Genomic DNA, 72,089 nt, shown 5'->3' with positions numbered 1-72,089 from the left:
GGCATTGCTAATATTTTACTTAGGAATATTTGTAACTATATCTATGAGTGAAAATATCATGTTTTTTGTGTATTTTGTGTAATTTTGGGTTTGGGAGATAAGATTATGACAGCTTCATAAATTGAGTTTTAGAATGTTTCCTCCTGTTCTATTTCTTTAAAAATTTGTTTAATATTTGAAATAGTTAATCTTTGAATAATTAATAAAATTTACACATGAAGTCAACTGGGACCTGAGTTTTTATTAAGGGAATGTACTTCACTACTTTGCAAATGTATTTCATGATACACATGATATATAGATATAAAACAATCCCAGTAAAAATTTTAAACATTTTGTGGAACTTGGCAAGCTGATTGGAATTTTATTTGCTAGTGTAAGATGTCAAATACAGTGTCAGAAAAGCACATGTTGGAAGAGCTCAAACTGTAGGAACTAAAACATCTGTTATGGATACAAAGATAGATCAACTAAACTGATAGAAAATAATAAAGAACCCCCCAAAAGATCCATACATAATAATAAGCAAAGTTTACCCTACAAATCAGCAGATCACTGGGGGTGGTATGTGAGGGAGGGAGAGAATTGTTTTTTTAATAAATTATAATGGATAATTGCATGTCTTCTTACACAGCACATACTATTCCTATGTGTATTAAAAATTAAATATGAAAGGGATAAATATATGAGTATATATATGGTCATACTACCTGTGAAAGTTAGCCACCTTAAGCCCTTGATCACTCATTTTATTCTTCTTAAAATGTTATTCTTGCCCTGGCTGGTGTAGCTTAGTGGATTGAGCTCAGGCCTGTGAACCAAAGGATCTCGGTTTGATTCCCAGTCAGGGTACATGCCTGGGTGCAGGCCAGTTCCTGGTAAGGAATGCACGAGAGGCAATCATACATTGATATTGCGTCCCTCTCTCCTTCCCTTCCCCTCTAAAGATAAATAAATTTAAAATCTTATTTTAAAAAATGTTATTCTTAAATAAAATTGATTTGGAGACGTTTTCTTCATTAACAGAAATTGGTAATTTAGTATATGGAGAAAGAATAATAAAATGTACTTTTTATGCTGAGTCAGATATGGCAAAAATTTTCTGTGGTATTTATGGGGTGGAACAATAAAGTTCAATATATAAAATGTTAACTATCTCTATATTCCAAAAAGCCAAAAACCTGACTATTTTTATTTGTACTCTTAGGGATATAGAAGCAGTAGTTAGTGTGTGTCCACTGAGGAGCATGTCAACTGCATCAGAGCTGTAAGATATTCCCCAGAGAAGAATAAATCCTGTGCACACAAAACGAAGAATCCTTTATTAGTTCTTAGAAATATAGAATGTGGAAATACATAAGATAAATTTAGTGGCACTGAGTACTAAAGAGCTATTCTTTCAAATTATTATGCAATGTTATAATATGTTTCTCATTTTAGGAAGTAGATAATAATATTTCTTGTATCGATTAACAGTTTTTACTATGAATTGTTAGTAAAAGTTTCAAAGAATCTGTGGTCATTTATTATAATTTTTTTAAGTTAGGCAGTTATTTACCTTGAGAAGAGTGTTTTAATAAATATTAATTAACAAAGAATATTCATAAAAAAAACAACTAAAATGTTCAGGAAGTTTTAAATTCTAAAATTGCTTGTTAAATTAAAGGAATGGAGTCAAAGAGTCCTGAATTAGAATCTTAGCTTCCTCTCTAACAAGTTCTATGAGTTTAAGCTAAGTTAACTTTTGGGAGGATCAATATTTCCCAAATGTAAAAAAAAAGGGTACATAGTATTAAGTAAAGGACAGGAGAGGTTTGTTTCCTTGACAGTGTCAAGTAACATGACAGAGTAATCAGTTTGCATTCTGGTTTAGACCTCACTGCCTAGAACCTTGGTGAGGGTGAATCTACTGGTACAAGAACAATCATTTTGGGTGTGAACAAGTCAGGTTTCTGAAGCAGCTTCCCCTGAAAAGAGACCTGTTATCATTGCTCCTCAATAAAGATTTATCAAATGCTTAGTAAAATATATATGTATATCATTAAGTTTATCATAGAATTAAACAAAATATAATCTATGTAAATAAATTACCATAGTGGCTGGTTTAAGGTAAAAGTTCTTAGTAAAATGCTCTATAAAGTTTATCTTCTTTTTGGCTATGTACAAAATTGGAGCACAATAAAATGCCCAGGTCTAGGGTATGTGGCCAAAGGACTGCACTGATAAGAACTACAAGGACTGTCGCAGAGATAATAAGATTAAACCCCAGTGGATTTATGCCTCAGAACCAATAGAGACCAGCTTGATCCAACATGGCCACTAATGTGACTTTATGGTGACACCTAGCCCCATTATACACGTATTATAATAGAAAAGCAACTGAAGGACATAAATCATGCCACCAAGATAAGGGATGGGAAGCCCATAAAAAGTCACGAAATGGCCTACTGTGCTCTTCCAGGGAGTCTCCACCTCTTTCCGGGGAACATCCTGAATACTATTCCCCCTTGTTGATTGTCTTACCCTTGATAAATGAGCTTCAATGAAAGAAGTAAATCCCACTAGGGATGGGCCACTCTGTCTGTGTAGTAACCAATCTCTGTGCCACTGCTTTTTACTAATAAACCCTCTTTCACTTCAAAAACTATGTTGGCTCATATTTGAGTCTTTTTCTGCATGCAGCTGAGAACCCACAATGGATCACAGACCTTCTGGTCCCAGGACCCCCAGGTCGCCTGTATCAGTAAGGTGAAGATTTCTGAAAAAGAGTATTGAGAGTTGACACTTATGCCTTTTTTTGGTCTTTTAATTAAGTTGAAACATTATTCTTTCACCATTAAGTATAATATTAGCTGTTAAGTTTTTAATAAATACCTATATCAGATTGAAGACTAGCCCTTCTGTTTATGGTTCATCAAAAAATTTTTCATAAACTTGTATTTTGTCAAAAGGTTCCTCCACATCTATGGAGATGATCATATGATCTTATTCATTTATTAATATTATGTTTACTATTAAATGCTTTCAGAGGTTAAAATAGTCTTATGTTTCAATGATAAACTCCACTTGCTTATGGTGCATTATTCCTTTTATATATTGCTGTGTTCCATTTGTTAATACTTAAAAATTATGTTTACATTTATAAGGACTCTTGGTTTATAAGACTTTTGCTGTTTTATTTTGTTTCTTGTGATGACTTTGAATTTGGAGTCAGCATGATATAGCCTCATAGAATGAGTTGAGAAGTGTTCTTTTCTTATAGTTTCAAAGATTTTTAATGATAATATTAATTTCTTGATAATGATATTAATTTCATAATAATTATAATATTATTTCTCTTTCAAATGTTTGATTAGGATCCACTTGGACCTGAACTTTTCTTTTGGGTTATCTTAAATTACTAACTCAAGTTTTTTACTTGATTTACACTTGTTGAGATGTCCTGTTACTTCTTGAGCTAGTTTTGGTCATTTGTATTTTTCAGGAAATTAGTCTACTTAATCTACTGTCAAATTTACTAACATATTCATAGATTATTTTTCTTTGTTATTCTTTTAATCCTTAAAATCTGCAAAAATGACTTCTTTTTCAACACTAATATTATATTCTCTCCTTTTGCCTAAGGTGTCTCTGCTGAACCTGTCTGTATTTTAGCAATCAGTCAATGATTTTCAGAGATTATCCTCATACCTGAAGTCTGTAAGACCACTCTGTGCTCTCTGATCTAGTCTAGGTTAAGGAACACATACAATATCATGGCAAAAGTACAACTTTCTCTAGGCTTTCAATTTTTGTTATGCTCCCTAACACGGTTTAATAGTCAGTGAGGGATATGTGAACTTTTTGATGGTTCTCTCACTTCCAAAAATGTCCTCAGAGAAGAACACTATAAACATTGCTCTTACCCAATGCTCTAGTTTTCTATGAGTAAACACTTTTCAAGTTGTTGCCTAATTTTGGCTGTTTCTCAGAAAAGGTTGCTTTTAATAATTTAGTTTTATTTTGTTGTACTTATTTTCTATTGAGGAGAATATCCTAAACTCCTCATGCTATCTTTATTATAAAGACAATCCATGCATTAAAATTTTAATTTTTATAATTAAATAAATGAAATGTACAGTTTCCAGGTTTTTATTTAATATATAGATTTCAATTTTCTAATGAAATTCTGAACATTTCCTTGTCTGTATTAATATCAGTACTTTCATAGCCATATTGATAACTCCAATAATTGGGTCCTGAATGTATGTATCTATTTCCTATTTTTTCTTTTGTTTCTTTTTCCTTGTCATGCTGAAACAGAACCACTCTGGATTCTATTCTTCTGGGTTCTATTGCCCGGTACCAAAAACCATGACTCCCATTGCCAGAGTCTTATGAAAAGGAGGCATTTATTCAAAAGTTAGATAGATTTAGAACAATGGGGGAATTTAAATCCCATTCCCTTAAAAACAAAAGAAACACCCATAATCACACAGTATTGCCTCCCCTTGCCAAACCAAGCCAATTAGGGGTACGGTCTCTCAGGAAAAGAAATAGATGTCTATAACTTAGCTGGGGAGATTCCCTCTGTATTCTGGCTTCTTTATCTACATCCTGGCTTCTTTCAGTTGTCAGTACTCAGCTTCCTCTGTAACCCCATTTCTGACTCCTCCCACAATGGATTATACCTGCCAGCACTATGGTGCCTTCTGCTTTTCTCAGCTGCCATTGTTAGTCCAGGCAGGCATGGCCCTGTGATATGGAAACCACCTCCACGCTGCATGCACAAGCACAGTAATGGGGGCCTGCCTCTCAGCTGCATCCAGAGTTAGAGTCACACCTATTTCCCTGGAGGCACAGCTATTAGCATTGCTAAAGCACTGGCCAAGTACTTTAGATGCACAAACTAATTCTGAAAGGCCCTGCTCTGCTTCCCCTTCCCCAGGAGAGGTTAGTCGGGGGACTTCCCATTTCAGGGACCTCTAGCTCAGCAACCCATTACAGTGCCTCTGAATTTTTGACTAAATGCCAGATATTTTATGTAAGAAAAAAACTATAAGGTGTTATAAAAGTTCACTCTTCTGATTAGTCATGGCAGGGGAATCACCTTAAATTAGGGAATGACAGAAACTGTCAGGCTGCAGGTTTTATCAAGCTCTATTTATTCTGTTCCTGAGAGGAATACTAAAGATTTTCAGTCCTGTAGAATTTATTATGGTCCATCTTCCTTGTAAATTATGAACTCTAGTTTTGGGGTTCTCAGAATTGTGAAACTGCTAGATACTCTATTCTGATTTTTTACAAGTTTTTCTTCTAATTTACTTGTAGGATTTTTTAGTTACTCTGTAGGTAATTTGCCCTTTTATTTGGAGTTAAGACTTGCAAGGCTCCTGTGAAATTTACTCTTACCCCCATTTTCTCATATGTCCTAAATTTCAGCTTATGTTTTCTCAGCATTGGAAGACTGCTAAAAACTCTGCTCTTGTTTTCAGTTTAACTTCTTAGTCTTTTGCCATTCATAGTTAAAAATTTAACAAGTACTTCAAGCTATAATTGCCAGAATGTTACCTTTACTTCTTTGCTCCTCTCTTTTTTTCTGAGAGGTTGGATCTTTAAGTTCTTGCTGTCTCAGCAATCCTAAATTTAAACTTTTTAAATCTGACCACAAAGACTGGAAGAAGAGCTGCTGGTTTTGATAGGGGACTCAAGACTTGAAAAATTTTAGCTTAAGGTAAAAAGTTATAAGTCTAGCAAGTAATGTGAATGTGAAAGCTTTTGTTTCAGAAACTACAGTTAAGGCCCATTGTGGCTCCTGGGAAAATAGCTGGCATCCTGCAGCATTACTAGAGATTACCACCTGGGGACAAGTTGTAAGCATCCAGGCCTTCGTGTTCCAGGGAGAGCAGATGACCACCTTCCCCTGGGAACAGCTAACTGCACAGGACAGGAATGTTGCAGCTTCTGAATCTCAAAGCCCTCACCACACCTTGTTTATCCTCCCCTCACATCCCAATTATAAAAGGTCTGGCCTAAAAAGAGAAGGCAAGATGGTCTGTTAGGGTATGAACCCCACCATCTTCTCAGATTGCTGGCCATCTGAATAAAGCACCCATAAAAGATTTAATCACTGTCATTGCTTATTGGGTTTGGTAGTGACAGGCAGCCCAAACTCCAGTGTCTTTTCTGGTTGCAGTTTCTTTGCCTACTAGCCAAAGCCATCTGCTTCATTTGCAGCCTCTGGGGTCACACTAAAAACTGGCAAATTCTCCTAAGGATGATTCTTAAAGAATGACACCTCTTCTTTATGTAGTTTTCTTTCCAGAATTATAATCCCAAATCCCAGTTGCCTCAGTAACTTTCTAGTGATCTGAAACACATATCTTTGTATCTGGTCTTTTCTTTTTTTCTTCAGTCTTTTTCTAATTCAGGCTATTTTATCATCTCAAAAGTGGAAATCCTAAACATATATTAATCAGTGATAGTGAAAGATGATTTTCATTAATCCTTGGGAAAATTATTTTGAATATTCTTACGTTTATATTACTTTGGTGAATTCTGGAATCAGTCTGTCAAATTCCTTAAAATAACCCACTTATTTCTAGTGGGTTTGTTTTGAATATTGATCATTTTGTTATGAATCAACTTAATAAATATTGAGACTTAGACTTATGAACATGTATTTATCTGACATGAATTTTATGTTGGCTAAATATACATTATTTATAGTACTTTTCTTTCTGTATTTCAAGGTGCTATTCTGTGGTTTTCTAACTTACTGTCTTATATTTTTAAAACGAGTAAGGTAGATTCTCTTTTCTTTGTTAGTAACTAGTTCAATCTTTATTAAACTTTGTATAGTAGTTCCCCTCTATCCATGGTTTCACTTTTTTATGTTTTCAGTCACCTACAGTCAACTGTGGCTCAAAAAATATTAAATGGAGAATCCCAGAAATAAGCAATTCACAGGTTTTAAATTGCAAGTTTTTTTTAATAGCAAGATGAAATCTTGGGCTGTACCGCTCCTTACCACTCAGAAAATGAAACATCTTTTTGTCCAGCATATACACATTATATGTGCCACCTGCACGCACTGGAGTCACTTAGTAGTTGTTTTTTTTCAGAGACAGAGAGAGAGAGAATACCATATTCACATAACTTTTAGTCCAGTATATTGTTTTAATTATTCTGTTTTATTATTTTTTGTTAATCCATTACTGTGCCTAATTTATAAATTAAACCTTATCATAGGTTCAAGTGAAAATATATATACCAATATATAGGTATATATATAAGAAAAACCACAGTTTATATAATACTATCTGCATTTTCTGACACCCACTGGTGGTCTTGGAATGCATCCCCTTGGATAAATGGGGTACTACTGTAATATTTGACTAGAGTTTCACTGTCCAATGTGGTGACCACTAGCCACATGTGACATGCAGCTAAAATTAAAATTAAGTTAGTAAAATTAGAAATTTGATTCCTCAGTCACACTAACCACATCTCCCATGTCCAATCGCCACACAAGGGCTAGTGGCTATCATCTTGGACAATGCAAATATAAAATTTTCCCATCATTGACAAAAATTCCACTGGACAGCATTGGTCTAGGTTGTGCTTTATGAAACACAGGGCAAACAGCTCAGGATTTAGTTTGAAATGTCAAACCGATGGGTCGGAGGATATGTGGAGACTCTTTACTCTTTGCTCTCAAGTACAGGTGAATTGTGGAGGGATGATCTTGATGGGTCTGAAACACAAAGGCAGAGTTCTCCTTTAGGTAAACTGTGTACATCTGCGGAATTGGTTGCCTGGCATGACTACCTTTGCAACATTGCTGGGTGGTAAGTAATATAGGTTCCCTGCAGCTGCTTCATTTTTCATTTCTTCAATAACTAATGACAATAAACTTACTTATTAGTTTGTTACAGGCAATGATATTTTTCATATTTCATTTTTGTAAATTATGCATTTATATTATTTTTTAAATTTATTCAGGTATATTTTTCTTAAGAATGTAAGACATCTTTATATTAGGATAGTAATACTGCATTTGTTTTGCTAAAAATGCTTTCTCCTAGCTTATCTTCTTCCTTTTGTGTGTATGTTCATCAAAAAATGTTCTAATGGCCCTGGCTAGTGTAGCTCAGTGGATTGAGCGAGGGCCTGTGAACCAGAGTATCACGGTTCGATTCCCAGCCAGGGCACATGCCTGGGTTGCAGGCCAGTTCCCAGCAGGGGACTCATAAGAGGCAACCATACATTGATATTTTTCTCTCAATCTTTCTCCTTCCCTTCCCCTCTCTCAAAAAAAAAATGTTCTAATGTTTATGTGTTTAAGTATACTAAGGTTTTCTTTTGTACTTTCTGTTATTAGTATGCATGCTTTGTAATCCTCACATTAAACAAACTATCATTTACCTATAAATATATTTATATTTAAATATTTCATATGTGTAGATATACCCATAGAAACACACATATGTGAGGTCTGTTCAGGTTATATCCAGCCAAATACTATGAAAAATGGAGACATTTATTGAAGAAGATACAAAAAACACTGTGCACAGGACAATGACACATCAGTCCCCTTCAGAGTAGGCACCCCGGGACCTCACACAGTTCTCCCAATTGTCATCAAATGCCTGGTCATATTTTCCTGAATCTCATCTGCTATCTGAAATCCCTTCTCTTTTAAAGGTGATTTTAGTTTTGGGAAAAGCCAGACATTGCAGCATGCCAAATCTGGGCTGTAGGGGAACTAAGTTTCCTGGGTGATCTGATGTTTCACCAAAAAACTGCACAAGATGTGTTGTCATGATGAAAGCTGCCAATCACCAGTTCCCTATAGCTGCAGCCTTCTGAACCATCTGAATAGTTTCCATGGAGGAATGTTCAAGTTTAAAGCAAAATGTGCTGCAGATTCATTGCTTTACTCAGTCATTTTGAATGCAACAGCCACACAGTATATATGCTCAATCAATAGCATCTACTGCCCCCACTGACATGTAGAGTTATTATAAAATGGACTCATTGTGGGGCAAAATACTATTCTCGAATGGACTCCCCTTCTTGCAGGGTCCCCCTGTACTAGGTTTGCTTTTCTGCCAGCAGAGAATTATAGCTCTCAATGCCAGAGATTGGCAAAAAGGAAAGGAGCTATTTATTTGAAAATTATACAAACTCAGAGTAATGACTTAATGTCTTCATTAAAATCCTCGTCTCTTAAAACACACACAAATACACACAGTCCTTCCTTCCCACCTTTGCCCAGTCTGGGGTACCATATCTCAGGAACAGAAATAGAAGTCTGTGGCTCAGGTAGCCCCAGTTCTTCCCAGTAATCCGTGCTCAGCTGGAAGGCCTCCTGTGGTTCCCAGCACCAACAGCTGTGTCACTACCATGATCTCCAGTTCTTAATCCAGAACTATGTGGCACCTTCCATGGCCCACCAGCAAGAGTCCTTTCACTCCTTCCCTTCCCTGCAAGGTCTCTCCTGCTTCCTAAGCCATCTGACAAAGGCAGCACCCAAAGCCTTGTGGTTCCTACCTGCATGGTTGCTGTGCCTGAGTTTAAATCCCAGTGTCAATCTTCCTCTGCATCCCCATTTCTGACTCCTTCAACAATCGGCTACACCTGTCAGCATGCCCATATTTTTTTCAGCTTTTTTGGGCTGCCGCAGTAAGTCCTGGCAGGTGTGGCCCCATGGCATGGAGCCAATCATCTCTAAGCTCCCAAGCAGGCACTATAACCAGGGGGAGCTGCCTCCCAGTCATGAGTCAAAGTCACTCCCATCACCTAGGCTCAAAGCTTGGCCCCGGCTATTTAACATATCCATGAAACCTGTTAAAAGAAGTTATAGATATGTTGAATGACCATTCTGAAGTTATTTGCAAAACTGTTGCTATCCAAAACAACTCTCAATGGCCTTGTTCCATGTGTCCCACCCCCCAGTTCAGACTTATGGGGGTAATGACATCCTGTATTTTAAATATTTTCTGGACGCCCGAGTCCTGGACCCCTTTGGGGGGCCCCCTGGCTGCACCCTGTTACAGAGTGAAGTCATCACTGTTCACACATGCACATTTTAGTCCACTCTCCTCGGCTGCCAGGTTACATTGATATCATGCAAACCATTCTCATTATAATAACAATGGTTAGGCTTTTTCTGGACAGAAGAAATACACATGAAAGTATTTGGTGTAAAATACACAGCAAAGTATTTGGTGTAAATTGTGAGTGCAATTTTCATTTTTCTATGTAAAATAGCTCTCATCTTAACAGTATATCTTGAATCTTTATTGAACAATATAGTTTCGCTATTTTGAATAATATACACATAATTCTTACATAAACTAGTATCTGATTCCAGATATTCTCATTTATCCACTGAGATATCATTTCTGGAATATCCATCTGATTAGTTGAATAACTTTACCTTTTAGTATATACAATGTAATATGTGATAGTGTAACTGTACCCTTGTTATTATATTATAATTTTCTTGCCAACTCTCACATATTTATTTTTCCAAATGAATTTAGAGTGGTTTTATTACATTCTAAAGTGTTGTCATTTGCATTAGGATTATGATAAACCTATAGGCTCATTTGAAGAAAACTGATTTTTAGTGATAATGTACTTTATTCTAGGAATACCATATATTTTTTCATTTGAGATGTAATAACTCAAATTAAACTTTTTATTGATTTAGTTACATATCATCATCATATTAATTTTGTTTTAATTATAATTTTTAATTTTATAATTTGGATATTTATGATTTTTCAGAGATATTACATAGAACATAATTACTTTGAATTTAATCCTTTACTTAGTTTTCAATTTTTAAACATTAAATTTTAATTATACCATGACTACCTAAATACAATTCTTGTAAAATCTATTTAATATTGCAGGTGAAATTAAAGTCCTGCTTGACTCTCATTCCAGTCCCAGTACTATATATATAGGGAGGTAAAAAGAATGGTTATCATGAAATTGTTTATTGTGTTCCTCTATTAAACATATCAAGTGTATGGTTTTCTAGATGTGTACATATTATTTCAGATGACTCAATATATGATAGAAATGGCAATAAAACTAACAAATGAAATGAAGGTATTGAAAGGAAGCCTTTCCCTAAAAAGGTATAGGTCTATTCTGTCTGCCAGATGTACTGTTTAACACTTTCAATGTGTTATAATTTAGAAGACCATAGTAAGACAAGAAACTCTACAAATATTTACCATGTTACCATATGACTGACTTTAAAATTCTAAAACACAGAATGAAAAAAGTAAATCTCTCTAGAATAGAGCTATAAGGTGTAATATACCTTATAGAAGCAAAATTTGAATGACACTAAGTTAAGAAAAATATTAATAAACTTTAATGACAGTAAATACATATTTAAAGAAGGAAAACATTTTATAATAAAGAAAAATCTCTAGAGAATAATATTTAAGTACTATCTTACCTTAAATAAAGACAAATACGCTCTCAGAAAAAAAGAAGGAAAGATGCATTAATGGTTAGGAAGAAGGAAAGAGAGAAACAGGAAAAAAGAAAGAAGGACGGATAGACCATGGGAGGCAGGGAGGGAGAGGGGAGAGACAAAAATCAAATTGAAATAATATTATTTTAGCCAAGAACCACCTGGTGGTATAGTAAGAGAGCCTAAAAAATTAGTAAAGTAAGAACAAAGAGGAAGGGAGAAATTATCTATTTTTAAATTCAGTTACTGTGGGGTTTGTTTTTATATTTCACTATTGGGCTGTAAGAGTTTCTTATGTTTTGGATATTAACTCTTGATTAATATTTGCAAATATTTCTCCCATTTCAAAAGTTGTCTTTTCACTTCACTTATTGTTACCTTTTCTATATAGAGCTTTTTAGTTTGATATAGTTCTATTTGTCTATTTTTGCTTTCATTGCCTGTGCTTTTGGTGGTATAGCCAAAAAAACACTGCCAAAGCCAATGTCAAGAAGCTTTTTTGTATGTTCCTTCTAGAAGTTTTATAGTTTCAGATATTACATTTAAATTTACTTTTGTGTATGGTGTATAATGCAGGACCAATTTAATTCCTTTCCAAGTATATATTCAGAAACCCAAAAAATATTTATTGAAACAACTATTGTACCCTGGGTGGTGTGGCTCAGTGGATTGAATGCTGGCCTGCAAATCAAAGGGTTGCCAGTCCGATCCCCAGTCTAGGGTACATGCCTGGGTTGCAGGCCAGGTCCCTGGTGAGGGGTGCATGAGAGGCAACCACACATTGATGTTTCTTTCCTGCTTTTTCTCCCTCCTTTCTCCTCTACAAAAATAAATAAAATGTTTTTTTAATTTTTCTTAAAAAGAAAGGACTATTCTTTTCCCATATTTATCCTTGTCCCTCTTGTCAAAGATCAGTTTACTATAAATATGTGGCTTTGTTTCTGGGTTTCTATTCTATTTCATTGGTAAATATGTCTGTTTGTATTCTGGTACCATATTGTTTTGATTATTGTAGCTTCATAGCATATTTTGATCAGGAAGTGTGATGTCTTCTGATTTGTTCTTCTTTTTTTTAATTTTATTTAGTTATTTTTCAAGTACAGTTTTTTGTCTATTTCTCCCATCCCAGCCCCCCTGCCCTGTCTCCCCACCTCCCTCCCATTTCCTCCCCCCCCCAAGTCTTCATCCCTGTGTCTTTCATACTTGTTCCTCAAAATCCCTCCCCATTTTTCCCCTTAAATTCCCTTCCCTCTCCCTTCTGGTCACTGATTTGTTCTTCTTAAGATTCTTTGGCTATTTGAGTTACTTTTTGTTTTCATATGAATTTTAGAATTGTTTTTATATTTCTTTTAAAAATAGCATTAGGATTTTGATAGAGATTATATTAAATCTGTTAATTGCTTGGGTAGAATGGACATTTTGACAAGTGAAATATTTACCTAAAATTGATTTTAAAAATGTGGCATATATATGTGTATGCATATGTATATATGTGATGAACTATCATTTAACCTTAAAAAAAAAGGAAATCCTGCGATTTGCTATAAGATTAATGAACTTGGAAAACATTAGGCTGAGTGAAATAAGCCAGACACAGAATAACAAACATTACATTACCTACTTATATCATGAATCTAAAATAGTTTATAAAAGCAGAGAGTATCAGGGACTGAAGGGAAGGGAAATTGGAGGGGGAGGAGTATTGGTGAAAAGGTCCATAGTTCGTTATAAATGATGAATAAGTTCTATAAATCTATTTTATAGTTTAGTACATATAGTTAACAATGTTAAATGTTCTTATCACACACACACACAAAAGAAGGAGTAAGGAAAGTTTTAGAGGTGAGGGCTAAGTTTATAACATTATAACATGTTAACAATTTCACTTACCTCCAAACTTATCAAGATATATGCATTAAATATGTACAGCATTTTTGTATGTCGACCATACCTCAATAAAAATAAATTTTTGTAAAAAGAGGAAATCATCCTTGGTAGGAAGAACTTACAAATATAAATTTGTATAAATATGCAAGAATATCCAATGGAGCCAAATATCAGGGAGTGAAATCTCACCTCACAAAAGACTGAAACCTAAAACTGAATGTGTTTAGTAACCAAGTTCTCTCTCTTTATCTCTCTGAAGGTGGTGTCTCTTTACTCAAAATGGGCTTTATGATAGAGACAATATCTTGCTAGTTTCTCAGTTTAAGTATATTTTATTGATTATGCTCTTAAAATTATCTTAATTTTTCTGCCCTTTATACCCCCTCTGTCCTGCCCCCTCATTAGTTCATGTCCATGGGTCATACATATAAGTTCTTTGGCTTCTCTGTTTCCTACACTATTCTTATTCTCCCCCTGTCCATTTTATGCCTACCAATTATGCTTCTTGTTCCCTGTATCTTTCCCTCCCCATTCTCCCTGTCTCCTTTTCCTCCCCAATGATAACTCTCCATGTGATCTCCATTTCTCTGATCCTGTTCTACTTGTTTGCTTAGTTTTTTTAGGTTCAGTTGTTGATAGTTATGAGTTTGTTGTCATTTTACTGTCCATAGTTTTTGATCTTCTTCTATTTCTTAGATAAGTCCCTTTAACATTTCATATAATAAGGGGTTGGTAATAATGAATTCCTTTAACTTGACCTTGTCTGGGAAGCACTTTATTTGCCCTTCCATTCTCAATGATAGCTTTCTGGGATAGAGAAATCTTGGATGTAGGTTCTTGTCTTTCATGACTTTGAGTACTTCTTTCCAGCCCCTTCTTGCTTGCAAGGTCTCTTTTGAGAAATCAGCTGACAGTCTTATGGGGACTCCTTTGTAGTTAACTATCTCCTTTTCTTTTGCTGCTTTTAAGATTCTCTCCTTATCTTTAATCTTGGGTAACTTAATTATGATGTGCCTTGGTGTGTGCTTCCTTCAGTCCAATTTCTTTGGGACTCTCTGGTGTTCCTGGACTTCCTGGAAGTCTCTTTCCTTTACCAGATTGGGGAAGTTTTCCTTCATTTGTTCAAATAAGCTTTCACTTTCTTATTCTTTCTCTTCTCCTTCTGGCACCCCTATGATTGGGATGTTGGAGTGCTTAAAGGTGTCCCATAGGTTTCTAAGCCTCTCCTCATTTTTTTTGAATTCTTGTTTCTTCATTCTGTTCCAGTTGGATGTTTATTTCTTCCTTTTGTTCCGGATCTTTGATATGAGTCCTGGTTTCCTTCCTTCACTATTGGTTCCCTGTATATTTCCCTTTATTTCACTTCATATAGTATAGCCTTCATTTCTTCCTTCATTTTGCAACAGAGCTCAATTAATTCTTTGAGCATCCTGATTACCGCTGTTTTGAACTCTGCATCTCATAGGTTGGCTATATCCTTAACTCTTAGCTATTTTTCTGGAGTTTTGATCTGTTCTTTCATTTGGGCCATATTTCTTTGTCCCAGTACACCTGTTGTAAGAGGTGGAGCCTTAGATATTCACCACTGCAGGACAACCTTTCCTATTGTGGTGCTGCCTGTGGAGGAGGGGTCAGAGGAGAAACAATGTTGCCTGTTCACTCTGCTCTAGCCTCACTTTCCAATGAACTCTCTTGTGAGACTGGGAGTTTCTCCTGCCTTCGTAACCCCTGCAGTATTTTACAGCTAGAGGTCTTGAGTCTTCAATTTCCCAGTCAGCCAGCACCCTCTTGCCCCATAGTCTGCCACCTTGCTGCACATTCTCTCTGCCCAGCTGCCTGGCTGCACCCCTCCTAGTGGTCTGGATAAATGTTTCTTTAACTCCTTGATTGTCAGAGTTTCATGCAGTTTGATTTTTCTGGCACTTCTGGTTGTTTATTATTTTTAAATTGGTTGTTATCCTTCCTTTTGGTTGTGTGAGGAAGCAAAGCACTTTTACCTACTCCTCCATCTTGGCCAGAACTCTAGTTTCTGAGTTTAAATTCCAATGTGTCCATGATAAATAATTCTTGCTGATAAATTCAGACAGTGGCTGGTGGCACACCTAGTTGGACTAATAGGGAGAAGGCCCTGTGGCTAAGTGGGTACTTTAATAAGGGGTTATGAATGTATATAGAAACATTCAAATTAAAATCAAGAATAAATCAAATGTCTTTTCATATTTATGACATTCAAATATGTCACTAGTTGTTTTGCCTATAATGTTTTATACCTAAACATTTAATGCATTTTTCAGCTCAGAGATACTTTATTTTAATATTTATTTTATTGCTTTCTCCATGTTGCATTGTCTTTTTATCTTGGGACAATCAAAATAAATTTACAGAGAACAGTACCTAAATGTCCATCTAAGAACTGACATTTTAATAAAAGAAAAATATTATGAATAAATGTAATGTTTGTTTTGTTATTCATCTCTATCTCATTTACTTTCCAAGAGGTAAAAAGCATCATAAATATTGTGCATACCTTCCTAGGCTTTTATTAAAATATTTTACATTATAAATATGTTTATATTTTCACTGATTTTAAGATTTAGCAAAGTTGATGTATAGAGATGTACATTATCCCTTGTGTCTAGAGCATTTTTTATTATTTATTTTTCTAAGAATAAGCATTTGTTACTTTTGCTTTTTATTATAAATTATTAAATATTAAATATATTTTAACATATTTCCTTGTACTTTCATGAAGATATTTTAGTAGACCCTGTCAGTGCCCCACCCTTGTTCCTATTGTCCTCCCATGTATGCTGAAGGCTACTTTCTGGGGGCATGTTCCTGCTGTGGAGAGACCGAGGGCAGTTTCCTTAATGGGAGTATGTTCAGCCGACACATGGGGAAAGTTGGAAATGCACAAAGTCAATGCTCCTAGAAGTAGTTCTCAACTAGTGATGGACAGGAGGTTGAGAGGTAAACGCCCCCAGATTACTTACCCTTAATCTGAGTAATTCTAAGGGTATGTTCTAACTGGATCCCACAGTCAGGTGGAGCTGGAGGTGCCCGCTGCTCTAACTCATTGGTAATCTATGCTTTACCAGCTTCCCTCTCTATCTCACTTTCACACCGTCATTTCCTGAAACTACCTCACGAATGAACTCTTTGCACTGAAATCTTAGTCTTCAGTTCTGCTTTTGAAAATATACATAGAGATTAATATACATAGCAATAGAATTTGAGGGTTGTAGGATATTAATATTTTGGCCAAGTGTAGTCTAGTGTTGTCAAGTTGATTTCTGAAGTGATTATACTAACTAATTAGTATTCATATTGACATTGAATGAATTTTCCTTCACCACCTGATATTATAAGACCTCTTATACCTCTTAACCTCTTAATTTTACATATCATATGAGTGGGAAATAATATCTTGTTATTTTAAAATCCCTCATTATCAGTGAGTTTCTTTTTTTCTATGGAATGGCTTTATGCATACATGTTGAGTTAACTAAGTCTATCCTCAAAATTCTTTATTTTTAATTAATCTTATTTTCTCTTAATCTTTGCTTCTGAAAGTTATGAAGAATTCACCAGTTTTCTAATTCGCTGATCTGGTTTTTGCACAAAATCAATATTCTATCTACTGGGATTTATTGCTTTTACCCCCTAAATGCTTTTACCCCCTAAATGTATATTTCTTCCTGAAATAATGCTGTCCTGAAGATACAAGGTAAATTATTACATTATTACCTCATTTCTGGGCTTTTTCCCCCCTGCATCATACAGCACGTTTATTTTGGTGATGTGAGTGAAGCTTGCTAATTTATCCACAAGACATCTCATTGCTCGAATTATTGCATCTTTTAGTGTATTAAATATGTTTTCTTAACACCTTAAAGAAAGTCTTGTATATGCATGCCCGGATTTAAGAGAATTTTTTTTACTTTAGATGAATTATTGTCTAAAACTTTGATATGAGGACAAGGGGAAAATAAGAATATTTTCTCTACTTTTATAAATAATACAGTTGGCAGTGTATTATATGGTTTCTAATTCTGTCAAAAATGGGATAAGAAACCCAATGAAAAAAAGTTGTGTGGCAAACTTTCTACATAGAAAGTGGTTTCTCTCCACGTTGGTTATTGTAGAGTTTAACCTGAAATGGGGCACAGTCCTCTTCTCTAAGTAGCAAAATGGCTCTCACAACCCTGTTAATACAGACTTTGTCCAGTTTATCTCTGTCATATTGCTTATTTTTCAGTAGAGAGTTGAGAAACAGGAGTATCAAATGTGTGAGTTCAGAAAGCTACCTTTCAATGTCTGAATTTTTAAAACTAAAATTTCAACAATAATAAAACAATGCTAAATGCATTCAAGAGATTCTCTGAGATATGGGACTGGCTAGATTTATTTTTCTGCAATGTTCTTCTATTCTAGAAAAATGATTAGCTCTGAATTCAACTGTAATTTAATTCAATTATACCTCAAATTCTAACAATTTGCTATAAAGCTTTAAAAATTATGCCCTTCTGACATTACTAGTATATTAACCCCTTTAAAAAATCTATCTGATCTTTCATTTGACATTGCCATATTTCAGACCAGTTATAAACAATGCAGCCTCAACAAAAATTTTAAAGCTCAAACATACTATTAAATGATACAGAACAGAAATTAGAAATCACTTTAATAACTATTTATTTCTACTCAGTATGCTACTGAAATCTTAGTATGAATAATTAAAACTTTCTATTTAATGACTTTTTATGCTGGTGAAGTAATATCAAAAGTCCAGTGTTCATGGTAGGCAATATTTCTATATGACAATCAGCATCACATTTAATCTCTATGATAAATTTAAGGAAACTCCCTCCTTGCCCACTCAGGAGCAGTCAAGGTTTAGATACTAGTCAGAGAAAAACAACTGAGCTATTGTGTAAGAAAAAGCTGGTCTAGTGAAGAAAAAGAAAAAGTAAAAGCACATGTCTCCCAGTGCCCCATAGAATTCTGTCTTTGGAGGCCTTTGTTTGGACTTGGGCATGTGGGATGCCTTTTCTGAGTACTCCTTCCCTTTCATGCAGCTGGTGTTAGTAAAGGGTGTATGGAACCTCACTTGAAAGAAATACCATGCCTTTTACCTGCCCTGTCATCTCCCTTTTAAGGCTAATTAAAGATTTCTAATAAAAGTACATGGAAAAATCCTACTAATTTTCCATATGAGAATTTCCCTTGACCATTATGTTTATCCTACCAAGAGGACCAAAAATATAGTCATGAGAACTAATTTCATTAAATTATATTAAATTTTATTTAAAATTTAAGTAAATTTTCTGTTGCCATCTGTTTATTTCATGGAAAACATTCTTCTGCCTTCCCCTAGTAGGGCACTCTGTGTGATTTAGGAGGCACTAACCTTACTTCCTGCCAAATACACAGAAGTAGGTATGTGATCTTGATCTCATGTATGGGACTTTAATCAGAAGCCCCAAATTCCCAGGGCAGGAATAGTTAAGGAACAGAAATGCCATCAAAAGGAGGCAAATAGGAATTCTCCCCACTCAGGTTGCTCCTTGTACCGAGGTTGAAGTGCTATCACAATAAAAGTCTCAGCTGCCAGGATGAGCCATCAAGCAAATCACATAGAAGAAGCTTGTCTGAGAGATGGAGGTACAGAACTCTAACGATATTTTTTTAGAGATTTTATTTATTTATAATTAGAGAGAGTGGGAAGGAAGGAGAAAGAGAGGGAGAGAAACATCAACGTGTGCTTGCCTCTGATGTGCCCAACACTGGGGACCTGGACCACAAACCAGGCATGTGCCCTGACCAGGAATGGAATGAGCAATGCTTTAGTTTGCAGGCCATGCTCAATCCACTGAGCAATATCCTGGCTGATGTTGTTTATTTTAACCTGAAGAACTTATTTTTTATTTTGTATTATTTTTATCCAATTTATTAGAGGGATATTGGTTAATAAAACTATACAGGTTTCAAAACTATAATTCTATAATTCATCATCTGTATATTACATTATATATTTACTACCCAAAGTCAAATTTCTGTCCTTTTAAACCTCTATACCAATCCAAGCCCGAAGCTTATAAATGTTGGAAGTTTTGTTTGGCTGAGGCTAAAAATTTGTATCCTTTAAAATTAAGCCATTTTAAACTACCTAACTCTCTTACTTAAACTAGAAGAGTCCATAGACAGAAACTCCAACCTTGGCTTTGAGGAGAAACCCAAAGTTAAGTTCACCAGGGTTCTATTATTGACTATATTCAATTTTTCACCTGGCAGACAGAGTGACCTTTTGGAATTATAATTCCATTCATGTTATTTCCCCTCTGAAAACTTGCGGATTCTTCTCATTGCCATTAAAATAAGATCCTGTCTTACTCCAACTCTTGTCTACCTCTGCTACCTTATCTCACTCCATTATCCCCTTTCTCTCCTCCTAGCCTTTCCTCTGAGTCCATTCGTTCTGACCTCAGGGCATATAGAATTGCTTTTAATTATATAGAGGTTTCCTCTCATTTGGAGAGCTCAGCTCAACTGTCACTACACCGTTAAGTTTATATTTGACAACACTACCTAAAACTTTTTAAAATGTACTTTCTAACTCCTTACTTTATCTCTACATATTATTTTTATGTTAATAATATTTCAAAATTATGTCCTCCATTTATTTAATTTTATTTGCTCTTGTATGAATGTGAGTTTCATAAAAGCAGAGATCTTTTCAGTTTTTCTCATCATTTTGTCCTTGTAGGTTATAACAGTCCCTAGTACAAAGGCACACTAAATACAAAACTGTTGAATTAATAAATGTTTAAATAACATTTCCCTATTTTTGCTCAAGAATATTCTCTATTTGGTTATTCTGTCATTCTAACTTTATTCCCTTTGTAGGTGCTTCTCTCTCCTTTCTATCTGACTCCTTTCAGGATCTTCCACCTATCATCTATCTATATATCTATCACCTATCTATCTATCATTTCATTACCATTGGTTCAGTCTTAAGTACCTTTTGGGTTATGCAACTTGGGCTTATACTTCACTAATTTGGAAAAAATTGAAACTATTAGTTCTCTAAATAAAACTGATTTTCCATTTGAATTTTATCTTTTGGGATGCCAATCTATTCTACTCACCATGTCTGTGCTATTCTTCCATAGCTTTTATATACTTATATCTTTTTGCTGCATTCTAGATAAATTGTGTGTATATGAAATAGAATACATTTATATATGCATGTATATTACAGATACAGATGTATCTATATAGCTACACTGCCAGTTCACCTCAAACTTTTTAAAACCATTTTTATTGTTGTTTAAGTACAGCTGTCTCCATCCCCCCCCCATGCATCCCCATCTCCCACCCTGAACCTACTGCCTTTGGCTTTGTTTATGTGTCCTTTACACATGTTCCTTGATGGCTTTTCCCCTATTATCCTCTAATATCCCTCTTCCCCCTCCCCTCTACTTACTGTCAGTTGGTTTCTTATTTCAATGTCTCTGGTTATATTTTGGTGAACTTGATTATATTTTGCTTGCTTGTTTATTTTCTTGATTAGTTTCCACTTATGGGTGAGATCATATAATATTTATCATTCACTCCCTGGCTATTTCACTTAGCATGCTCTCCAGATTCATCCATGCTGTTATGAAGTGTAGGAGCTCCTTCTTTCTTTCTGCTGTGTAATATTCCATTGTGTAATTGTACCACAATTTTTTTGATCCACTCATTTACTGATGGACACTTAGGTTGCTTCTAGTACTTGGGTATTGTAAACTGTGCTGCTATGAACATTGGGGTGCATACATTCTTTTGAGCTGGTGTTTCAGGATTCTTAAGGCATAATCACAGCAGTGGAATTGCCAGGTCAAAAGGCAGTTCCATTTTTAGTTTTCTGAGAAAATTCCATACTATTTTCCACAGTGGCTGCACCAATCTGCATTCTCACCAATAGTGTGCTAGGATTCCCTTTTCTCCACAACCTCACCAGCACTTGTTGTTTGTTGCTTTGTTTATGATGGCCATTCTGACTGGTGTGAAGTGGTATCTCACTGTGGTTTTAATTTCCATCTCTCTGATGGCTAATGATGCTAAGCATCCTTTCATGTGTCTATGGGCCTTCTATATGTCTTTGTTGGAGAAGTAACATCAAATTTCTTTCTTCTTTTGTGTCTAATCTGCACATTAACTCATCTCTAGAGTCAAATATGTTTTTCATTAATTATACTTTTTACATTTAAAGCTTCAATTTTGTTTGCTAAAGTCTAGTTTCCTGATGATTTTCTTCTGTCTTTTGTAATTTTATTTCCTTAAGTAGTCTATACCCAGATATTTTATATTTTAATCGTGAAAATTCCAAATTTTCAGTCCTTGGAGATTTAACTCTGCTAGTGCATGTTTCTGTTGCTTGTAACCCAGACTGGTTTGCCTTCTCATGTGTTTGGCATTCTTTGTACAATCGTATTTATGTCATCTGAAACAATCATTTTGGCTCTTAACTGAGACGTTCCATGGAGAAGTTACCCTCTATAATGAATTTTCTTCTGCTTCTATCAGTAGAAAGAGGTGTATTGATTAATGTAGCTTCATCATAAGATGGATTATGCTGCAATGATGAGCAACCCCAAATTCTCAGTGGTTTAATTTTTTAAAAAAGAATTGTTCTCTTTCAGACTATAAATCTGTTGTAGGTTTTCTGGGCCATCTTCTCTGGCTTATCCTCATTGAGGGACCTGGACTGAGAGAACAGTGTCTTTTTGGAATATTGCTGGTTGTGTAGACATATAAAAGCTCTGGTACAGAAGTGACACTTCACCATTTCCACATAGGTTTTTACCTAGAGCTAGAAACATATTCCTCATGTCCTAAACCACAGAAAAAGCCAAAAACAGTGGTCTAACTAATGTCCACTGTTATAGTCTCCACTGTATCAGTGGAGAATGACTCTAAGCCCAGAAACACACTAGCCACTCAATTTTCAATGACTTGTCCTTTTGCTGATCCAGAAATCTCTGCTCTTTCTGCTTCTGATGTTCCCAGGAGCTCCAAAGCTCTGGATCCTTGCCTTTTCAGGTCATGTTCGTGTAATTCTTGTTTCAGGTCTTGAGTATTCCCACCTGACTGTGGGTGTTTCCTACTGGGCTCCTGAGCACAGCACCCTTGGATCCCGATAACCTGATCTCAGCTCTCTCCTTGCCAGGGCTCAACTTCATTTGTAGGATTCTTTGTTTATATAACTCACAGAACACTCCTCTGCTTCTTGTGTGAACAACTTCATAGAGAACTGAGGCATAGGAAATTGGGGTAAGGTAGAGTAAGTTCTTACAAACATCTGATTGGCATCCCAAAGATCTCCCGTGTCATTAATGAAGAAGTTGAAAACTGAACCAAGCTCTTTTATTTATTTTGCTTGTTTTTTTTATTTCTAATTCAAGACTTAATTTTTTATTTCACTTAAGCTAATATAATATTTTATGCTTCCTTCAGGTGTAATATGTTTTTTTGTTTCTTCAAGTATCAAAAATATTTTAGCAATTGTTTTAAGTAATCATATTATCTAACATTACTCAAATTACTTGTTGATATTTGTGTCACTTTTTCTTAATAATTCTTTTTCTTCAAGATTTTATTTATTTAGCCCTGGCTGGTGTAGCTCAGTGGATTGAGTATGGGCCTGTGAAGCAAAGGGGTGCCTGCTCAATTCCCAGTCAGGGCACATGGCTGGGTTGCAGGCCAGGTCCCCAGTAGGGGACACATGAGAGGCAACCACACATTAATGTTTCTCTCCCACTCCTTCTCCTTCCCTTTCCTTCTCTCTAAAAATAAATAACTAATGTAGCATCCACCAACACAAGCAACAAATGGTCGGAAACTTTCAGGAGTTTACGTTGGAACTTTATTGGCCAAAGCTTTACCTGCGCAGGGGCGAACTCTTGAGGTGTCCAAGAACACTGGTGCCCAGAGGGCTGCAAATGAGAGTTGTGCCGAGCGCTTACAGCTAAGTCATTATATAGGGGCGAGCAAGCAAGGGTTGAACAGAAGCAGACGTGGCAGTTAGCTATTTGCTAACAGAGACCGTGCTCGGGAACAGGGTGGAGTTTCAAAATTCAAAACTAAACAGATTACAATCTGCCTATCTTGCTCTAAGTAGGGCACTCACATACTGCAGGATGTCTGCTCAGCCTTTGTTTACATGCTGTTCCTTGTTCCTGTTTTGCTGTGGTCAGGCTATGTTCTCAATTTCCCAGATCTCAACAACTAAAAATATATTTTTAAAGATTTTATTTATTTATTTACTTTAGAGAGAAGGAAAGGGAGGGAAACACACATGTGTGGTTACCTCTTATGTGCCCTCTTCTGAGGACCTGGCCCACAACCCAGGTATGTGCCCTGATTGGGAATCCATCAGCAACACTTTGGTTTATAGGCAGAACTCAATTCACTGAGCCACACCAGCCAGGGCTAATTTTTTTCTTAATAATTCTTACTGTCCCTTAATATTATATTATGTTTCTTTGCCTTGAATAAGGTATAAATGCTTTTTTAATTTTTGCCTCCTATATCTTCAGTAAAAGCTAGAGGAATATCTTCAAGTATTAGGTTACACTCATTATTTGGGCCTCCTCCATTTAAATATCTACTTTTTATATTTCTTTCTTCTTATATAATTAAAGACATTAGCTAAAGTTCAACTTTTGCTTTCCTTTGTAGGGTATGTAATTAGAAGTCTCTTTTTGCTCAGCACACTATACCCTCTATAATTCTGAGGATAAGACCACTCAGAATCTACTGTGAAATAAACTATAATTCTGCCAAAGTACATAATACTGGAAGTCATCCTTATCTACATTTGACCAAATATAAAAGTTCTTTCATTACTCTTCTAATAAATACATTGAGAAATTTATCTAAAATTGGAAGAGTTGCAGGAATTTCATTAAGATTTTTAAAATCTTCATCAAACAAAATTATTGACAAATTAAAATTTAAATATTTCACAAAATACATAATAAAAAATGAGAGAACAATAAGAAATGCACATAATCTTGTCCCCAGTACATTTTTATACATATCCTATGTATTTTGTAAAATGACCTGAGCTGCAAATAAGAGGCTACAGCAGCTCAAATGGCTGAAACGGAAGGGAGAGTTAATCAGTTCCAAAGGAAGGCTACATCCCAGACAGGCATATTCACTGGTTCCAAGTAGCTACTTGTCCTTTTCTACTGACAATCTTAAACATGTTGGCTCAACTCTCTTCAGGGTAGCAAGGTAGCTAGAGAAATTTCTAACATAACTTGCAAAAACAAAAGTTGTAAATAAAAAAGGGGAATTATTCCATCCCTTTAGGAACAAGAAAACATTTTCTGGAAACCTCCAGTCATTTATCAGAATTGTGTCACACATAAACCCCTAAAGAAATCACTAGGAAGAGAAGTAAGATTGCATTGTTTAAGTTAGTGAAGCACATGGCTGGTGGGTAGTGAATTACCTGAAAAAAAATAGGGCTCTGGAAGAATAAAGAAAGGAATGATGGCATAGATACGGGCATTTTTTCTGCTACATCCTTCTAGGTTTCCTACGTATAAGCCAAATTCTGTTATGTATCCTTTTTAAAAGTCTTCTTTCTTTTCTTTTTTTTTCTTTTTTCTTTTCTTTATTGATTATGCCATTACATTTGTTCTATTCCCCCCTTCGTTCCCCTCCACCCTGCACCCCCTCACCCCACAATTCCCCCCCTTTAGTTCATGAACACGTTTCTCAAGTTATTTAGATTCTATATTTCCCATACTATTCTTGCCCTCCCCCTATCTATTTTCTACCTACCATCTATGCTACTTATTTTCTGTACCTTCTCCCCCCTTCTCCCACTCCCCTGTTGCTAACCCTCCATGTGATCTCCATTTTTATGGTTCTACTCCTGATCTAGCTGTCCTCTTAGTTTGCTTTTGTTTTAGGTGTGGTTGTTGATAACTGTGAGTTTGCTGTCCTTTCACTGTTCATCTTTTTTATCTTCTTTTTCTTAGGTAAGTCCCTTTAACATTTCATATAATAAGGGCTTGGTGATGATGAACTCCTTGAATTTGGTCTTATCTGAGAAGCACTTTATCTGCCCTTCCATTCTAAATGAAAGTTTTGCTGGATAGAGTAATCTTGGTTGTAGGTCTTTGGATTTCATGACTTGGAATACCTCTTTCCAGCCCCTTCTTGCCTGTAAGGTCTCTTTTGAGAAATCAGCTGACAGTCTGATGGCAACTCCTTTGTAGGTGACAGTCCCCTTATATCTTGCTGCTTCTAGGATTCTCTCCTTCCTTTTAATCTTGGCTAATGTAATGATGATGTACCTTGGTGTGTTCCTTCTTGGGTCCAACTTCTTTGGGACTCTCTAAGCTTTCTGGATTTCCTAGAAGTCTATTTCCTTTGCCAGAATGGGTAAGTTCTCCTTTATTATATGTTCAAATAAGTTTTCCACTTGTGACTGTTCCTCTTCCCCTTCTGGTACCCCTATAATTCAGATTTTGGAGCGTTTCAAGATGCCCTGGAGGTTCCTAAGCCTCTCATTTTTTTGAATTCTTGATTCTTCATATTTTTCTGTTTGGTCATTTTTTCCTTCCTTTCTGGTCTATGCCCTTGATTTGAGTCCCAGTTTCCTTTCCATTACTATTAGTTTCCTGTACATTACCATTCATTTCAATTAGTTTAGCCTTCATATGTTCCTCTAATTTGTGACTAAAATCACCGAGTTCTGTGAGCATCCTGATCACCAGTGTTTTGAACTGTGCATCTGAAAGTTTGGCTATTTCTTCATTGCTTAGATTTATTGGCTCTGGGGCTGTGAGTTGTTCTTGAGCCATGTTTTTATCTGTTTGTGCCTGTTATGTATGAGGAGCAGAGCCTTAGTTGTTTACCAGGGCTGGGCCACCCAGGTCGCTGGTTTGTGACAGTGTATGTGGGGTGGAGTCAGAGAGGGAGCAATGGTGTTCCTCTCTGCTCGCCCAGTCTGCCTCACCACTTGCCCCAGCTTGTTTATCTGAGCACAAATATGTAAGCCTGCTGCCCTGCGCCTCACGGTCTCAATGCTCGCCTCTTCACTGGTTTATCTGTGTGCAAATGTGTGACCTACTGCAGACAGCCAGCCGCGCCTCTTCCCTGTGTCTGCCCGTAGGTACCCCGCACCTGGGATCTGCTCCTTCGGCTGCCCGTGCACCACCCCGGTCAGGGATCTGTTTTGCCCAACTCGCTCTGCTGCTGGTTTCGCCCCTCTCACCAGTTTAGCTAAGCAATTCGCTGTTTTTGGACTCTGTATTGTCAATTTTCTGTGTGGTTTGATTATGTTTATTGTTGTTAAAACTTTATTGTTTTTAGAGTTGGTTGTGCGCGGACACAAGGTATTTCCACCTACGCCTCCATCTTGGCGGAAGTCCTCCTTTCTTACTTTTCTATACTTAAGTATTTCTCCATGTTTATATAATGGCTATATACAATTATATGGAGGTTCCAAAATTTATTGAATAATGGTCTGTTTATTGTATTGATGTCCTATTGATAAGCATTTAGATTACTTCCTGCCATGTCAACCGTAATACATGGAGACAAATGCAGAGTGAACACTGAATAGATGTACAGATGATAGATTGATAGATGATAGATAGATAGATAGAATTATAGTATTATTAGAACTCTCCTTCTAGAACACCCATGGATAAAAACTGTCTATACTTATTTTCTTTTGAGTTCAGAGCTAGCAACACATTTTGCTATGTGTTGTCATTTTCTCTAATTAGTAAAGAGCCTGTAATTGCAGTTTTGATTCCCTCTTTGGCACATGGTATTTAAAGATTTTTTAATTGCCATATTATTGCTTTTAAATGTTCATTAAACATTTATTTTTTCTTTTTAAGTTTTATTACTGAAAGTATAGAGGTAGAAAAAATGGCCCATAAAGTTTATGCTTTGAAGATTTTATTGACATTTCCTTTGTGACCTAACATATGTTAATTTTAAAATTATCAAATGACACAGGAAAAAATCTGCATTTTTTTCTACTTTGCAAAAGGTTTAATTAAATATATCTTTAATTTATATGGAAATTATATCTTTTATAATTTTGAAATTATTTGAAAATTAAAAAGAGAAAATGTTTTGTATCATAATATATTTTAATATACTTTTTTCTCATTAAACTTTGTTTTAATAAGTGTCAAAATTCTGTGACAGATTTTGGTCAAGTTGTTTCCATTAAAAAGTACTGATTTTAAAATCTAATAATTTAAAAACTGCAACACACACACAAAAAAAACAAATTGTTCACAAAACATTCTCCTTTCCTTCTGAAGGTTTTACAATGCGTTGTAATCATTAACCAGTCCTTTACTATTAAACTTAAGTGGCCAATTGAGATAAACAGTTCTGAGACCATTCTTCCACCACTGATTAAGACTGGGTGGCAGGTTTTGGGGATAATATTCATTTAGCCCTCTGAGCTTTCTGGGCAGACTTGGTGACTTTGCCAGCTCCAGCCGCCTTCTTGTCCACTGCCTTGTTAACACCAAAAGCAACCGTCTGCCTCACGTCAGGAACAGCAAAGCGGCCCAGAGGAGGATGGTCAGAGAGGCTCTCAACACGCACAGGCTTGTCAGTAACCATATCAACAATGGCAGTGTCACCAGATTTCAAACACTTTGGGCCATCTTTCAGCATTTTCCCAGAATGATGGTCACCCTTCTCCTTCAGCCCAGCAAATTTGCAAGCAGTGGGAGCTGTGTGACAAGCCAGCACAGGTGCACACCCATCACTGATTTGGCCTGGATGGCTCAGGATAGTCACTTGAGCTGTGAAGCCAGCAGCTTCCATTGGTGGGTTATTTTTGCTGTCACCAGCCACATCACCACAATGAACATCTTTGACAGACATGTTCTTGACATCAAAGCCCACATTGTCCCCAGAAAGAGCTTCACTCAAAGCTTCGTGATGCATTTCAACAGACTTTATTTCAGTTGTAATATTGACTGGAGGAAAGGTGACCACCATGCAGGGTTTAGAACACCTGTCCCCACTTGGCCCACAGGGACAATATCAATGGCACCAATTTTGTAGATATGCTGGAGGGGCAGACACAGGGGCTTGTCAGTTGGACAAGTTGGTGGCAGGATGCAATCCAGGGCTTCAAGCAGTGTGGTTCCACTGGCACTGCCATCTTTATGGGTGACTTTCTATCCCTTGAACCAAGGCATATTAGCACTTGGCTCCAGTTTGTTGTCACTATTACAACCAGAAATTGGCACAAATGCTACTGTGTCAGGATTGTAGCCAATTTTCTTAATGTAGATGCTGACTTATTTAACAATTTCCCCATATCTCTTCTGGCTGTAGGGCAGTTCGGTGGAATCCATTTTGTTAAGACCAACAATCAGCTGTTTCACACACAGTGTGTAAGCCAGAAGGGCATGCTCACAGGCCTGCCCATTCGTGGAGACACCTGCTTCAAACTCACCAACACCAGCAGCAACAATCAGGACAGCACAGTCACCCTGAGATGTCCCTTGACAGTCTCTGTGTCTTGGGGCATCAATGATGGTCACGTAATACTTGCTGGTTTTGAATTTCCACAGGGACATATCAATGGTGATACCACGCTCACGTTCAGCTTTCAGTTTATCCAAGACCCAGGTATGCTTGAAGGAGCCCTTTCCCATCTCAGCAGCCTCCTTCCAAAATTTTTCACTGGTTCTTTTGTCAATCTCACCACATTTGTAGATCAGATGGCCAGTAGTGGTAGACTTGCCAGAATCTATGTGTCCAATAACCACAATGTTGATGTGAGTCTTTTCCTTTCCCATTTTGGCTTTGATTTAATGGTGTTTTTCTCAACACCTGTGTTCTGGCAGCAAACCCGCTGCGAAAAAGTTGATATACTTTTTTTAACAAATAGATTCTTAACAGTTATAACTTCATTGTCAAAGTAAATAAAATGATTGCCCTGTTTAATGCTTTTGGCTTTGGATTGCACATCTTGTCTGTTTTTGTGGAGGTTTAGAAAAGGCCTCAACAAAAGATGAAGTATACACCTTTCCCTTTGAATATGGATGGACCTAATTCTGCTTTTACCAATACCGTTTCATGAAAATGAAATTATGTGACTTTTGAGCTAGATGATAAAAGTCATACACCTTCATTCTGGTTCTCTTGAAATGCTTGCTTTGGGGACTTTCATCTCATAGCCCAAACATCAACTGGGAGAAGCCTAAGCCACATGTAGTAGAGGGCCGTGTGGAGAGACCACATGTAGGTGCACCAGTGACAGTCCCGGTGGAGTCTTTCAGTTATCCCAACCCAAGCTCTGCAGGAATAAGTGAGGGAGCCTCAAGGTGGTGTCTGCCCCATGGCATAAATAATGTCCAGCCATTCAGGTCTTCCCAACTGAGGCCCAAAACATCATGGAGCACAAATAAGTTATTCCTGGAATTCCTGACCCCAGAATCTTCAAAAGTACCAAAAAGTTTGTTGCTTATGTGACTAAGGTTAACAGTAGCAGCCATAAGCTCTAATTTTGAAAACCTTTGTTATTGTTTACAGGTGCTTTATAAAATTTATTTATCCTTGTATAATTAGCATGTTATCACTTTAGGCATTTCTCTTGAGAATATCATATAGTTTCTGCCTTTAAAATTATTATAAATTCTTTTGTTTGGGTTCAGTTGGCCAGAAAGTTGGGGGGTCATGCTGTTTCTTGCATTAGTTTTGCATTTGTCATAGTCCTTTGAAATATGTCCTGGTCACTTTCACTTTCATTTTATGCAGAATTTTGGTAATATGAGGGAGATAACATATATTTGTCTCCCTCATATTCAGATTGTTTTCATTCTTCACCTGCCCCAATAAGGAGATCTGTGTTTCTCCGATTGTGTCAGTAGCTGCTGTCTCTGTCTTCATTCTGATGTGATGCTGTAGGTGCTGCTGGAGACACAGGTACACCTACACCATTTTTCAGTCCCAGAAAGGCTATAATTGTCACAGCTAAATCCAAGGCATGTTTAATATCATGGGAATTGTTTGTTACCCAAAGGTTATAAGAAATTGCTTTAAAACTATCCTGGACTGAATTTTTACAGATATTTCTGATGAGGTTTTTTTTAGTTTATTAGTTTTGCTTCTTTTTTTAGTCAATGATAATTTATATGTTCTTGCAAAGCTATTCATTTCATCACTATATTAAATATAATTATTATAAACTTTATGTACTATCCTCTTGAGAATTATAATTATTTTCTCATTCTGAATATTTTTTATTAAACATTTCTCTATTTTACTGGCTATTTAAAGAGTCAATTCTTTTATGTAGTCATAAATTCTATTCTTTGTGTTATATTCTAATTAATTAGTTTTCTCTTCTTATGTAATCATACCTTTTGATTTCTTGGTATTTTACTCTGCTTTATAATAGCATAATTTTTCATTCCCTTACTCCCCAAAATAAAACAAGTTTTGGACCTGGCCAGGTGGCTCAGTTGGTCATCCCATACACTAAAGGTTGTGAGTTCCATCCAAGGTCAGGATACATTCCTAGGCTAATGGTTCCATCCCTGGTTGGGGAGCATGTGGGTGGCAACCAATCAGTGTTTCTCTCACACATCGATGTTTCTCACTCTCTCTATCACTCTCTCTAAATCAATAAATATATCCTTGGGTGAGGCTTTAAAGCATTATGCTGGGTGAAATAGGCCAGACATTGAAGGACAAATACCATATGATCTCACCTTTGACAGGAAGCTAAAGAATAAAACAAACAAGCAAACAGAATAAAAACAAAGACGCTGAAATAGAGAACAAGTGGGCAGCGACCAGAGGGGAGAGGGAAGGGAACTTAGGGGGAAAAAGGGGGAGGGATTTTGAGGAACAAGTATGAAGGACACAGAGATGAGGACTGGGGGGGGGGGAATGGGAGGGAGGGGGGAGACCGGGCGGGGGGGGGGGGAAGAGAAAAAAAAAATGTACTTGAAAAGTAACTAAATAAAATTAAAAAAAATAAAATAAAATAAAAGAACAATTTTTGTACATTTCTCTTTCTCAACTGTAACATTTTTGTTCAAGATTATTATTAATACTTTTGTTTAGACTTCCCCTTTATTTGACATCAGCCTTGCCAGGCTTATGTGAATGTATGGGCGGAAACTCTGAGCTTTACCTTTGAGGCCTCATCTGCTCTTTAGCTGAGCAAGTTCTAGGATGAATTCAGGAGTTTTGATCTTGCTTGCTGTATTTAGGGTTCCTGGATGACCTATTGGGGGTGTGTGATGTGCGTGCGGTCATATATTGGCAATAAAACCCTTTCAGATATGGAGCTATTTGCCCAGGTGTGCACAGAACACTGGGGAATATAGAACCCCTCCTGTGAAACTGTTTACTATTCACATCTTGTTGGGAAGCTCTTGATGACCACGGGTAGTTCAGGTGACCTTTGGAGGAGGCTTCCCTGCAGCCTGGACTAACTTCATACAGCCTGAGGCAGCATCCTGCTTAAACCTAATATGCTTACCCCACCTTTCCTGAAGAAACTCTCAATTTTTGCATATCTATCACCATTATGCTCTGGAGATGCAAGCAGAGATCCAGAAGGACTACTTAATTCAATATTAAACATAGACATGCTCTCTAAGGAGAAGCTGACATGGCTGTGTAATAGAACATATTGTCCTCAAACAGTAATTTGAGGCCAGAATTTAAGACTTTCTTTAATTACTCTCTGGAGAGTGTTTAGAAAAGCAGAATAAGTTCACAAAACAAATACCATTGGAAGGCTAATACTCTAACTGTTACAGAATCAATTGTTGAAAATAAGAATGATCTGGGGACAGCACTGTCATAACAGAGGGGGTCTGAGAACAACCTCAGTGATGCAGTAGAGAGGTAGCCAGTGTAGCAATGTCTGGAGCCAGTAAACATATGAGACCAGATGGTTGGAGCCAGGGACGACGCAGATATAAAATTAGAGGATAACATCCCAGAGGGTGCACCGAACAGGATTAGTCAGAGTTCATTAAGCATTCTGGAATTCAGGAGGAAGCCAGTTAGCCACTAAATGGGAAAAGCACATCACTAATGCAGGTCAAATTAGACTAAATTTATGGTCTGTAGGTAAAATGAATGTCAAAGGGCAAGGACAAAGTTCTACATGCTTCAGATTCTATATCTTTAGCAGAACTTTTCCTTCTCTGGAGCCACAATGTCTAATAGTCACTAGGCCTTTCAGCTCTTTAAATTTTAAAGAAAATTTAAAATTCAGCTTCTCCATCTCACCACACACGTTTTAAAAGCTCAATCTGTCAAAGGCACAGAATGAATATTTCCAACATCCCAGAAGGTTCTGTTGGACAGTGCTGCTCTTCAACCATGGTCCACTGGGATATGAGATCACCCATTGGGTTTATATAGGGACTACCATTCGCCTGACCTTTTTTATTTTTATTTTTGTGTATATTTCATGTGCCCATAACATATTAGTACACAACACATGTAAATTCTGAAAATTCATGTTTATATTTAACTCTACTTGCTTTACTTTTTTCCTTAGCATTTGCCATAACTTAATATATTATTTCCTCATTTATCTTTTTTATTATTACTTATGATTTCTATAAAATCTAAGCTTAATGAATGAAAGAAATTTGCTCTTTTTTTAATTCACCGAAAATAACATAACACATAGATGTTCAATAAATAAATGTTAACTATTTATAGCCAACCCTTTGGACTGTTTAGGTGGTGCACTATACAAAAAAGCAAGGCATTTATATTACTGGCAGGGAAGGTTAATGTATTTATTTCAGTAAGTGGATAACAAAAACAGTGAATTGTTCTATTATAACCATTTTACTGAAACAAGTTTCTGATACAGAAGTAAAGGAGAGGCACCCCCTTTCTAATTTGCACAAAAGATGAATGAAGGCAAGCATGTGTTGAAAGTGCATATACAATAGATTTTTTGGAATGAGTACATCATAGACAAATTTGAATTCCCCATTTCAGAGGATAAGAATCTAACTGGAGCAATGGAATCAAAAGTTTTACTCAGAAGAGCAAAGTGGAAGTACCGGTGTAGAGAAAGCCTGTGGAGTAAGACTTCACGTTGTGTACTGGTAATCAAGGTATTAAATTGAGGCTGAGGATGGGAGTTATCAGCACATGTGAAGGGATAAAAACAGGTTTGTTCTGATCCAGTCAGGCATCATAAAAGCTGATGAGCTTGCCATTCAGCCCGCAGTTCTCAATAATACCCTGCCTCAAATTCATCACTGGGGCATACAGTTGATTGGCACTATGATCAGCTATTCTAAAATGCACTGGAAGATAACTGTAAAAGTAATCAGTTGTAAATAGACCGTGCTGTTTTCTGTTGATTTAGGTGTGATTTAGAGCTTATCAAAAAGGCATGATAAAATAAAACTTGGAGTCAAGAAGAACTGGGTCAAATTCTGAACTCTCCCTCATTTAAATAAAAACATGGCTATATATTAATCTCTTTCTGTCAGTTCCCATATTCATAGAATAGCATTAATTAAATGAAATTATGCATATTTCATAGGGCTATGGAGGATTCTCTAGAATAGTTTCTGGCATATGGTAGAGGCTCAATGAATGAAGAGTTCCTTCTTATTTCTCTTTTTTAAAATTCCAGTTTGAAACTGAAGTTTTTCTTTTAAGTCTTCAACTCCATTCAGAAACTATAATAATTATAAAAAGCATAGCAATTCATATGAATTGAAATGTTACTAGGTAGGAGGACCATGCTGAGTGCTTTATATGTTCTTGAAACTGAAAGTGCATTGTCAGGTTTCAATTATTTGGCTCCTCAATCCCCAATCCCCTGCTGGCCCCTCATGATGCCAAAAACCCCTCACTGATGAATGGATTCGACAAAGTTGAGAACACTAGCTTGCAGGAGAGTTTAAATTTCTCCATTTATATGAGTTTTCATTACCTTCTTCACATCCATTTCTTAATAATACCCTCAACCTAACTCTAATCTCTTTAAAAGATTTTTAAATCAATTTAATGAAAACATTAGTGGCAAGCTGAGAGGAAGAGAGGGATAAGAAATGTGCATCCAAGGACAAGAACTGTGCTCAGCCCAGCACCAAAGGTCAGTTCAGAGAAGACCGACCTGAGGGAGTTCATATTTTGAAAGACACACTTCACTGCCTTGATAATTTCATTGTGAGCCAGTTCTGAACTCCCCAAGTTTCCCTGACATGTTGGCATAACCTAAATTTCACTACACATCAGGAATGATCATTTCTTCCTATTTACAGAAGAAAAAAAAACCTAAAATTTTAAAACATTGCAAAGCAATACTAACAGAGCATATGGGATGCAAGTGACCTGAAACTCCAAGAACAAAGCCACTCTGTCCTTATTCTTCTGTGGCACAAATAGAAGCCCAAGTAGAGGAGTAGCACATGCTTGTAAATGCTATTCTTTTCAAGAATCCAATCTCTATTCTGACTCTGCTTTTTGTCTCTTGCTCTAGGGCAGCTTTTGTGCAAAGAATGCAAAAAGGAAACCTTGATAAATAAAAATAAAAAGAATTCTAAAGCTGAGAGAAATAATATTTTCTAATCCAGAAATCACAGCTTGAATTGTACTTCCGGTAAGTGAATCTCAGAGAGTTTAAAACTTACTTCCACACTTTTACACCTAACACTTCCTCTTTTGTGATGTTAAGCTATAGGAAAAACAAGTATATTGTCACACATTTTGTCTGATTACTAGGGAATATTCCTATTATATGCATTACAAATTTTCCTGAAAGAACTCCACAGTCTACTTGAGCTTTGCATAGTTAAGAAATAGCAAGTTCTCAGCAGCAGCCTTGTCCTTTTTCAGGTTGTTCGTGAGCACCAGGAGCACCGTGGGCCTGGCCTGGGGCAGGGTAGGGTATGCTTGTCCGATGAGATTAGGTGAAGTCAAACAAGTGTGTTTCCTGCCCAGAAATGGCAATTTGACATTTGAATCTTGTAATAGATTTCTTTTTTACATGGCCCTCAGAGTAATATTATTGGTTTTAGAGGGGAAAAGATCTTATACACATCAAACTACTTTTAAAAAAATTTTAAACAGCAATTTCTAACCTGATCACATGTTATTCCCTAAATTTGATGCTGAATAACTCCTAAGGACAAATATTAAATCTGTTGTACAATGGTGGTTATGTACCAATATTTAAGGGCATTCAAAACAATCAAGATTGAGACTGTAAAGGTAGCACCCTCAAAAAAGAATTTCCTAGTAATTCAAGAATGATTACATTGTTAACGACATAATGAGCATTTGACAATTTATTTCCATATCTATTATGACAAGTCTAGAGTATTAGCCTTGTCTTTTGAGGTTTTAGCAATCAGATGTGTATTAACCTGTCTACATTCTAGGTCAGCTAGGACCTACTGAGATCACTCAGAGCCAGAGACTGGAGCTCAGAGCCCTAGAGGTGAGTATAAGAGCAAGGCATCTTGCCCATGGGCCCTAAAAGCAGAAAGGTCTAGGGGTTGTGTCCCAGACAGACTGATAATCACAAAGGGTATAAACAGAGATAAATTTGACAGTTGCAAATGTCAAAATTTGGGTCAATTTGAAACATAAAGAAGCTAAGTCAGAAGTGAATTAGAAGTAGTCCAGAGTTACAGTTAATTCCTTTAAAATATCCACATCTTCCTTTTATTTATATGTATATATACACATGTATATATATATATATATATTTGTATGTATATACTTGTGTGTATGTATATATGTGTATGTATACATATGTGTGTTCCTGTATATGTGTGTATGTATATATATGGAGGGTGTGTGTGCATAAATATATATGGAGGGTGTGTGTGTGTGTATATATATGTATATATGTGTATATAGATGGAGGGTTCAAGATCAGAGCATAACATCACATAATGTTAATGACAGAAATTTAGATGAAGACTCATCTGGGTGTTCGTCAAACTATTCTTATAAAATTTTTTTAGGGAAGAGTGCAAGCACGGTCTCCCAATACCACAAATTATGCAGTCAAGTTTCCCATATTTGGGATATCACAGGGGCCGGCACATCTGCAGTGCAGTGGGTGAGCCTCACCCTGAGAAAACCACCTTCATGATCATGGTCCCCCTGCCAGGTAAGTATCTTACAACATTTTTATAGGATTTAACCATCTATTAATTTATGAACTATGCAGCAATCTGTGAGAGGATATAATTCTCTACCAACTTTATAAACAAAACAACTTTGATGATTAGTGATGTTGAGCATCTTTTCATACATCTATGGGCCATCTGTCCTCTTTGAAGAAGTGTCTATTCAGGTCCTTTTTCCATTTTTTTAATTGGGTTGTTTGCCTTCTTGGTGTTGAGTTGTATTAGTTCTTTACAAATTTTGGATATTATACCCTTATTAGATGCATCCTGGGAAAATATATTCTCCCATTCAATGGATTGTCTTTTCTTTTTGTTGGTTTCCTTTGCTGTACAAAATCTTTTTAATTTGATGTAATCTTATTTTATTTTTTTCTTGTTTCCAATGCCAAAAAGATAAAACAGAAAAAAATATTGCTATGAGAAATGTCCAAAATTTTACTGTCAATATTTTCTTCTAGCCCTGGCTGGTATAGCTCAGTGCATTGAGTGTGGGCCTGTGAACCAGAAGATCGCAGTTCAATTCCCAGTCAGAGCACTTGCCTGGGTTTCAGGCCAGTTCCCAGCAGGGGACGCACAAGAGGCAACCATACATTTATATTTCTCTTCCTCTCTCCTTCCCTTATCCTCTAAACATAAATAAATAAAATCTTTAAAAAATAAAATAAAATATGTTCTTCTAGAATTTTTATGGTTTCAAGTCTAATATTTAATTGTTTAATACATTTTGAGTTTATTCTTGTGTAGTTATAAGAAGATGGTCTAGTTTATTTTTGGGAGGACATGCATCTGTCCAATTCTCCCAACACCATTTTTTGAAAGACTATCTTTACTATATGTTGAAAATTGCCTTATGATGCAGTGATTCCACTTCTGGAAATGTATTTGAAGGAAACTTAAACAGTAATTCAAAAGAATATATACACCCCTATGTTCACTACAGCATTATTTACAGTTGCCAATATTTGGAAGCAGCCTAAGTATCCATCAGTAGTTAAGGGGATTAAAAAAGTTTTGGTACATTTCTACAGTGGAATACTACTCACCTATAAAAAAGAAGGAAACTTACCTTGTGCGATAGCATGGATAGAACTGGAGAGTATTATGCTAAGTGAAATAAGTCAGTCAGAGAAAGACAAATACCATATGATTTCACTTATATGCACATAAGTGAATGAATATAATATACAAACAAGCACAATAAAACAGACTCATAAACACAGAGAACAGACTGACAGCTTTCAGAGGGAAGAGGAGATGAGGAGCTGTGTAAAAAGGTAAAGAGATTCAGCAAAAAACAACTCCTCACAGACACAGACAACACTATCGTGGTTACTAGAGGGAAAAGAGGTAGGGGCAGGGAGAAGAGGGTAAAGGGATAAATGATGATGAAAGGAGACTTGATTTGGGTGGTGATATTTTATAATTGTACACTTGAAACCTACATAAGTTTATTAACCAATATCACCCCAACAAATGCAATAAAAACTTTAAAAGCAAAAAAACTCTAAAAAGAGTGACTTTCATGTGTATTTTGTGAGAAGCAATCTTGTTCCACCATAACTGTATTTATGAGTTATGAATAAAAGCCAGAGTGATTAATTTTGATATAATTATGAAAAGTTGAACAGTTTTATTTGTGTTTTGATTTGTCTTAAAGAATGCATTATGATGTGTATTCTAATAAAGACAAAAAGGAAAAAGTTTTTTTAAAGGATGTTAATATTAATTGTTACAATATGGCCTTTCAGTGTTACAAAATAAAGCTTAGGGGGGCATCTGTGCCTTGTGCTGGTGAATAAATCATCCCAGCTCTGGGTCTGCCATCTTTTTTTTTTAAATGAAGTGTACTTTACTGTTTTTTTTAATTTATTTTTTAAATTTTATTTATTTTTCTTTTTTCTCAATAATTTTATTTAGTTATTTTTCAAGTACAGTTTTTTGTCTGTTTCTCCCATCGCAGCCCCCCCCACCCTGTGCTCCCCACCTCCCTCCCATCCCCCCCCCCAGTCCTCATCCCTGTGTCCTTCATACTTGTTCCTCCAAATCCCTCCCCTTTTTTACCCTTAAATTCCCTTCCCTCTCCCATCTGGTCACTGTCCCCTTGTTCTCTATTTCAGTGTCTTGTTTTTTATTCTGCTTGCTTGTTTGTTTTATTGTTTAGCTTCCTGTTAAAGGTGAGATCATATAGTATTTGTCTGTCAACACCTGGCCTATTTCACTCAGCATAATGCTTTCCAGTTCCATCCATGTTGTTGCAAAGGGTAGTAGCTCCTTCTTTCTCTCTGCTGCATAGAATTCCATGGTGTATATGTACCACAATATTTTGATCCATTCATTTACTGATGGGCACCTAGGTTGCTTCCAACTCTTGGCTATTGTAAATTGTGCTGCTATGAACATTGTGGTGCATAGGTTCTTTGAAATTGATGTTTTAGGGTTCTTGGGATATAATCCTAGCAGTGGAATTGCTGGGTCAAAAGGCAGGTCCATTTTTAGTTTTCTGAGAAAATTCCATACTGTTTTCCATAATGGTTGTACCAGTCTGCAATCCCACCAACAGTGAACTAAGGGGGGTCTGCCATCTTGTGGACACTTCAGTTACTCTACATTATCAAACTGATGGTATTTACCACAGCCACACTGTGGGGTCAGATAGATGAGGCAGCTACTATTTTTCCCCAGCAGTAGACTGTCCTGTCTCAACTCTTCATCCCCAGTTGTGGGGTTTTATAATCCCAATAATATTTTTAATAAAAGCTAAAGCTATCAATTATTAATAATATAAAAACTAATAATATTCATTTAACACCTATAAAATTATTCAATATGATTTATTCATTATCTTAATGTAAAATTTAAATGTGCCTTTCTATATTGTGTGTATATGCTAATTATGTCACATGAGAGGTTTTTTACAGCTAGAAGACAAGAAGAAATAAGATTGACATATGAATATATAAATCCACTTAGAGATGATAATAATAGGTACCTTACAAAGGAAATAGCATTTTATAAGAACATGACTTTTACATTATAGCCTGGTTTGTTTTCTTGTGTTTATCACTTGTTTTTATTTGTGTATACAAAGAACAGGTTTAAACTGACATAACTCTGTTCAGGTATACTGAATTGGAAGGTTGTATCCTTTTTCCTCCTTGCTACCCTCTCAATTCCTGTGACAGCTCCCACAAGAAGCCAGAGAACTTTGCGCTCTGCACAGCACTGTTTTAACAACTCTGGCATGCAGAAGAAAAACAATGTATCGATATCACTGATCTGCAATGAAGATTGTATGACCTTAGCAAATAAATTGGTTTCTTCAAATACCGACCCCAGCATTGATAAACTTACTATATTATGAGTCATTCTTAGTCTAATCACTCATTCCATATACTTACTGAGCACCCAAAAGCTTTCAGACACTGTGAAAGCAGTGGGCTACCGTGGTGACAGGTCAGATGTGATCTCTGCCTAGAACCTAACAGACAACAACGTCAAAAACCAAAGCGTAGTCACCAGGTTTGGAACCAGGAAGAAAACCTCCTGTGTTTATAATTATTTTTCTAAAAATATTTGGAAAGAGCTTCAATTTTATTAATATTTAATATATGAATTAATGTTGCTACATACATAAAATTGTTAAATATTTAATTTTTGAGGTACATGCTCAGAGTTTCACTGATAAATATGTGCAATCAAATTATTTGGAGTCTACTGGTTGGTCATACTTGAACCATATATTATGGAATTTGATAGCTATATAAAATGCCAACCAGAAACAAAGTAAGCAATAACTACAAATGTATTTATAGAGATATATATGGTTTTACATCAACACATGATGTCTGAGTTCGGAAGACCTAAATGTTAGACTAAAAGTTTAAGGCACTGTAAGGGGAAAAAATCTTTTAACTTAAATCTATAAAAAATAGGTGATATGATAGCTAAAATTGATAGTTTAAAAATCCTTCAAATCCTTAATTTGCTATAAAAAGCAGCTCTTACTAATGTGTTACTGGGAATTATTAGCACAATAAAAAATTGTCTCGTTGCAAAATGGCACCAGAACGTTACCAACAACTGGATCTTAGTTTAACAACCTTGGTACTTGAGTTCTGGCTAAGAAAGGATTCAGTGGGAAGACTCAAATACAAGCAAAAGTTTATTTAGAAAGTCACAGAGGTAGAAAAGATGAGCCAGCTGGGCTGCATGGGCTCAGGAAACAAGTTACAGGGGCAAAAGAGGAGTCCTTAGAGCTTAGGAGAAAGAAAGGTAAAGAAAACACACTGCAGGGAAGGAGGTGGGTAAAGCACAGGCATGCTGCAAAGAGAGGGAGGCGCCTTGGGGAAAGAAGGTGGAGAAAGGTGCACATGTGTTTTTCTGGGTCTGGTGGTGAAACACCATCGAGGCCCAGATGTTTTCTCTAATGTGACCGAAACGCTAACCCTATGGTCCACAGACCTGAGGCTTTGTTTCTGACATTATTTGATGTGGATCTGAACCACATCATCCTGAAGGCTTAAGGTTTAATGGAGTAGTCATGCAAGTGTTTATATAGGGGTCATATGAGGCTATTCTCTGGATCCCCTTATTCCTCCTTTAAGAGGATCTAGCATATGACCAGCAACATGCCAGGAGTGAAAAGATCAGGGGAGGGTCTGAACTGCATGACCAGTGATATGAAAGGTCAGGGAGTCTAAACCACAAGACCAGTGATATGCTAGCAAAAGAAAGAGCACCCTGGGAGCAAGGCCCTTGTTCTCCCAGTTTTGCTCCTTGCTAGGGACCCAGGATTTTCCACCCTGGTGATATCTATGCCCAGCCTATTGTTTCTATTCTGCTGATGCTTGTCTCACTTCCTACTATAGTCTCACACATTCAAAGACTTAAAATGCACAGCAGGTATTCCCACAGCTTAAAAGAAATTCTTGAAACATATTCTAATCATCAAAGAAAGATTGAAATAATAAGATAAATCACAGGGAAATCACAGTAATGATTTTGAAATAAACTCAAGCCACTTAAAAGTAGAGATAATTCTAAGTTTTACAAATACGATTATGAAAATAAAAAACATGGGCTAAAGAGTCTTCTTTAAAGATATATAGGTCAAACATAATATAGGTTAAATTATGTAATAATTTAAAGAAATAAAATCCAGATTTCATTAAGAAACACTTGAGGTTAAGAAAAAAGAGAAATGTGTTCTGGGTTTCAAACTTCAACTGGGCAACTACAGAGATAGTCTTGATGTAAAATATTTCAAAATAATTTTATCATCCCACTAAAACATTTAAGAAATCTGAATTACATGAGTGGATTTCATCAATGTTAATTTTCTCTTTGTGATATCACACTATAGTTTTGTACCCAGTTAGGGAAAAATATTAAAGGGGTGTATAGGATGTCTGTGAATTATTTCTTACAACTGCATGTGAATCTATACTTATTTTAAAGTAAAATGTGTATATATCTATATAAATATATATATATATAGTTTTAAAATACTGTAATATTTTTTCTTGGAGATAGTGCCCTTCTACTTGCTAGATGAAATGTTCCTGGATTCGTGAATTACCTAACAAAACCGATTAGATCTTCAAATGTACTCAGCTGGATTTTGTTTTTTAACTTGGGCTAACCATCCCTTCTCAAATTTCCATATCTCTGAGTTCCTTTCTGCCTCTGTCTGTATGTAAATTCTAATGAAAATGTCTGACAACAAACTTGTTTGCTGAGGTATTGATTTCAAAAGACGTCCTTCTTGAGTAAACATGTTGCCAGCTGTATAACACAGCTACGAGCTAAACAACTAGGTGAGGAACTAGCTAAGAAGCCCCGACACCCACGAATTCCCCATGTGTGGTCCTTGGGCATCCTGCAGTCCCTCCAGGACCTGGTGGTAAAAAATCTTGTTCCTCAAAGCTCCCTAATGGTTTTCTGCTGAAGCACATCCTCAGTGATGATGATAAGAACTATATGGGCCCCAAGACACTACATTGGCCCTGGGCAGGAACATGTCTATGGGGCCCCTTCAAGTACCAAAGCAGGGTACATGCCTCAGGCATTCCTGGCAAGAACATTACCATCAATAGACTGGGAGAGACACAACATGAAAAAAGTAAAGAGACTATAACATTTTCTAAATGGTTCTAGAGAAGCACTAATTGTTTCATAAACATGAAAGATTACATAACGAATAGACAATCACCCCCCATAGCACAAAACCATAGAGCCATAGGTATTAGCGAAAAATAAATCTAATTACATTTACATTAAATTTTCAGTTTTTCAGTTTCCATTATTTTTATAGAAGAGGCAGTAATTACAAACTTAGAAAATTACCTTAATACTATGATACAGTTTAAAAGACTAATTGAAATTTGAAAATTGCCTTTGAAAACTAAATGTGTCATTTTTATTGAGTATATGAATGAGTCCATGGACCTGGACCAGAAAAGCATTATATTTTCACACTATGAAATTCACAAAGCACTTTTGCATATTTTATTTTATTCTCCCAATGACTCATGAATCAAAGCTTATAAACACTTTCTTGCAGTTGAAAAATGATAGGCTTAAGTTATGATGCCTTCCTCTCACTTGCAGACTTAAACTCCAATCCATCTTTAGATTGCCATGGAAATGTTCTTTCCACTAGATTGGACTATCCAATCAGTGAGGTAATTGGAAAGTCTTTTATTAAGTATTGCTAAGCAATGAAAATAAATTGAAACCATAAGCATAGTTCTTCAGGAAACCTAAATACAAGCAAATCAATTTACATACATAAGACCTAAGATACAGGTTTCAAAACAGCTGACAAACAGGTATATGGTGCCATGTCTGTGTTAAGGATGAGCCTTGAGCATATACAGTTACAAAATTGCCTCAGGGAATTCTGGGATACTCAAGGCTCACCCAGGCCCATCAAATATGAAGCATTCAAATATATTTGATTTTAAAAAGCTCATAGCTAATTATGATGTATAACTCTGGGTCAACATCATTGTACTGGATGAATTAACACTCCTTCCAGCTCTCAAAACCTATGAATTTCATATGGACTTTCTTACTAATTCATTTCCAGGGGAGCTTCTGAAGGATAGCAATGCATGCCACCTCAAAATAGGCCTCTTTGACATAATGATATTTTGAGCTGAAAGCAATTGAAAAGAAACAAGTAAGAAAAGCTCTGCCCTCCCCCTATTTACCTAAAAGTAGGATATTAATTTATCACAGTGTCCCTCCTTCCCTCTCAAACAGGAAGTACAAAAGTTAATCACTGGGGACAACTTTAGATGCTCATGAACCTGATGGCAACACCAGCAGAATTCAGATAACAAATTTCACTAAGGAGCCTTTACACATTGTTCAGTTTGTTAAAGCTTCCCTAACAACATACCACAAACTGGGTGGCTTAAACAACAGAGATTTATTTTGTTAAATTTGTGATTTAAGTTTTGGAGTCTACAAGTAGAAGATCAAAGAGCTGACAAAGTCAGGGTCTTCTAAGGTCATGAAGGAAGGACATGTTTTAAGACTCTTTGGCTTATGGACTGCCACCCTTTTCCTGAGTCCACATATCATTTTCCCTCTACATCCATCTGTGTCCATATTCCCTTTTTTTCTAAGGACACCAGTCACATTGGGTTAGAGCCAACACTAATGACCTAACTTTAACTTCTCCAAATGCACTCACATTCTGAGGCTGCATTTGTACTGGGAGTTAGGTCTTAACATATGAATTTTGACAGGGGAGGAATACAATTCTGCTCATTACAGACAACTTTTTCAAAAACATCTTTCTCCTACCATTCTGGTTAGTGGTCAAATTGTCAGGTGATACTTGTCATCTGACCAGGTAAATCATTTGGGAATGAGAAGTTGCAATGAGCACAATGCAAGAATCCACTAATAATGTTGGCTTTAACAAAATAGAATTTAAACATTACTTTTGATCATTTTCATCACCATTTCTTGATCACATCTTATAGAAAGTTGAGTAAAGTCAAAAATTCATAAATTTTGAAATAAGTATCCTGGGAAATGTCCTTGTTCCAACTCTGGGAATGGAGTTGGAGCAAGGTCAAGGACAAGGACAAGTTTTGGTAGGGTCTCTTGTTAGTAAAATATAAAAAATATCAACTCCATAGAATATTGAAAAAATTTAATGAGTTGATTATGTAAAAGTGTTTTGTTTCACATAAACCATAAAGTTCCACAGAAATTTCTTGTAAAAATGTTAGTTGAGAGTTAAAAGCTCTGAATCAAAGTTTTATTATGACCATACATTTGTTTATTCTTTGGGCAATTCACTTAGTTTCCCTGAGCCTCAGTTCTTCGTCTTCATAAAAAGGTGAACTGATGATAGCTACAATCTCTAAGACAGATGTCTCTATAAAAGAAATAGTAAGTATTGGCAATTGTTAGGTTAAGCATATTAAATTCTTATACAATTGAAATCGTTTCTTTTATGAGTTATGAAGTTCCGTGTATGCAACAGTGAAGCTCCCCCCATCACCGACCATCATTCCTAAGGTGAAGTTTTTCTCCTTTTGATTATAGACCATAGCTTGCAAATTTATGATACTTTCCTTGGACTAATAGCCATTCTTGGCACTGCTCAGTGAATTTAGGACAGCATCTGTATGACTTCCCATAAAAGCAGTAACAGCTGTGTGTGTGTGTGTGTGTGTGTGTGTGTTATTGCTGAAGATGTGGAGTGGTATAGGTACCAGAGTTGAGCCTTGTACCATACTGTTGTGGACCACTCTGCCTGGTTCTAGGAATTATAACTCTACCCCCTGTGGCTAAGGAGGAATCAGTGACCTCTGGAATGTGAGCCGCAGGAGACAAGGCTTGTCTCTGGTAGCAAATAGCGCCTCAGTTTCCTCCCTGCCCCCAAAGCATGGTCGAAAGTCCTTGACGAGTAAGACCCCTCAGAAGAGGGACAACCTAGGCCAGACACGACCACTTGGGAGGCCATCATGGAAGAACTTGGGGGGCTGCAACAAAGAGCAATGGACTCTTGCCCCCGCTCCCCCCTCCCCCGGCTTTGACAAAGCCCGAGTCTACACCTCCTCTGAGAGAAGTGCTTCCTGGCTCTAATCCCCTTAAGCCTGAATACCTGATGGGAAAAGGTGCAGCTCCTTGCCTTGCTAGAGCAAATCCAGGGAAAAAGCTGGCATCACAAAGACTTCTTGATAAACCTGTGAAATCTGCTCTGCTAAGAGTGCTTTCATTCATATGATAAGGGTTCAAGCAGGAAACCCTAAAACTCTTCCTGACAGACTCTGACTCAGACTAAGCCCTCAGATTTCTTTGAAATGTTATCTACTGTTTGATCCTTGTCACCCTGTATTCCTGTGTATTACAACCCAATAAAAGCCCCTGGAGGAGGGGGTTTAACCCCTTTTTCCCCTGAGAAACTGGCCTCTGCTCAAGGTTTTTTTCCCCGGAGAAGCTGGCCACTGCACAAGGCCTTTTTCCTCTGGGAAACTGGCCACCTTTCCTCCCCACGCAGGTCACATCATGTCTCAGTCGTGTTTATTCTCATCCATGGCACATGGGGGGACCTGCGAGCAAAGTCACCCCCATACCACACAATCCAATCAGTCCATCAAGATGCCATTCATGAAGGAATAAAACTTACCAAAGGTGAAAAAGTAAAAAAGGAAAATCAGAATTAAAGAAATAGTTTGGGGAAGATTTTTAAACTGGAGAAAGATAAAGCAAGAGAGAAGAACAAAGTGAGACTGGAAACATATGGCCAAAAATGAAATTCGGTTCACACACACAGAAGGAAGATTCAGGAATATGCTCTTGAGTAAATTCAGCCTGACATATCATCCCTACAATAACCATTTTAGGACAAGTTGATATGTTTCTCAACACTAACATAGGGGTAAAGTATGGTCATGGTCCACTTAAAAAAAATGTCCCTGAGGTAAAAGAATGGGGATGGATCATATTACAGAACTGTAATTGGAACATTTTCAAAGATAATAAATAGACCTCTTTCTAGCTGTAGGGAAAGACCGAAATTGGAAACAATTAATTCCTGTAAATTTCCTTATTGAACACATATTGACTAACACAGAAGGGGCAAGGAACCAGGCAACAATAGTGAGTAAGGCACAGACCCACCTTTGAGGGTCTTAGAGACTTCAGGGGAGATAACCTCATAAATAGAATGTGACTGTCTGTGTACCAGGCACTCTCCCTAAAGGTGAAAAAAAGAGACCACATGGGCCAGAAGGATTTTCTTAAACAGTCTCTAGAGTGGGAAGGCCAGAGTCTCCATCATGCACCCCAGAGGCATGCTTCCTTTGGGTGGCAGTGCTGAATAGGACAGAGTTTGGGGCCCTTGTTTTAAGCCTCTTTACATAATTATCTTTGATCTTTCTTACATGATTTTAATGTGCCTTTCAATTAAGAAGAGGAAGAGATTGTTTCTCTAAAATGATATGTTTTGCACATTTACTTAACTCTACATCTTCCAAATGCCCGTGAAAAGGGCCAAAGTACTATACAAACAGGAAACATCTAAATTATAAGGAACTACTTCCAAAATATCTATCAAAAATAGTCAAACAAATAGGAAACACCTGAGGTCATAATACAAATTCTACAAAATACACTGAATATGGGACAATATAAAAGAAAATGAACAGATTTCATATGAAGGAAAAGCTTTTGAGGGAAAGAAATAGGAGATTAATTCAAGAAGAACCCTTAAATAAATGTGGTCTAAACAAGCCAACTTTGTTTAAATAAATTCAAAACTTCGATGAAATGCACAAACTCCTTGAAATATATATACAAATCTCATAAAAGATAAAATAGATAATGTAAATAGCCTTATATTTATAAAAAGGAAAAATAAAGAAGTCTAGGCTGTGATAGAAAACAGACTATTGGGCTCCTAGACTGGGACTTGGCAGAGTAATTACTGGAGAAAGTTTACTATAAACTTGAGAGAAGAGAGAGACAAAGTGAGAGCGAGAGAGAAAGAGAGAGAGTCAGACTTTAAAAGAAGTACTGGTACCAAGACTTCTGAAAAGGTGAGCACTCTAACACTGTATAAGACCCGGATGAAAAATTTTTCTGCAAATTTAGTCAATGTGGAAAGGCAATAATAAACTAAAACTCTCTGCAAACCCCACAGAACTGGTCAGTTGTGAATGTCTACAAGAGCATTTATAACAGGGAGCCCAGGCAAACTCTTTCATTTAGGTAGCCATCGCCCCTGCCAGGAAGCTCCAGGTTGGGTTTGAGCCTCAGCCACTGCAGTAGACTTGCTTCTGTATCTTATCTCTCCTCCTTACTTCAACTGTTTTTCCTCCCCTTTTCCAGGTTGTACTTATGTTATTGTTTTGATGTTATGAACAAATTTACACACATGTGTATGTGGGAAATGTTACAGCCTCTTCACGAAGCACTACATAAATGAAAAGAAAGACACTGCTGTTGCAATGTGACTGTAAAGAAACAAAACACTAATAGATTCCATTCATTAATACATCCTACAGTGCAAGCAATAGCCTGAAATGTGATGCTACCTCACTTATGAAATAAGTGGACAACCTTATGTATTCTATAACTTCAAGTTTCCTAGATAATAAAAATGACACATAAAAGTTAAATTACCTGCCTTGATCCCATAGGTAGGGGACAGTTAGTCCTTTGTTCAAGCCCATTTTTTTTTACTCAAAAGGCCACGTTTCATCCTCTATCATGTGATATTTCTGAAAGGACACTTAAATTAGAGGAACCAATAAATACCTCTCTATGCAAACTGCTTTATTTTAGCTTCTGGGAGCCTGATCATAAAAGAAAATTTAAAAAATATATCAGTTTCTAAGCTTAAAATGTTACCTGAAATGGTCTGAGCCCTTTCTGTTTGTAAAATATTGATTGCATTTCTTCTATTTAATATATCTTAAAGTTTCAGTTTTTACTTCTATGATTATACATTAGAATTATTAATCAAACTTCTAATAATCATAAGTAAGCTTGGAAGGAGAGTGTGGGTTGTTTACTAACTAACCAACAATAGTTAAATCATAAACTGAAAAACACAATATCTGCTTGAAGAAAAAGAGTCTTTCAAAAATCTCATCATTCATTGCCCATTCAAATATTTTATGAGCTGCTGCTCCATGACCAATTATCTATTCAGTACCAGAATGGTTCAAAGCTGAAAATGTTTGTATGCTTTCAAGGTCATGCAGTGTAGTAGGAAACATAATCCCTTTAAACACAGTGTGAAAAAGACAATAACTTTTATCTTAGGTTTGTCCATTTGGTCCCAAAGAGTGAACGCTACTACAATTTTAACTAACATTTGACCTAGGGCAAAAGGATAAATGGTTTAAGTGCAATATACAAAAAAAATAGTATATAGAAAAGAAACTAAGATGAGACCATATCGCTTGTGAAATAAATAATTCATGTCCAAAAATATATATTTATTACTATAGTAAAAACTAAATGTAATGCTAAGAAATTGAGCCATCAGAGTAGCACAAAATAAAATGCTGAAATGGTTTGGTTACAAAAAGAACCCAGAATGTGGTCTCAAAATTCAGACAGGGTCTGTGAAAACAGAAAAGAAGCTGAGAGGATGTTTCTGAAGGGTAGAGGAAGGTCTTCATTTGTGATTCTCAGAGTCAATTGTTTCATGAGCAAGCCCCAAGGGCTCTTCCAAATCCTGAAATTGTTTGCAAAACTTTGTGGATATGTCCATTTTTTTCAGAATTAAGTGTCTAGAGCTTTCATTAGATTCTCTCAATTTTCTCTGGAAGTGTTACGAATCACAGAACAACCGGAAGACACAAGATGCAAAATTTTACAACACAAATGTACAATAACATATTTAAAAATATCTTTCATTTGTGCATACGAACACTTTCTCATCATATATAAACACACAAAAAATTGAGTTTTCAAATGTAAACACTGAGTGGCTAGCATTAAAAAGAGACAGAGGTAATTGTTTATCAAATAGAAAACCTCAAAGTGAAGAGAGATAAGCATTAGGAAATTAATGTTGACCCCCAAATAATAGCAGTGTTTACTCTGCATGATTTGAGCCTCTTATCCTTTCTTCAAATTATCTGGGTATAAACAAGAAAACAAATGCTTTCAGATCTGAAAGTATGTGCCAGTGTTTGGATGAGATCAAGATGAATCATCAGTCATGAGAAGTGGCTGAGGTTCTGGTTTCTTGGAGGAGGAGAGACAGTCACTGGATGGGGTCTCCGTTCCCAGACTTTTCTGTAGTTCTCTCAATGTAGGAATAAAAAGATGCCTCTTGCACAGATACATCAAAGATAATTTCGCTTATTATTTATGTCATAACCAGGAAGCTTGTAAAGAGGCTTGTAAAGGCTTGTAAAGCTGGTAAGAGCATTTGAGGACAAAGATGTATGTAAAGAGGCAAAAGTAAAATAGTGAAATAATTTTCCTAAGTTAGGCACACAACTGGTTAGTACTCTATTGGAAAATAAAACTGTGAATCTTTGGAATTATACTTTACTATCAAAAAGACATTGTCCATTTCTATTTATCAGAAATCATTTACAATATATACATCCCCCTAAAAGTTTGTATGAAAATTTATACTGTGTGAACTCTAACCAATAACAAATGAAAATCCAGGTAAGGTACACATTCCCCTAAAAAATTAAATAATTCTTAAGCAGCCCTAAGAAACAATGTTCTAGTATAACACTAAAAGAAAAATGTAGTTGTTCTTTTGTTTTATTTTCAAGTTTTTAAAATAATTTTTCTTAACTGGTGTCAAGATTGCCCTCCTGATAAGAGGGAGGTGCTTCTCGGTGACATGACATTTGTAAATCTTTGCATCTGATTTTGTGGATTCATGCTTACATTTTTATAGGTAACATTACAGAAGGTTCACATAGGAATTTGCTAAATTGACTCAAGAACAAGCAAATTAGAATTTCTATGTGAAAGTCTGAGGTGGGAAGATGAGAGGGAATGACCAAGAATACATTATGAAACCCAGACACCCACTGTTTCAAATGGCCCCTGGCCTTTTAAAGGCCTTCTGCAAGTGGACCTGGCCCTTTCCTTGGTCCTGGGGAGGTTTAGGGCACTTGAGCATGAAACTCCATGTGTGCCGTGATGAAGGGTGCTCCTCTGGGTTTTGGGGCAGAGGAGTGTTTTCTGCTGAGGCAGTCTTTCTCACCCTTACTGCCCAAAGCCTCAGGACTCGGCTTCTCTTTCCTCTTGCTGCTTATATTCCAAACTAGCAGTTGCCATCTCTCACCTCACCATCTTCTAGATTATGGGTTCCAGACTTTTGGCAACTATGGCCACATTTCCAGACTTCAAACAAAATCTATAGGCTTCTGAGGACTTCAGGATGTTGGTCCTGGAGAAGGAGTTTTCCCATCAGTTAAACACTGAAGAAATCACAGTCTTGACCCTAGTGGCTGCTCACGAGTCCATGTCTTAATTACAGGGCACCCATGGGCTCATGACTTGGCCCTAGGCCTGTGTCTCCACACACCCCCCACTTCTCTGCCACAAGTAAATCCTGGTCCCATAGCCCAAATTAAGTGGTGGTAGCCCACCCATCAGCTATTCTTTCACCACATGTGAAAGTACCACCATTGTGATACCTAGGCACTCTATCTAGGCCCTGAATCTGCGGTGCCTATACCAGGGAAAAGATTTTCCTTTCTGAATGCCTGACCTGCACTGGCATTGCCTGTATTTGCCTGATAAATAGGGAAATTTGCTCATAGGTTTTACAATGTAGCAAAAGTGGGAAATACTTATCCACAGAAACTTAACTCAGCAATTGTGTTTCTCTTCTCAGTCAGTTCATCTAATACTGATACGGCTGCCACTGCCGCATGAGCAATACCCCAGCCATACACCTTGAGCTCCAACCTCTCTCAGAAATGATTTTCTGCAAAAGGAAAAAATCCCTTCCACCAGATTTGATAAAACATTCAAACATTTCTTGACTCACTGTATATACTGAGAGTGGGCATGAGTGAGAGTCAAGTGGAAGCATCACATCACTCACCAAACAATATTTGGGATGCTTAGAAAGCCCTCTACTCAGCACCCATTTACAAATTTTCTTTTATGTTGAAAGTTCAAACTGTTTTGACCTTTATACTACCCTATTCAACTAGCAGGGGTATCCAACCCATGGCCTAGGAGCTATGAATGCTGCCCAACACAAAATTGTAAATTTACTTAAAACCTTTTTTTTTTTTTTGCTCATCAGTTTTCACTAGTGTTTGTATATTTAGTGTGGGGCCCAAGACAACTCTTCTTCTTCCAGTGTGGCCCAGAGAGGCTAAAAGGTCAGACACCCATGATGGAGGTTTAACTTCTACCCTTAGCACATTCATCAAATCATTGACCCAATAAAGTGACTTCAACACTGAGGAAAATGCTTTTATTAGTTGTTAAGAAAACAAAATGCTATTCACCTTATCATATGCACATAAACTTTAGGGACAATAAAGTACTCTGGCACCAATTTTCTATCCAATAATCATGTGATTATAGCCAAGAGCAATAATTCTACATTTTAGCAGAAAGAGAAGTCTGGTGGGGATCACAGAATGCTTAAATAATTTGGTGATTGTCATAGTCTGAAGTGCTGGTGCCTGGGACTCAGCTTGAAGTTTTCTGTCTTACTCCAGAGCTCCTTCCCTCCAAGTAACTCCTTCAAGCAGAAAAGAATAATGCAGCATAATTCTCATCAGCCTTCATAAGAAAAATATTCCAAAACCTTAAGAATGCCATGCTCACCTTCCAGCATGGACTTTAAGTTAAATTTTAAAAGTTATGTGGTCGTGTTATTAAATCTACTATATATCTTGTATATATGGGGAAATGGAGGCAAGATTCTCAAGAACTTGAAAATAAAAAGTATCATTTTGGTCCCTTGGAGATTTTGGTATATAATGCAGACTGAGTAGATCAGTAAAGACACATGAGATGTCAAACTGAAGAGACAAAATCATTTCCAGGAGGGTGCATTCATAAATTCTGACTGGAAAGATTCATCCAAATATAGTCCAGTGGGGAAAGCATGTGACAAACATATTAGGAATTCTAAATTATTCTTGTGCTCTGTTTTCTGTTACATATGTTCGCTGTTTTCTGACTACTTTGAATTACTCTGTAACTTGCCATACTTGGAAGCAAAAAATATGCTGAATAGGCCCTGCCAGCATTTCATCCATCTGGTGGCTATTTTCTTAAACAACATTCTTATTGGGAGTGTTGGAATGGGGAGAGGGAGCAACGTACATCCCAGGGCTGCTGAAGATCCGGGCATGTTTGCTGAACTGTTAGAGACTAGTCTACTGAAAGTCCAAGTCCATAAGGAATGGAAGAACTTCACACTAAAATGTTGGGCATACAAGGTTGACCCCATGTTTCAGAGGAAGCATTAGCATTTGTCACAAATATATATTTCTCTTACTGAGACACTGGCACATGTTGGACTGCTTCATTACTATTTCTTGGAGGGTCACATACAGTGAATTCACTGCAGACCACCATCAGCGTGGACACTACAGTAAAGGAATGAGCAGTACAGTGGCAAAAAGGCAATGTCACACCTGGAGGAAGGTGGTGATATCACTATAGCATAAACGAATGGCAGAAGCAATGGGACCACTGGCGCTGCTGTAGTAAGTATGAAAGTTGGAGTGAACCAGGACATCTTTCAGTCTTGGAAACTGAAAACGACATGATGAACAGCACAGTGCCCATCAGAAACAGTGGTGGTGACTTGAGATCACCTGTGTGCAGTGACCAGCGTTTACTACTGTGTACAGCATAGGAGACTGTCAGAGGAAAACCTGAGCAAGGAGGGAAAGCAAAAAATGAGGAAGAGAATGAGAATGAGAAGGGGAAGGGAGGCAAGAGAAGAAGATGGAGAGAGAGTAAGAGGAGGAGAAAAAAAAGGGGTTTAAAAAGGACCCATGGACACAGACAACAGTGTGATGATAGCAGGGGAAAAGGGATATAAGGGGACTAAAGGCAATGGAAAAAAACAATAAAAATGTATAGATCAATTTTTTAGAAAAAGAAAGTAATTATCAAAAATGCTAAAAGGAGGGTGATGTGGACTCTGGCCAGCAGGGTTCATGTGTTGTGGCTGCCATGAACAAATTCACACAGAATGCAGAAGTCCTGTGGAGGAAAAGGGACAGTATGGCCACTCTCTGATTGAGAGAGGGCCCCAACCCCTGCCTGGACAAGCTTTTATTGCTTTTCTGGGTACATTACATCAAGGATGGCCCTCATTTACTATGCACAAGTTCCCTTTAGGTGGTTACCTTTTGCAGATAACAAAGGAGTAGTTTCTAACTACTACAAAGAAGAAGAATATTTGCAAATGCAAAGGGAAAAGTGGTTGAACTTGTTAGACTCCATACTTGCGAGATTTAGCACAGATTTTAGGAAGTTACTTTAAAGATATGCAGTATACATGTGCTGCCTTAATTCAGGGTGAGGAATTTTTAGCAAAAAGCCAGCCTCAAAGTAACCTAGGTACAATGCAGGCCTGATTCCCCACAAGAAAACCGATCCATGGGCTCAGTTGCTGTGTGCCCACCTTGCTCCCTGCCGGTTTTCTGAATCAGGGGCTGGGCTACACTCACCATATTGCATGTATAGGTTCCCTAAAGGGGAGCACCCCAAACCTGGAATTTGTTTATTAAAAAATGTGTGTTTTTTCTTATATGTATAAACTTCAGTCACCTTCAAAGTACTAAGTACATGTAATACACTGATTGAGATGTTTTTTCCACACAACTGTTGATGTGTTCAACAGTTTTTGAACACATCAATTTTGATACCTTTTAGTGCCTCTGCCATTTTTTGTTTCACCTCTTCCACATCAGGAAAACATTTGTCTTTGAGGACTTTTTTATCTGGGGAAACAAAATAGTCATCTAGGGAAAGATTGAATGAATAGGGAGTGTGAGACATGGGGGTCATGCTGTTTTTGGTCAAAAACTGCTGAACACTCAGCGTGGTGTGGACAGGTATGCTTATAAATCACCCAGCATGAAATGGGCAAAGACATTGAAAGAATCTTCAAGTAACATTCACTAAAGCCAAATGCACCTTCTCACAACAATACCAGCTAGCACACTGGTATTGTATGACCAGTACAGATGGGTTCCTAGAACACTCACCGGGTGGGGGAAGCCTGTACTACAAGGGGCCCACCCTCCATAAGGTAATTCTGTTGTTTTTGTGTCCCCCCCATATGTCACCTCTCTCTCCAACATTATTTCCTATAAGACAGGTCACATGATTTTGGTATGGAGCTTTCTTTCAAGGAATGAAAATAAAATTGGTTTCTACTTCTGAAAAAAGAAAAGAAAAACTTTGAAAGAAATATGTAACTTGACTACTCTTATTAATACTCCCATCAGGACTCCGAGGGCTATTTATGGAGAGACAAATTTTAAAGACAGAGAATACCGAATAACTATATACAAGTGCATTTAGAAATAGACAAAAGAATAAAATTGAAGAAAACATTGAAATTGAAAAACTACTAAAGCAAATTGACAAGGTGACAGTAGCCTGTCTCTGTGTAAAATTCCCATGCCCAGAGACCTTTATAGGCAGCTTCGCCAATTTATCAAGAAAAGGTAATCCCAATCTTCATATATTCTATAAAACAGAGAAAATAGAAAATTAAGAAATTATATTTAGACTCATGAAATTCACTTCAAAAACAAGATAAAAATTGTAAGAACAGAGAATCATAGCATCAGTTGCAGGTTCTCTAATTAAAATATTAGATAACTAATAATTAATAAATAAATACTTGTTTATTTTAAGAAACACATAACTATTTAAAAGAATATAAGTTAGTAGTACAGCATAATTTCATATGAAAAATTTACCAGTGTAATTTGCCATGTTAATTGATTAAAATAAGAAAATTATGACTATTTCTACAAGTATAAAAATAATTTTATAAAAATCAACTATTTGTAGTAATAAAACAATTTATATAATAAAATAATGAAGAAACTGTGGGGGAGCTTTGACCACAGAGTCCCCTGCATCTGCAGTGGATGAGAATAAGTCTACCAAGACATAATCTGCTTGGGGAGATAAGGTGGCCAATCTCTCAAAGGAGATAGACCAGGAGCCTGTTACTCAATAGGCTTTTATAGGGTTTACTTTGCATAGGAATACAGAGCATATATAAGTAAAGCTCATCAATCATTGTCATGAAGTAATGATCAAACAAAGATAACATTCAAAGAACTCTGAAGGCTTATTTTGAGTCAGGGTCAGATAACTAAAGGGCCATAAAACTTTGGGAAACAAACTCATTTCATGCTTGTACCCTTATCATTTAAATTGAGGGTATTAGTAAAGTAGGTTTATAGGATTTTATGCATTCTTTCAACCCAGTGAACCCTCCCTTTACAGCACAAGGCCACACCCATCTCCAGCATTATTTCAGGTTTAAGTCAGGGGAGGGAAGTAAGGCAACCAAGAGATTAGGAGACTTCTTAGAGACAGAATGAGGACTCAGGCTATGTCAAAGCCTAGGGGCAAGGGTCCATCACCCCCTTTTTATATAGTCCCCCAAGTCCTTCCCTGAGGGCCCCTTCACAACTGTGCCTGTTTTTGGTCATCCCTCCTTTGAGGAACCTTACCTGTCATTGGCTAACTGGTCTCACCACTCTGGGCCAAGCTGGGTGAAATAAAGGGAGCAGAGGCAGTGCCCTTGCCAGGGAGATAAGCTTTGTCTTCTAAGTGGCTTTTGTGCCCAAGATCTTTTCACTCAGCCTTAGCCTTGATGGGTTACAGTTTCTGGAACCAGGAAAGGTGGTTACCAATAAGAAACCTTGATATATTTCCTTAGAGGCTAGGAATAAAGTAAAGATGCCTGCTAACACAGCAACTGTGGAACATAAAACTGAGAGCCAATGTAATAATAATAATAGCAGGACAATAAGTAAATGTTAAAAAGATAGTAATGAAAGAAAACTCCCATTCTTACAGACGAAATCGGCTGCTGACTTGGACTAGTGAAAACATAGGAGAAATTAGTACAATTGTAGGACACAAAATCAGCTCATACAAATATGCAACAGTGATGCTGGAGGAAATATGATGGAGCAGGAAGCACCAGGAACTGTCTCCCTGTCTACATATAAAAATTGTACTGACAGCATCTGCAGAGGTAACTATTTTGGAACTCAGACATCCACTGAAGGCTTGCAACCTTTAGGAAAAGGCTTAAACTATAGTAATTTTGGTCAATGTTAATGTTAACTTTGAAAATAAAGGGTGTGGGGAAATTGTCCTGCAAGATTAAGACATATTACAACATAATAAAAAATACATTATACAGCACTAGAAATAATGAGATATTGGTATAAGAACAGACAAACCAAGAGAAAAAAAGAGAGGTCATAAAAGCAGGTTCCTGTGTATGTGAAAACTTATATAATAAAGTTGTCCCCATGAATTAAACAGAAAAAAAAAGACCTGTTTAGGAAAACAGGTATTGTGAAAACTGTCTCAATAAACAGAGAAATGTATAAGTGAATCTTTACCTTTACAATATATAAAAGTAGATCCAAGGTGAATTAGAGACCTACATGTAGAGGGTAAACATATGAAGATAATAGGTATTACATAGGATATTATTCTTTTGAACTAGTGGAGAAAACTGACTTCTTAAATAAAACTCAAATTGTTTAATGCAAAAACTAATTTTATTTTTATAAAAAATAATTATTTTCTTTCAATAATGCACACCTTAGATAAAATTACAGATAAATTATACTATGGAAAAACATATTTTTCATGTTAAGTGTCTATACCTACAAAATACAAGGAACTCAAAAATCAATCATAAAAATGTAGGAGCTTTCAGAGAAGAGTAGGAAAATTATACGAACACACAGTTAAATAACAAATACAAACACAATAGTAATTACAGGAATAAAATATAGTAATGAGGTGCCTCTCTATACTCTTTAGATTTGGTTAAAAATAGAGCATTGGATTGTGTTGGTGCTAGTGAGGTGAAGTCTCTCTTATAGGAACCCCTTGCCCTGTGGTGAGAGTGTGAACTAGGGCTGTGAACTAGGACCTCCATTCCAGTGAACCACTTGGCACTGTGGAGTCAACACATGAGCACACTGCTCAGGTTCATGTCTCTGTTGTCAACATTCTGAAATGCTCCTGTTCTGATTGATTAATAGCCACTTCCTCTCAATCCCTTAAATTGCCTCCTGCTACCACATATTACATGGACATTCCTCTAGGAATCTCTAGATTACCCCATTGTCCATTACCCCAAGTAGAGATACCTGGTAGAGTTAGAGTCCTCCAAGAACTTGCTCCAGAAGCACAGAAATTGTGCATTGGTTTTTGTCATTTCCTGTGCTATGCCAGGAATATCATGCTTGAGAATATGTGTGCAATGCATATAACCCAGCCATTCTTCTCTAGACTATATGTCTCAAGTTTCATACAGATCCAGAAGGAGAAAGGTACAAGAATCTTCATTATGGTGCTTGAGAGCAGAAAGTTAAACCTGAAGTAAGTGGCAATCATTTGGATGAGTTAAATATATTGGATGTACTCTGAAATTTTATATAACATAAGCAATAGATTATATGTACATTGTTCCCTAGTAATAACACAGTACTACATAAAATAAATAAGAAAAAGAATGAGATGTATATGAATGCACAAAATAACACATGCATTCAAACTTTTAAAAACTCCCATTTCTCTCCCCAAAAGAAGAAAAAGATTAATTAAACTAGAAAAATTTCCCATAAAGGAAAAAAAGGGGAAAGATGATGTAAAATTAAGAACACAAAGTTTTTTAAAAATCCGAAATCTTGACCAGAGGGAGTATCACAATGTGTCATTTATGACATGAGAAATGTGCTTAATCTATTAACTTCCAGGACTAAGTAAGGAAAGAAATATTGGGGGCAGGAAAGTTTGGGTCCTAGGCCTAAAAGGCTGACAGTCAACCTGTATACCAGGTTGGGATGAAGGTGAAGGTCACTGGTGGAAGCTTGGCTAGATAGTCAGTCACCTTTCCCCAGGCAACTCCTCTCCCTCAACCTCAGTGTGGCTCATCTTCACTAAACTGCCATTGGCATGAATATATATTTAAAATAGTACATTTATTGTCAGAGATTAAATGAATTTCTGCAAGAAGATGTCCATTTTTGCTAAAGCAGTTTACATTACATAAAATTTGTTTGAGTGAAAAAATGGGGGACAGCATTCTGGGAAGCATGATCACCTGTAAAATGTTCTAGTTACACTTTCAAGAGGCCTAAGGCCATATTTCATGCAGATACTATAAGCACAAAAGCAGCACATGAGGATTTTTTTTAGTAGGTTGATGGAGAAATGAGAATCTCACTAGGGCAGACAGCCAAGCCACTTCAGAGCAGGAGCCCACGGGATTTTATAAGCCTCATGGGTTGGCCAAGCTAGCAGAGGTTGGCCAGAAATCCTGCCTGCTAAACCAAAGGTGATCCCTCCCTCAATGCTGTGAGGAATCACCTCTGTCAATGTAAAAACAAACAAACAAATAAAAACCCAAACCTGTAGAGAATCTTTGTAAGAGTATATTTGAGCCAAAACTGACAATTGCTTAGAATGCTCTGGAAAATGACAGTTTTGCAATCCTTTTTATGCATTTCAAATTAAGGGGGAATCATAAGGAAGATTAATGAATGTCGAGGAAACCCTGGTAGAGATTGGATTACAGGTTAAGATTATGTGCTCTCTCAATGGTGGTCGGGCTTTAAAAAGAGGGGTCTGAAAGCAGGCATTTTCATTTTCAAAGGTGTTACCGAGGATGCCCAGAAACAATGAACAGATTGTTCCAGTGAAAGATAAGCCTTTTTCTAAAGAAGTTAGTGCCTGGGGTGTGACTACTCACCATGATCTGCCCACTTAGAAATTTATAATCAGATCTTCCTGTGAGGTTAGTTTGCATAGAAACTCTTTTTGTTCCCACACTCCTGACTCAAAAATCCCAATGGACTTTAACTCCCTTTGGAAATAAATACTCTTTTAGATTATATTTATTTGTATACTCTCCCTTAAGAGAAAAAATTTTCTTTGATAAGAAAACTTGTATTTTATCTAGCATTCTTCTTGATATATGGTCTAGTACAGACAATAAAAATCCTGTCTGGTGGTGTGATTGAGTGTATATCTCTGAGGGAAAATATATAGTTTATTATTTTTCAAATATGTTTCTATATACCAACAAAGGTTCATGGTAAAATTTATCAATCAACAAATTATTTACTACTAGAGGTTTTTATATCTCAGAATCTATAAATTTAATATAAAACTTTAATATAAAGTGATTTATATCTCAATTCCCCAAGCTCTATTTCAAGGATTTCTAGCTCTCGATATTCTGGAGGATCACAATATACATTTATTAACCAAGAGATTTTAGAAATAGTACATTTTAAAGTTTATTTTTTAAATGAATGTTTCTATAAGTTTTATTGGATCATTGAAACTTTCTATCTTTTAACACCTATTACCTCCCTTGTAGAATAGACATTTCTGAGAACACACTGTTGAAAATGTTGCCCAGACATGAGATTTCATGGGATAATAAATGAAATATATTTGTCTTTAATTCTTCCAGATTACATTGATTCTCATTTTACTTTTAGTAGTTAAAGCATAATAAATATATTTAGCTATTTAAGTAAATTAACAAATGCATCAATAAAGTTATACATAACTAATTAGTTTACTCTTGGCATTTATAACACTTGAAAAAATTATTCATCATTTGCCTACATCTGTGGCAAATCAAACTAAATTACTAAATTAAATATAAATGTAAATTGAATTAAATGTACATGAAATTATTGTTCAGCAATTATTTGTACCATTCCCCAAATAACTTTTCTGGAGATTAAGCTTTGCTAGAGATGACTTGCTATTGGTTAGCAGGTGGTGGGCAGAAGTACAGTAGGCCTATTTTGAATCTAATCTTAAGAAATATTATATATGAGGTTTGTCTGAAAAAAGTCCAGCCATCGTTAATATAACAAGAATGGTTTGCATGACTTCGGTAAAACCTGGCAGCCAAGGTGAGAGGACTGGAATGCCCATGCATGAACAATGATGACTTCACTGTACTAGTCAGTGGGGGCAGTAGACACAGTTGAGTGAGCATGTGTACTGTGTGGTCATCACACTCAAAAGGACTGAGCGAGTAGAGCAATTAATCTACATTAAATTTTGTGTTAAGCTTGAACATTCCACTGCAGAAACTATTCAGATGATTGAGAATGCTTTTGGGGATGATGCAATGAGTGCAGTGCTAATAGAAGTGTGGTACAAATTCTTCAAAGATAGTCAGGAATCTGTTGAAAGTGATCCATATCCTGGAAGGCTTTAAAAGATGGCAGCAACATCAAAACCCTGTTAATTGTGTTTTTTGATTGGGAAGGTGTCCATCATGAGTACACCCCTCTAGGCCAAACATTTAATAAGAAGTACTACCTCAATGTTCTTCATTGGTTGAGAGATGCGAATAACAAAAACAATCATAGCTATGGGCAACTGGTGATTGGCAGCTTCATCTCTACAATGAGACTGTTCATGCATCATAACTTATGCAGAGTTTTCTGGTGAAACATCAAATCATTCAGGTGATTCAGCTCCCTCCACTCCAGACCAAATTTGGAGTCTTGTGACTTCTGGTTTTCCCAAAACTAAAATCACCTTTGAAAGGGGAGAGATTTCAAATGATCAATAAGATTCAGAAAAATATGGCAGGGCAGCAGTGTTTTGGAGTGCTTAAGGAGTCTGCAGTCTCCTTGTACAAGAGACACTGGGAGAACTGTGTGAGGTCCCAAGTTGCTTACTTTGAAGGGGACTGAGGCATCATTGTCCTATGCACAAGTTTTTCTTGTATCTTCTTCAATAAATGTCTATTTTTCATATTACATGGCTTGATACTTTCTACACCAGGAACTCCTGGTCTCCCTTCACAAGGACCCAAGAGTCAGGTGATCACTTCCACACCATTGTCTTTGCCAGAAGGGAAACATGTGGGGCAGATTGACTGCAGGCAACTTGGCTTGTATCCTGAAGTTCAACTGCTTTGGCTGACCTACAGACTCACAGGTTAGAAGTAAATGTTTCTCTTTTTATGTTACTGTGATTTTGTAGTTGTTTGTTAAACAACAAAATCTAAGAATGTAATTTATGTAATGGGTAATTCTTGTAAGAAACTTGTCTGTGGAATCTAGTCAAAGTCCTCCAATTCTCTTCTCAACAAGCGCCATCCTTATTTTGACTCTATTAAAATGTGCATCAGTACTAGACAGTATTTTACCAAACCCAAAGAATTCCTCTCCTCACCTTATTCCTCAGTACATAAACTTTGCTTCTCATTACTTCTGTAAACACTATTTTCCTTCTATGGCTTCCATATCATTCACTGTCCTGATGGTTTTATTTTTTTGTTTGTTTCCTTGACTTACACTGAACATTCTATTTTAGACATCTTTGTTAGATTATTCACCCCCATTTGATCAATTGAAATATTTATGTTTTGGTCTTCAATTCCCATTTTTATCTCTACCTACATTTTTTCCTAATCTCACCCAGTTCCAAGACCTCAAATATTGTATTTGCAATACGAATGCTAAATTTATATCTCATGCTCCAAAGTCTAAACTTGTATATATAGTTGTCCAGTTAGCATTTCTATCAATGTTTTAATAGGTATCTATATCACTCAGAGGTCCTTATTACAAACAGAACCTCTGTAGCTACATCAGCAGAAATGAATTAAAGATATAATGTATCTTACAGCATCTTCCTGAGGGCTCTAGGATCAGGCATGAGAACTGCAAAGCCAGGAATCAACAACATATTCACAGTTGGACTGCTCTGCCATCACTATCACTGGGCAGCACTACTGCTGGGTCTGCTGCTAGTTTCGAACACTGATTCATGGACTGATGCCAGTATTGCCTCTTGTCATTAATGGATATTGAACAAGTTTCCCTCTTCAGATAATCCTCTTTCAGATCTAAATATAAGAGTATATTTTATTAGCTATGCCTAAATCACACACTGTGCTCCTACCACAAGTGAAGAGGGTTGTAACTTCTGCCTGGAAAATCAAGATTCATGTACATGGAAATTCCTTAAATACAGTATGTCAGTCAGGTAGTTTAGATTGTACCATACTAATGACAAAAATCTCAATGGCTTAAAAACAAGTGAAGGGGGAATGCATCTGGGACGTTCTGGAATTTAGGCTGACAGAGGATACAAACTCAATGTATGATCACAAAAGCAGAATGAAAAGGGCACTGTGAATTGTGAAATGGTCCTTAAAACATTCACCTAGAAGTAATGCACATTACCCCTGTTTGCAGTTCATTTGCCAAATTAAATTATATGACCATGCCTAATATTACAGAAGGTAGGAGGCACGATCTTACCTTGTCCCTAAAATGAAAGGAGAAATTGATTTTTTGTGAGTGAACATCATGATTACAACACATAAAGTAAAACATCCTGAGAAATTTGACAAATTTTGCCACATTACCACAAATGCAAAATCACATCAAATCCTGATTTACATTTTTAAACATCTTTTCCCCTCAAGTTTCCCATTTCTGGTCCTGTAGCTGTTCTTTAAAATATTTATGATTGAAGCCACTCACTTCTATTTTCATTACTATTATTGTTATTCAAGTCACCATCATCTCATGGATGGGTAGCCAAAATCACTTCCTAATTGATTTCTGTTTCTGCATACCCTCCTACAACCAATTTGTAACCAACCCTCCTTTGTAACCAATTTCTGGTTACAAAGAAACCAGAGTGATCTTTAAAAATGTAGGTCATATAGTAAAACTTCTACCACTTGAAATCTTCCAATGACCTGGAATCATTGTGAACAAAACTCAAACTCTTTATCATGGCCATGACCCAGCCTCATCTCATCATAAGCCCCTCGATCACTAACTAGGCTCCAGCCACTCCAGGCTTCCCTGAACCTGCTTCACGCATTCCCACGTGGAGCCTTTGAATTTGCTGTTTCTTTGCTTAATGTCTTCCTCCCACAAATATTACCTATGTACTCTTTCTCATTACTCAGTTCTGATTATAATTGTATAGGGGACCATTCCACTTGGTGTGGAGAATGTAGCCCAGCCCCTGATTTGGAAAACCAGTAGAGAGCAAGGTGGGCACACAGGACCTACACCCATGGATAGGTTCTCCCGTGGGGAATCAGGCCTGCACTGTACCTAGGCTGCTTTGAGTCTTGCTTTTGTTCAAACTTCCTCACCCTCAATTGAGGTAGCATATGTTTACTGCATATCTTTAAAGTAACTTCTTAAAACCTATGCTAAACCTCCCAAGGATGAGTGCAACCAGTTTAACCACTTTTCCCCTTGCATTTGCAAATATCCTTCTTCTTTGATGTAATTAGCCATATCCTCTCCTTTGTTATCTGTAAAAATTAACCACTTAAAGTGAACCTGTGCATAGTAAATGAGGACCATCCTCAATGTAATGTGCCCAGAAAAGCAATAAAAGCCTGTCCAGGCCGGGGTCAGGGTCCTCTCTCACTCAGAGAGTGGCCACTCTGTCCCTTTTTCTCCACAGGACTTCTGCAGTCTGTGTGAATTTGTTCATCGCATCCACAACACATGGACACCTCTGGCCAAGGTCCACATCATAATTTATGTTATCTTCCATTATTAAAATTAATGTTTTACTTTATGGTGTTCTTCACCAAGTTAAATAATCCCTATTAAAATTTACTTAGCAGTGCATAGCAGAATATCTGCCATATTGTTGATGCTTATCAATATTTGTTGAATATGTAAATGAGTCAAAAATAAAATGCATTATTTGCTATACCACACCACCTCTAAATATTTGGACTGAGAACATTAAATTATAATAAGCACTGATTCTTTCAAATTTATAATTGTTAGAATTTTTGACACAAAACATTGTCACTCTCTAAAAACATTCATTGATGCTCCAGATCTATAGCATACATAGAAGAGAACTTCATAACTCTGGAACCAATATACCCTTCTATGTTAAATTCCATAAATCTTCCCTTCCTTGTGCACACTAAAAATTAAGCAAAACAGGTAATTAAGATTTCTTTAACCTTATAAAAAAGATAATCCATATGAAGGAAACCCTTCAGTGTCCTGCAGTCAGACCTAGAAATCCTTACACACGTTTTGCTATCTCAATGAGAGATCTTGTTCTTCTTCTCTGAGTCCTGTCCAGTTCCTCCTTACCTGCTCTACATCTGTCTCCTCTTTTCTATTTCTCCACACCTTTATCTATTCCTTCTTTGTTCATAATTGTTTTATTCAGTTAAAATTGGCATGCAGTGACCTGACCTTATTTAAAGTGTGTGGTTTGGCAGGTATGATAAGCGTGCTTTTACACCCCTGTGCACTCATCAGCTCTGTCAGGGCAGCCAGTATCTGCCACCCCAAAAGCCTCCTCCCTTGTTGCTCCCTGCATCTCCCCACTGGCCTCAGGCAACACTGAAATGCTTCCAGCCGTGGTTGTTAGGCTTTGTTTTTCACAATTTTAAATGAATGGAATCATAAATATGTATCCATGTGTTGCTTTTTTGTGCTCATCATAATTATTCTGAGACGCATTCATGTTGGTCCATGTTATCATTGACAAGTATTCCTTTGGATAAATATACCACAATTTGTATATCCATTCATCTGTTGACAGGCATTTGGATTATTTTCAATTTTTAATAATTAAAAATAAAGGTACTATAAGTATTCATGTATATGATTGTATATTTAATTTCTTTAGGGCAAATATCTAAAATTGGAATAATTGGAGTATGTGCTAGGTATACATTTAACTGTTACAAAACTGCCAAACCATTTTCCAAGGTGGTTGTACCATTTTATATTCCCATCAACAGTGTGTGAGAATTTCGGCTCTCTACACTCTCACTGACGCTCAGAATAATCAGTTAAAAAAATTAACTGTGATACTTGGCAGGAAGTAGTATCTCATGTTTTAAACTTCAACTTCTCTAATAATAAATGATTGTGGACATTTGTATTTGCCCACTGGCCATCCATATATTCTTTTTGGTAATGTGTCTATTCAAGTGTTTTTCTATATTTTTAATGATTTTATTTATTTATTTCTAGACAAAGGAGAAAGGAGAGGAAAAGACAGAAAGTAAAACATCAAAGTGAGAGAGAAACATTGATTGATTGCCTCTCATGTGTGCTCTGATCTGGGACCAAATCTGCCTGGAACCCAGGCACACACCCCAACTGGGAATTGAACCACTGACCTTTCACTTTGCAGGATGACGCCCAGCCAACTAAGCCACACTGGTCAGGGCTTTTGCCTATATTTTTAATTGAGTTTTATTTTCTTATTGCTAAGTTGGGTTCCCAAATCCAATTCCACCATGGAGCTGGGATTGTTCCCCATACCAACGAACAATTCTTGGACATCAGCAAGATCTTGAAGAATTCAATTAAATTCTATACTATCTACCTGGAGATAGAATCAGACTCCACAGGTTAAGGGCTCAGTCCTACAAGAATGCCACCCCCCCATACACACACACATACACTTCAGATGGCAGCCAGAAAACCCAGGTTATCCGGTTATCTGTACTTTTGACTGGCCACAGATTAGAGGTTGCAACCACTCCCTCCTATTCAGAATGCTTATCACACCTCCAGGTTGTCACTTGTACTTCTGACTGACTGGCTATAAATCAAAGGTTCCCACAACTCCCTCCTTGGGTTTGATTAATTTGTCAGCATGGCTCACAGAATTCAGAGAAACCTGTCACTTGCTGCCTCACTGGTTTATTGTAAAAAGATATGATTCAGAAACAGCCAGATGGAAGAAAGAAGCGATGCGTATGGCAAGGTGTAAGGGAAGGTGTGCTTCCATGTGCTCTCCAGGGGGCCACTGTCCTCTGATCTCCAAGTGTTCACCAGCCCCGAAGCTCTCCAAACTCTGTCCTTTCAGGTTGTTAAGGAGGCTTTATTATACAGGCATGCTTCATTAAATCATTTGCCATTGGTTTAATGGCCCCTCTCACCTCTTGGGTGTCTTGGGTTTAATGGCCCCTCTCACCTCTTGGGACTGAACATTCTAATCCTCTAATCACATGGTTGGGTCTTCTGGAAACCAGCCCCTATCCTTAGGTGCTTCCCAAAATCACCCTCAAGGACAAAAGACACCCTCATTACTATCAACTCATAGGAAATTCCAACAGTTTCAAAAGGTGTGAGCCAGAAATTTTGGAGAAAAAAATATATATGAGAAATATATATTGGTCCTCTGTCTCTGAATGACCAAATATGTATTTCTTATAAATCACAATATTGCATGTGTTTTAAGAGTTCTTTTTATAATGTAGGTAAGTTTTTTTTATCTTATCAGACATTTGATTTGAAAAAAATTATTCCATCTGGATGTTTCAAAAGTGTTTCAATTCAAGTTCAAAACTTAATATAACTGTCCCTAATCTGTCCTAACTCCAGTGTTCCCTTTCTCAGAAAATTCATCTAGTTTTCCAAAACACAATTATGAAATTATCTTTGAGTTCTTTTTCTTCTTTATTTAACTTCCTTCCAAACATTCTTTTCTTAAAAAATATTTTATTTATTTATTTTTAGAGAAAAGGGAAGGGACAAACAAAGAGAAAGAAACATCAGTGTGTGGTTGCCTCTCACATGCCCCCTACCAGAGACCTGGCCCTCAATCTAGGCATGTGACCTGAATGGGAATCAAACTAGTGATCTTTTGGTTTCCAGGCTGGCACTCAATCTACTGAGCCACATCAGCCAGGGCAAACATTCTTCCATTTACATAGTTATGTTTATTTATTCTCTTAAAGGCAACATTTGTTTTGCCCACCACACCACCTCTATACTGCAACTGTAGCATTGCTCTCCTCACTCGTTTCTATATCTACATTGTCTACAGTTTTCTTCTCTCCAATCCAGTGCCCTCACAACAGCCAACAAGAACTTGTACATGTACCACTGCTCTGACCACATGCCTCTTTTACATGGTTTCTTTCAATGACTTACCATTACTCTGTTAGAAAATGATTTTTTTCAACTCCATCCTGACCTATAAGACCCATCATCATCTACCTCTTGACTAGTTAGTTCTCCAGCTCCATTTCTCTTTACTGTATTTAACTTTACATTTCATGCAAATAAACCTGGGCCCTGAAAATATGATTCTCGTACTGTCCTTTGGGCTCTTGTATATGCTTTCCCTTCTACATGGAACAAAGGGGAGAATTCTGTTATTGCTGTTAGACTAGCTCCTACCTATCTTATTTCCCCCAAGGGAATGTAAGCTGTACAAGGTCATAGATTCTCCGTCCTGTTCATCACTGGACTCCTCACACCTGGATAGTGCCTACATGCAAACACATACATCTTTAAAGACCAGACATAAAGCACAACTTCTGTAAAGCCATCAACAAGTTCCCAGGCAAAATCAATTTCTTCTTTACCTGTTCTCCTGTAGTAGTGAGTTCATCCTACCACATCACCAAATGATTGCATTATTACATCTACTTTCTCCTGCTAAAGGAGGAGCTTTGCTAAGAAAAGTAAAATGGTGTACCTGATCAATGAACTACAATCTATAAAAGTTCCTAACGTACTACCTTCATGAATGTCATTCCTTTCACTTTTCTATAATTTCTTTCTTTCTATATTTACTATAAGTACAATGGATTATTAAATTAATGCCATTAATCAATTAGATAGTGATGAATTTTATAAATCAAATAGCCAGTAACTATTGAATTCATAAAAACATATATATCTTTTTTATGTGTTTGTGCACACTACAAATAGATAAGGGACTTTATGTATCTACATGCTACACTTAGGACAAATGTACATTATAAATTAAAATTTTTCATGCATATAACATGTAAACACAGGCAGACACTTTTGTATAAAGAGTTGGGTACATGTTATATTTCTTACCTATAAATGTAATATTCTTGGGAGGGTGTATATTATTTTTATTTTTGTATAACTATACATAGACATCCATATATTACTACACTTATATAGCAGCTTGTGAAATCTTTCAGATATAACAAGTTGCACCATAAAACAGAAGATTAAAAATACAATCCACACCTTTCCACTGAGCAAAAGTGATTTCATGAACATGTTGTGACAGGCTGAAATTTTTCTTGTATAGTCAAAGGATTTCTGGGTGGTTGATTTAAGGCTGTATTTTTCAAAGTATAACCTAAGGACTAGCTATAGCATAGTCCTCCTGTGTGCATTTCAATATTTAGTTTGCAGGATGTTACCTAAAACCCACCACCTCAGAATACCTGGGGACTGAGCCCATGAATCAGAATGTTTAACAAGCTTGACAGATGATTCGACTGCACATTGCATCCTGAGAATCACTAATCTAAGGCACCCTGCCTTGGGCAAACACACGTGTTAAAGAATGAGAAGCACGATGGGTGAACAGCTGTGAGTGGGAAGTTAGATGCTCTGTGCAAAGCACAGAAGGCTGGCTGCATGGTGGGGGCCAGAATGCATGGAGTACTGGATTCAACAGAGTGTGGGTGATTACAGAACAAGGATTGTTTTAACGAGGACCTTATGTTCCCCTTCAAGGTGAAGGAACCAAGACTCGCAACTGTCTGCCTTTCTCTTTTCTTGACTCCTTTTCACTCTCCTCTTGTTCTTTAACCTTTTCATCAACATATTTTACACTAGAAATATGCTCTGAATTTGGGCAGGGGTCAGGGATGCTTCCCGCTATTGTCTCCTTCATCATTTTACCATAGTCATCCAGACTCTAGTTATGGATGGGGACCTAGAATGCTGGCACAATTCAGCATCCTAGGAAAAGTCACTTCTGAAATCAGGGTCGGAAATTATTAAGAAGTAGAAGTATTTTAGAGATCATCTAACACTATCCTTTATTTTTAGCTTAAAAAAACAGAAAACTGTACTTGAAAAATAACTAAATAAAAATTTTTAAAAAAACAGCTTTAGCAAGCAGGTAAGAAACTACAAGACCACAAAGCAACTTAGCAGGCAAGCAGATCTGATATCCTGGTCTCCTCTCTCTCACTTAATCATGTTCCAAAAAATCACTGTAACATATATTTAAATTGAACCATTGTCTATTATCTTCTATAAACATTCCATAAATAAGCTATTAGATGATTAATTGATTAATGACTGGACGATGAATGAATATACTGATGAAAAGAGAATTAAGAATGGCTTTCAGCATCAGGTAGACAGTCTATGGATGCTAGAAACCCAAACATAGACAATAAACTGCACTTTTACAAGCATTTCATCATCCATAATTTTGTATTTTATATTTCATATTATGTAGTGTAACATAATATTGACACTTGACCTCACAAAACACTTCCCATATATCTCACTTTTGACCCTTTGAAAATTTTAATAGATATTCATAAATTTTTCTATAAGATTAAAAAAAAACACAGGGTTGTGAAGTGTTAAGGAATTGGACACTTTACACAGCCAGCTATGAGCAGAATTAGAGCACAAACCCAAAACTGTAAAATCATTTTCCTCTGACAATGAAGGAGAAACATTTCATATACAGAGGCCTTCTTAGAATATGTATTTTAATTTTTCAACTACAACTGACATACAATGTTATATTAGTTTCATATGTACAACATGTTGATTAGACATAATTTATGAAGTGGTCCCCCTGATAAGTCTAGTTCCCACCAGACACCATACATAGTTATTACAATATTATTTACTATATTTCCTATGCTATACTTTATATCCCTGTGATTATTTTTGTAACTGGCAAGTTGAACCTCTTAATCGCTTCACATTTTTCAAGAAACTCAAATAGCCTCATTCTTTGATTAATAAAATAAATTAATAGGAATGCTTCCTATTTTATTCATAAGTAAATTAGTTGAACTTTTTAAGAAAAGCCACAGTAGACAGGTATAAAATTTAAGAAGAAATGAGTAAAAATAGAGATCAAAAGAAACTGCTGTTAAGGACTTTGAATACATGATGATTATGGTGGACTTTGCCATGACAACACATCTGGCTCCACCACCAGCTCATGCATATTTTCCACTATTGCAAATACAATTCTTACTTCTGGCCACATTAGGCTACTCATACTCTATCAGGGAATTACAGGAGGGAATTACACCAATTTTTTATTTAATAACATTAAGTATTGTTTACTAAAAAGGTAATACATTTCTTACAGAATATACACAAAAGTGTTATATCTTTTTTAAATATGCAAAAATTATATACTTACTGATTTTTATTTGCAAATGACACTTCAAAGTTGTATATAACAATTTTTGCCCTAAACATAATATTATTTTTTACTTAAAATGACTTTTCAAAAATAATATTTTTAATTGTTGCATGGTAGTTTATCATATGGTTATTGCAAAACTAATATAACCAATTCCTAGTTAAAGTTGCAGATTGTTTCACTCTTATGCATAAGGATACACTGAGAATTTTTACACATAAATATTGTATTTGCATTTTTAACTATTTTCACTGAATACATATATTTCCAAAAGTAGAAATCCTGAGTAAGCCCTATGTTCCCTTCATATCAAGCTGAACTTATTAATATGTGTTCATTGACCAGGCATTTTTTTTCAGTGTGCTAGCTGAAGCACCTGAGATTAGTTTTAATAGTTTTCCTTTTGTTTAAATTTAGATTTGCCTTTGGTTCATAATGTTTTTTAAAGTTAATATGCCTTAAATAAATTTCTTGATTTAATGTAGAGAAGAAACACAAAACTTGAAGATATAAATATATTAGAGTAGACTTAGCATTTAGAATCTACTCGACCACCCAGTAAATATAATTTCAATAGTATATAGATGGCACTTTTTTTTCACCAAGCATTAAAAAGAAAGAAAAAAATTGGAAGGGGAGGTCAATATTCATGACCATGACTTCATGGTATTCTCTACATGCAAGGTTGTAGATGCTGCTTTTGAAAAGGGTTCCTTTACCTCATTGAAGATTGGTGAGTCATGGCTGTCAAAAGAAATATCAGAATGTAAAATCTGATCAAATGTGAGAGTAGTCACCATAATAGCAGCAGGATCAGACTGGAATTGAAAATGGACTAACTCACAAAGGTCTTTGGTAAAGGTTGATTGATCAGTATCACTAATACAGGGCATCCTATCTGATTTGAATAAATAAAAAACAGTCCAAATGAAATAATCAAAATCCGGCTCATGCCAATATAATACAACATCACAGATTATAGATCCTCAACTAATAAGAATGAGGAAGACGTTGTTGAGAAGGAGGAAACAAGCAGGATGAGAGAAGAGAGAGAAAAAAATGAGAAATACCCTGATGTTTCAGGAATTATTCAACACTGG

General features: G+C 36.5%; 1 protein-coding gene and 1 non-coding gene across 2 annotated transcripts; both read right to left on the bottom strand.

Moving 5' to 3' along the window:
- Positions 1 to 27,850: 27,850 nt before the first annotated feature.
- LOC119044306 (elongation factor 1-alpha 1-like) lies at positions 27,851 to 29,273 on the bottom strand. The gene is given in 2 exon segments (XM_053663987.1): positions 27,851 to 28,416; positions 28,419 to 29,273. Coding segments are annotated over 2 exon segments (1,371 nt in total). The 5' UTR covers positions 29,224 to 29,273.
- A 7,126-nt stretch (positions 29,274 to 36,399) lies between these two features.
- Positions 36,400 to 36,559, bottom strand: LOC119047957 (U1 spliceosomal RNA). Its single transcript, XR_005082230.2, has one exon. It is a non-coding gene; the product is annotated as a U1 spliceosomal RNA (small nuclear RNA).
- Between the last annotated feature and the right edge of the window lie 35,530 nt (positions 36,560 to 72,089).

The sequence above is a fragment of the Artibeus jamaicensis genome, unplaced genomic scaffold, assembly GCF_021234435.1.
Source record: "Artibeus jamaicensis isolate MK-2021 breed Jamaican fruit bat unplaced genomic scaffold, CSHL_Jam_final contig_332, whole genome shotgun sequence".
NCBI classification, from domain to species: Eukaryota; Metazoa; Chordata; class Mammalia; order Chiroptera; family Phyllostomidae; genus Artibeus; species Artibeus jamaicensis.
Note: the sequence above shows the minus strand (reverse complement) of the source record. Positions and strands in the feature narration are given on the sequence as shown.